This window comes from Chiloscyllium plagiosum, unplaced genomic scaffold (assembly GCF_037043375.1).
Source record: "Chiloscyllium plagiosum isolate Xiang-an unplaced genomic scaffold, Cpla_swu_hap1 HiC_scaffold_10, whole genome shotgun sequence".
NCBI lineage: Eukaryota > Metazoa > Chordata > Chondrichthyes > Orectolobiformes > Hemiscylliidae > Chiloscyllium > Chiloscyllium plagiosum.
In genome coordinates this window covers 7,440,344-7,512,432 of record NW_028270148.1, presented here as the reverse complement: position 1 = coordinate 7,512,432, position 72,089 = coordinate 7,440,344, and the positions used below count along the sequence as shown (strand labels likewise).

At 42.1% G+C, this 72,089-nt stretch overlaps 2 protein-coding genes and 1 long non-coding RNA gene across 3 annotated transcripts; all 3 read left to right on the top strand.

Annotated features, from left to right (window-relative positions):
- The first annotated feature begins 35,683 nt into the window (after positions 1-35,683).
- oprm1 (opioid receptor, mu 1) lies at positions 35,684-49,704 on the top strand. The gene is made up of 3 exons (XM_043695304.2): positions 35,684-36,289; positions 44,548-44,900; positions 45,519-49,704. The coding sequence occupies exons 1-3, from the start codon at positions 36,015-36,017 to the stop codon at positions 46,049-46,051; spliced, it is 1,161 nt and encodes a 386-aa protein (XP_043551239.1). The 5' UTR covers positions 35,684-36,014; the 3' UTR covers positions 46,052-49,704.
- Positions 49,705-65,892: 16,188 nt separating this feature from the next.
- Positions 65,893-66,289, top strand: sf3b5 (splicing factor 3b, subunit 5). Its single transcript, XM_043696792.2, has one exon. The coding sequence runs from the start codon at positions 66,001-66,003 to the stop codon at positions 66,259-66,261; it is 261 nt and encodes an 86-aa protein (XP_043552727.1). The 5' UTR covers positions 65,893-66,000; the 3' UTR covers positions 66,262-66,289.
- Positions 66,290-66,499: 210 nt separating this feature from the next.
- Positions 66,500-69,376, top strand: LOC122552583 (uncharacterized). The gene is made up of 2 exons (XR_006312422.2): positions 66,500-67,642; positions 67,733-69,376. It is a non-coding gene; the product is annotated as an uncharacterized LOC122552583 (long non-coding RNA).
- Positions 69,377-72,089: the final 2,713 nt, after the last annotated feature.

Here is a 72,089-nt window from a genome sequence, read left to right as displayed (position 1 = left end):
AGAAGTGAAATGACTTGTGCAGGATCCTGACCTGAATGTGTTTAGCGGTTTAATCAAAGATTCACATTTCGTTATTGACAAAGAGATGCCAAATGTTAATACAGGGACAAAGACAGTTGTTTCAAGGCTTACAAAGAGGAACGTCTGAGTGTCTTAAATCAGTGTGTTATTAGTATCAGGTTGGAAATAGTTGGTACAGAACCAGTCCCATTGTTTCTAAGATGAAAAACAATTGCAATTCGGGGAGACTAATTCATATTCCAATTTGAACACAAATCCAGTTTATACCTGTTACCATGGAGAGGAGAGTTGAAGTAACCTTTTTCAGACTGAATGAACTGCCAGAGGAGGTGGTGGAGGCTGGTACACTTACAACATTTAAAAGGTGTCTGGATGGGATATGAATAGGAAAGGATTAGACGGATAAGGGCCAAATGCTGGTAAATGAGACTAGATTAATTTAGGAGATTTGGTCGGCATGGATGTGTTGGACTGAAGGGTCTGTTTCTGTGCTGTACGTTTCTATGACCCTGTGAGTCAATGAATTATAAGGGGCTCAGTGGTTAGCATTGCTGCCTCACAGTGCCAGGGACCTGGGTTCAATTCCCACCTCAGGCAACTGTGTGGAGTTTTCGCAATCTCCCTGTGTCAGTGTGGGCTTCCTCCCACAATCCAAAGATGTGCAGGTCAGGTGAATTGGTCATGCTAAATTGTCCATAGTGTTAGGTGCATAGGCAGGGGAAATTATAGGGTGGTGGAATTGGTCTAGGTGGGTAACTCTTCAGAGGGTCAGTGTGGACTTGTTGGGCCAAATGGCCTGTTCCCATACTGTACGGAATCTAATAAGTTTCCCTGTACACCCAGAGATATCATAAATGGAAGAAAATTCCATTTTGGACTTGATCTGCAGCCACTCACCACTTGAAAAGTGAAAAAAAATAGTTGGGCAGGCCTACACCTTAAACACAAAAAATGCTGACTCTGTCATTCACCCACATGGAATGTGAGAAGCAACTCATACCCAGTTTGAAAGTGTATTTCATAAGGAAGTGGCTGGAGGGTTTATGGAGCTGATGTAGAAAGGACAATCCTTAGGGAAGACACACAGTGGAACACAGTATTCAGAAAGGACAATCCCCAGGGAAGACACGCAGTGGGACACAGTATTCAGGAAGGACAATCCCCAGGGAAGACACGCAGTGGGACACAGTATTCAGGAAGGACAATCCTTAGGGAAGACACACAGTGGAACACAGTATTCAGGAAGGACAATCCCCAGGGAAGACATGCAGTGGGACACAGTATTCAGGAAGGACAATCCCCAGGGAAGACACGCAGTGGGACACAGTATTCAGGAAGGACAATCCTTAGGGAAGACACACAGTGGAACACAGTATTCAGGAAGGACAATCCCCAGGGAAGACATGCAGTGGGACACAGTATTCAGGAAGGACAATCCCCAGGGAAGACACGCAGTGGGACACAGTATTCAGAAAGGAAAAGTACAGAAGTAAAGTTTTAGAAGCAGTGGAAAGCTATGGTTTGCTTCCAGGATATGCAAATGTCTACTGAAGGGACCAAGTGATGGAATGACATTGAGGTTTTCAGTTGTCACTGAGGTGGCAGTCTCAACCATGTCGGTAGTATTTTGATTTTTATTAAAACTTACTCCCCTCTAAAACTGAGAAGTTGTGTCGAAGGGCTAAGTATACAAAAGCAATTCCTTCTCAATTGTTGAGACAGTGGCATGGGAAGATTTTTGGTAATGGCCTGGATCCATTGCTCAGTTGAGAGAGTCCCTAAATCTCAGCCAGAAGCTCTGGGTTCAAGACTTACATCAACATTGGCAAATCACAGAAGGAATGTTAATGTCCCAATTCAAACAGGTTGATAAGCAGCCTGCTAAATCTTTCAACACTTCCCTGCTACTCCCAAAAGGGAAAAAATTGTGTGAAGATACAAAGTATTGATGGGACATTGAAAAGTCAAAATGTAATTACAGGTGGAGGATTATCTCCCATAACTAATGTTTCAAATCTAAATATAAGAAGCAATGAGAGTCTGAAGATAGAGCTGGCTAAGATGAGCTGGGAAACCAGGTTAAAATATAAGTCAGTAGATTTGCATCAACCAACTGTGAAGGGGTTATTTCATAAATCTCAAAAAAGGTTTAACTCAATAAGAAAGACTCTTTGAGAAGGCTGTACCATCCATGGCTCAATCAGGAAATGAAGGATTGTACCAAATGGAAAGAAACACCATCCAAATTTGCAAAGGTGAGCAGTAAGTCGGATAATTGTACAGGATTTAAGAAACAGCGCCCGTTCATGCTGCTTCTACTTTTGCAGCTATAAGAAAAAAGCCCAGGCCCTCACAAGCTGTTTACTTTATTGGCTTGGTGGAGACAGCTCATGACCTATAGCTCAAAAACAAAACTCTTAAAGCCATACTATTGTCACAGGAGTCTGAGATTAAGTGGAAGCCTCAAGCATTTTCACAACTGGAAAGAATTTTTCAGGCCGTCAGAGTTTAAAAAAAGCCAAAAGCTTGCTCAAAATGAACAAACTTCATCTTAAACAAGTTGTAAAACAGATCATTAATTACTTCTATGCAAACCTAAATTATATGCCCTTTAAACCAAACACACACATTCATACATAGACAGGACAAGAGGGGATATATCACTCTCCAGAGTTATTGTGTGTGAGATCAAAATTAGAATCTTATGTATCAAGTGTCCAAACCAGGAAAGTGGAATTAGATGACATTCTCAGATCTCATTGATAACATCAGGTTGCATTGGTGTAGGGCAATGGAAGTCTCTTGACATTTTGAGCACTGCCTTTTACTCATGGGGGAAGACGGTTTGCAACAGAGAATGCCTTCCTTCCACAATTATGATGTTTCATTTTCTTTTCCAGGAGAGAGAGACATACCTTTGCTGCAGGTTTTTGTTTTTGAGTGCACCACTCCGCAGCCTGTGGCAAAACCAAACCGTCCAAAAGATGCTGGTAGGCAGCCTTCAGATTACTTTCACTGGTTAATCTTGCAACAGTAACAAAGCTAGCTTATCTCTCTCTACACAGCTCTAAAGCCACTTAGCATTTTAAAATAATAACCACAGTAAAGTTCCACTTTTGATATTTGAGTGCAAAATGTGTTCAAAATTTCAATTCTTCCCAGTTTTCATTCCCAAAATAATACTTGGCTCTCATTAGAAAGAGATTTTTGTGTATTACAAGTACAATTTTTGATAAGAATACATTGGCAGTCTCATGTGTATATGTTCCGTGGTTGACCACCATAGATTTACTTTGAAGTTTACTAAGAGTCAGGTTTTACCCAGGGGTCTGAGTTGGCCAGTATTATCATCAGTTGCGATCACAACAGAAGATAAATTGAATGTTGTTGTTACAGTCAGGTTGACTTCAGGGAATATGAGTTCCCTGACTGGGGCTGTTAACATTGTCCAATCAGGGAGCCCTGGCTGATAGATAAGAACAGGAGTGTCAGAGGTTCTGTTCACTCTGAGAGCTGGCTCTGAGGGAGCTGGATCAGTGTCAAGGAATTTCCTCCTGTATATAAAAGATGACTTGTTGACAGGCTACTGGCATCTGTGGAGCTATTTCAGTTGTTTGTTGTGGGGTGGATGCAATATAAAAGTAAAGAAGTTTGACTGAGACTGTACAAGGCAATAGTGAGACCACTGTGAGAAAGTGAGGACTGCAGATGCTGGAGATCAGAGTTGAAAAGTGTGGTGCTAGAAACGCTCAGCTGGTCTAGCAGCATCCGAGGAGCAGGAGAGTCTATGTTTCGAGCATAAGTTCTTCATCAGGAATAGTGAGACCACATCTGGAATACTACATCCAATTTTGGTCTCATTGCTTGAAAAGTTTATAATTGCTTAGGAACTCATTGCTAGGATGAAGGGTTGTGTTACATTCAACAGGTATGGCTAATATCCTTTGGCATTTAGAAGAATGAGGAGACTTGACAGGGTGGGTAGATGAAGGATGTTTCTGTTGCAGAGGAAACCAAACCTAAAGGGACATCATTTACGAACAAGAGTTCATCCCTTAAAACAGGGATAAAGGGATGTTTTCTCTATCAGAGGGTCAGTAAATTGTGGAATTCCCTATCCCAGAAGGTAGTGGATGCTTGGAGTTTAAATTAATACAAAATTGAGTTTGATGGATTTTTCACAAAGAAGGGGGTCAATGGTCATGGAACACAGTCAGAAACATGAAGATGAAACCACAATCAGATCAGCCATAATCCTCAAATAGTATAACGACTTTGAAGGGCTTAATCGTGTTCTCTCACTCCCCTAGAGCTCTATTACCTCAATCTTCTTTTGAAGATCTATCAATTCAACGACTCCAGGATTTTTAATTCTTATGCAGGAAAGTATTTCCTGTGTTAATCACTGTGTCTTCCTGTCTAATTCCTCAACTAAATGTTTCTAGCTTTGCACTGATTGACTCTGGTCCTCTGGTGATGGTTTAACTTGCATCAGTGCTGAAACAGCTCAGTTTCAATCATTAAGTCTCCTCATTAGCAGTCTTACAGTCTAGTTTCCTGCTAATTAACCAAAGAACACACAGTAAGAGGTGAGGTATTGGTTATTAAATGGTGAGGAAGATGTAAAAAACACATATTTGCTCAGCATTGCTAAAGAAGCTGAAAGATGAATCTCAGTTCAGAAGTGAAAATTGATAATGTCAGCTTTCATGTGTTTTGGACTCACACAGCAAAACAAGTTACATGGCACTTCCTGGAAGACCAGGCTGAGGAATTAATCATGGCTTTAAAAACAACATTCATAAAGGGCAGAATCCACATATTCTGCATGTTCACAATGTTCTGAATGCACTGAAGTATTTTCATAGCTAGTACAGCACTGGCTTGGCAAGGTGCACAGACTCAAAGAGCAAAAACTGCTCTTAACTGTCACTTTGTACAGAATGCAGGAGCAGCCAATGTGGATTGTGGGATAGTTTACATTGACTCGGTTTCTGACTCAAGACCCAGAACTGAAATTCAGGCTCAAGATGGATAGTAACTATTCAGCCTGTGTGTAAAGCAGCGAGGATGCAATACAAGGCTGCCCAAGCTATGCTGCAATTACAGTAAAATTTCACTCTCATGCTGTTGGAACTGAAGAAAGGGAGAAATGTCAAAGCTTGAATTTTTATCGTGCCTTTAACATAGTAAAGCACTTCAAGATGCTTCATGAGAGTGTTAGCAAGGTGAAACTTGACACAGAATCACATTGGGATTAGCAAGTTTTGAGTAGATTTGTAGCTCAGGTTGAGGTTCTGGATCTAAGTTTGCTCACTGAGCTGGAAGGTTCTGTTTCAGACTTTTCGTCACCATACTAGGTAACATCATCAATGAAACTACGGATGAATCATTTGTGGTATGGCCCACTTTTATTTATGTGTTTAAGTTTCCTTGGGTTGGTGACACAATAGCCTGTGGTGATATCATTTCCCATGGTGATGTCATTTCCTGTTCTTTTTCTCAGGGGTTGGTAAACACTACATTGGACAAACAGACAGAAAACTAGCCACCAGGATACATGAACATCAACTAGCCACAAAAAGATATGATCCACTCTCACTAGTATCTTTACATACAGATGAGAAAGGACACCACTTTGACAGGGACAACACAGCCATCTGAGGACAAGCCAAACAGAGACATGTGTGAGAATTCATAGAAGCATGGCATTCCAGCCGGAACTCTATCAACAAACATATTAACTTGGATCCCATTTACCACCCCTGAGAAACAAAACAGGAAATGACATCACCACAGGAAATGGTGTCATCAACCCAAGGAAACCTAAACACATAAATAAAAAGTGGGCTATACCACCAGTGCTTCATCCACAGGCTCACTGGTGATGTTATCTAGAATGGTGATGAAACGTCTGAAACTGAACCTTCCAGCTCAGTGAGCAAATTTACATTCATTTTGGGATATTAGGAGAGATGTCAAAGAGGTCTTAAAGAGCATCTTTAAGAAAGAGTTAGCGAGGCAGGTAAATTTAGGAAATAAATTCTCCTTGAACTGGAATCACTTGGCATTACCATCAGTGACAGATCATTTATACTCCACACTAACATTCACAACCTTGGTGAGTCCAATATTCATCCAGGATAATAAACAGAAAAGTGACAATAAAATGCATAGTGTTTAATCTTTGATGTCAACATTGATGTACATCATTGACCCAGAACACATTAGCAATCCCTCTCTATGGTTATTGTTGCTGTAAATAATAATCTCCAAAGGCACTCTGTTAGATAGAACAAAGCATGTACGGAAATTGAAGGCTGTAATATTAAAGGTTGGAGTAAGATTGTTCTGCAAATACTCATTATAGATGGAAAGTTTACAGTTATGAACTTCGGGTTCATAACTGAAAGTGTTGGCTTGCTGTCAGGAACCACAGCAATACTTGATTTGATTAATGAGAGAAAGCATTAAAGTTGACAAGTGCATTGGAAGTACAGCCAATTCTCTAATCTAAAAAATAATGGATCAGAGTTGTTCTTCAGTTGATCACTGCCCTAAGAATTGAATATCAATAACACTAAAGACGTGGATAATCATTGGTCCAGCCCAATAAACTTAAATGCTGATATTGCTGACATTTCTAGGTGGGGTACACTCAGAAATTCTTCAGTAAGTTGTAGGTAATATCCATTAAATCTTGGTCCCAATAATGCCTGCAGAGTTAATAACATGATACTACTTGAAGAAGAATAAGGGAGTTCAGTAAGATCAGAGAAGATGGTAAAAGGGTGGGGGGGTGAGGCATTGTTGGTCAAGGACAGTATTCCAGTTGCAGAAAGGATGTTTGGGGACTCGTCAACTTAGGTAGTATGGGCTGAGGTTAGAAACAGGAAAGGAGAGGTCACCCTGTTGGGAGTTTTCTATAGGCCTCCGAATAGTTCCAGAGATGTAGAGGAAATGATAGCAAAGATGATTCTCAATAGGAGTGAGAAAGACAGGGTAGTTGTCATGGGGGACTTCAACTTTCCAAGTATTGACTGGGGGAACACTATACTACGAGTACTACAGATGGTTCAGTTTTTGTCCAGTGTGAGCAGGAGGGCTTCCTGACACAGTATGTAGACAGGCTAGCAAGGGGCAAAGCCACATTAGAATCGATACTGGGTAATGAGCCCGGCCAGGTGTTAGACTTGGAAGTAGATGAGCACTTTGGTGATAGCGATCACAATTCTGTTATGTTTACTTTAGTGATAGAAAGGGATAGGTGTATACCACTGGGCAAGAGTTACAGCTGGGGGAAAGGCAATTACGATGCGATTAGGCAAGATTTAGGAAGCATAGGATGGGGAAGAAAACTGCAAGGGATGGGCACATTAGAAATGTAGAACGTATTCAAAGAAAAGCTCCTGAGTGTCCTAGATAAGTATGTACCTGTCAGGCAGAGAGGAAGCTGTAGAGTACGGGAAACGTGGTTTACGAAGTAAGTGGGATCTCTGGTCAAGAGGAAGAAGAAGGCTTATGTTAGGATGAAATGTGAAGGCTCAGTTAGGGCGCTTGAGGGTTACAAGGTAGCCAGGAACGACCGAAAGAGAGAGCTCAGAAGAGCCAGGAGGAGACATGAGAAGTTGTTGGAGGATAGGATCAGGGTAAACCCTAAGGCTTTCTATAGGTATTTAAGGAATAAAAGAATGACGAGAGTAAAATTAAGGCCAATCTAGGATAGTAGTGGGAAGTTGTGTGTGGAGTCAGAGGAGATAGGGGAAGCACTAAATGAATATTTTTCGACAGTATTCACTCTAGAAAACGACAATGTTGTTGAGATTACTGAGATACAGGCTATTAGACTAGGTGTGATTGAGGTTCACAAGGAGGAGGTATTAGAAATCCTGCAGATAGATAAGTCCCCTGGGCTGGATGGGATTTATCCTAGGATCCTCTGGGAAGCCAGGGAGGAGATTGCCGAGCCTTTGGCATTGATCTTTAAGTCATCATTGTCTACAGGAATAGTGCCAGAAGACTGGAGGATAGCAAATGTGGTTCGCCTGTTCTAGAAGGGGAGTAGAGACAACCCTGGTAATTATAGACCAGTGAACCTTACTTCAGTTGTTGGTAAAGTGTTGGAAAAGATTACAAGAGATAGGATTTATAATCATCTAGAAAAGAATAATTTGATTAGGGATAGTCAGCACAGTTTTGTGAAGGATAGGTCGTGCCTCACAAACCTTATTGAGTTCTTTGAGAAGGTGACCAAACAGGTAGATGAGAGTAAACCAGTTGATGTGGTGCATATGGATTTCAGCAAGGCGTTTGATAAGGTTCCTCACAGTAGGCTATTGTACAAAATGCGGAGCAATGGGATTGTGGGAGATATAGCAGTTTGGATCAGTAATTGGCTTGCTGAAAGAAGACAGAGGGTGGTGGTTGATGGGAAATGTTCATCCTGGAGTCCAGTTACTGGGGGTGTACCACAAGGGTCAGTGTTGGGTCCACTGCTGTTCATCATTTTTATAAATGACCTGGATGAGGGTGCAGAAGGGTGGGTTAGTAAATTTGCAGATGACACTAAGGTTGGTGGATAATGACGGAGGATGTTGCAGGTTACAGAGAGACATAGACAAGCTGCAGAGCTGGGCTGAGAGGTGGCAAATGGAGTTTAATGCGGACAAGTGTGAGGTGATTCACTTTGGTTGGAGTAACCGGAATGCAAAGTACTGGGCTAATGGTAAGATTCTTGGTAGCGTAGATGAGCAGAGAGATCTCAGTGTCCAGGTACACAGATCCTTGAAAGTTGCCATCCAGGTTGACAGGGTTGTTAAGAAGGCATACAGTGTTTTAGCTTTTATTAATAGAGGGATCAAGTTCTGGAACCAGGAGGTTATGCTACAGCTGTACAAAACTCTGGTGCAGACGCACTTGGAGTATTGTTTACATTTCTGGTCCCTGCATTATAAGAAGGATGTGGAAGCTTTGGAAAGGGTGCAGAGGAGATTTACTAGGATGTTGCCTGGTATGGAGGGAAGGTCTTATGAGGAAAGGCTGAGGGACTTGAGGCTATTTTCGTTGGAGAGAAGAAGGTTGAGAGGTGACTTAATGGAGACATATTAGATAATCAGAGGGCGCGATAGGGTGGACGGGGAGAGCCTTTTTCCAAGTATGGTGAACATGAACATGAGGGGGCATAGCTTGAAATTGAGGGGTGATAGATATAGGACAGATGTCAGAGGTAGTTTCTTTACTCAGAGAGTAGTAAGGATATGAAATGCTTTGCCTGCAACAGTAGTAGATTCATCAACTTGAAGTACATTTAAGTCGTCATTGGACAAGCCTATGGATGTACATGGAATAGTGTAGGTTAGATGGGCTTCAGATTGGTATGACAGGTCGGCGCAACATCAAGGGCTGAAGGGCCTGTACTGCGCTGTTATGTCCTATGTTCTATGGATTCTATTGATAATCTGGCTGTGATTTTTTAATGAATCGATAATCTTAAGATAACCTGATTGTTCCTTTATTTATGCTTGACTGCTGTTGATATGCTTAAAAATGTGTTGCTGGAAAAGCATAGCAGGTCAGGCAGCATCCAAGGAGAAGGAGAATCAACGTTTTGAGAATCCTGAAGAAGGGCTTATGCCCGAAATGGCGATTCTCCTGCTCCTTGGATGCTGCCTGACCTGCTGCGCTTTTCCAGCAACACATTTTTAAGCTCTGATCTCCAGCATCTGCAGTCCTCACTTGCTGTTGATATGCTGCCACGTTTGAATACATTACAACAACATCTAGGCTGTAAAATACTGATCTGCTCTCTGTGAAGCATTTTGGGGTGTTCTCAAGGAGTGACAGAGTGGTGTAACCAGGGTTATCTTTCTTTCCATAATGGTCTTCAGTCACAATTTACATTTCTATAATGTCATTAATAATGTCACACCAGAATGAGGAAAATAAAATGCCAAATGCAACTGGAAAAAAAAAGAATATTCATCTCGACAGCTTGAGAAATTTAGGAATTTTCCCAGTGGAAAGACACAATTGCTGAAATTAGAGGATTTTGAAAAACATTTACAGCCCTCTAATTTCCTGATCGTCCTCCTTGGCAGGATGTAAACAAAGAACTTCTGCAGATGGTTTTATCTTAGACTCATTATTTCTAAGTTAAACTTTTATAAACATGTTGTATCCAATTCAACCTTTGAATTGGATACAACATGTTTATAAAATTGGATACAACATGCTTATTTTTAGGTTTATTGTTTTGATCTAATCAGTGTCCTTACCTTCTTATTTATTCTTACATTGTTTCCTCACATAGTGTTGATATCCACCACATGTTTTCTTTGTTATTCTCTCTTTAAAACGTTTAGCATTTTCTTGATATCAGTTTATCACTTTTAGAGGTCTCGAGGTCCACCTGTATTTCCACTTTTTTTCCTCAAATCTGTGTGAAGGCCAACAGGTATAGGAGCAAAATTAGACCATTGAGTCTGCTCCACCATTTTGATATGTTTCTCAACCCACTTTCATGCCATCTCTTTGTAACCCTTGATTCCTTTACTCAAGAAGAACCTACCTCTGTCTTAAATACACTTAATGACTTTATTTCTACAGCTTTCTGTAGCAATGAGTTCCACAGATTCCTACAGAAGTGCGACAGGGTGGCTCAGTGGTTAGCACTGCTGCCTCACTGTGCCAGGGGCCAGGGTTCAATTCCAGCCTCGGGTGACTGTCTGTGTGGATTTTGCACATTCTCCCTGTCTCTGCGTGGGTTTCCTCCAGGTTCTCCGCTTTTCTCCCACAATCCAAAGATGTGCAGGTTAGGTGAATTGGCTGTGTTTAAAAAAAATTGCCCATAGTGTTCAGGGATGTGTAGGCTAGGTGCATTAGTGAGGGGTAGGGGAACAGGTCTTGGTGGGTTACTCTTCAGAGGGTCTGTGTGGACTTGTTGGGCCTAAAGGCCTGTTTCCACATTGTAGGAATTCAAAAAAAAAAGATTCACCACCCTCTGGCTGAAGAAATTCCTCCTCATCTAAGTTCTAAAGGGTTGGGCCTTCACTCTGAGGCTGTGCCTTCAAGTCCTAGTCTCTCCTCCCAATGGAAACATCTTCTCCATGTCCACTCTATCCAGGACTCTCAGTATTCTATAAGTTTCAATGAGACTCCCCCCTCATCCTCCTTAACTCCATCGAGTTCAGACCCAGAGTTCTCAACCACTCCTCATTTAATAATTCTTTCATCCTCAGGATCATTCTTTAAAACCTCCTGTGGACCCCCTCCAATGCCAGCACATCATTCTTTAGGTACAGGACCTAAAACTGTTCACGATATTCCAAATGTGGTCTGACCAGAGCCTTATACAGCCTCAGCAGTACATCCTGCCCTTGTATTCTACTCCTCTTGAAATGAATGCTAACATTGCATTTACTTTCCCAACAATTAACTGCATGTTAACTTTAAGAGAATCCTGAACTAGGACTCCTAAGTACTTTTGTGCTTCAGATTTATGAAGTCTTTCCCCATTTAGAAAATATTCTCTGCCTCTATTCTTCCTACCAAAGTGCATAACTTCACACTTTCCCACATTGTTTTCCATTTGCCACTTCCTTGTCCACTGTCCAAACCTGTCCATGTCCTTCTGCAATTTCCCCGCTTCCTTAACATGTCCTATTCCTCCACCTATCTTTGTGTCATCCACAACACAACTTTTGAAATATTCCCATGCACTATATTTCCTTTCCAAATGACACATTACTCATGTAGATTTACAATTCAGCGGGAGCAAATAAATCACGGAGTGCGGGATGTCATCTGGAGTTATGCAGATGAGTCTCTATCTTGGCATAATCAGGATACATGGACTGGATAATGACTTCTCAGCCAATGGAGTACTGAGGACCATCTGTACCAGTATTTTCATTACACTGGCAGAAACCTGATATTTAAGATAAGCATTGAAATAAGTTATATAGTCTTTCATAATTTAATGTGTAATTTAGAACTTCCAAACTCATAACCAGTTCCATCTAGAAGGACAATGGCAGTAGATACATGGAAAAAATACTACTGCAAGTTCCCTCCTGACTTGGAAATATATCACTGTTCTTTTGCTGCTACTGTGAGGGAATTCCCTCCCCTAAGGGCATTGTGGGTTAGCATACAGCAGATGAACTGCAACTCATCACCACTTTCTCAACAGCAGCCAGCAATATATACTAGTCTAGCCAACGATATCCACATCTTACAATTGAATAAAGAAAAAAAAAAATTACCCATTCCCCCGTGAAGCATTTTTCATTATTGTAATCACAATTATTTCTCCAGGAGTTGACATAGAATCATAGAGTCATAGAGATATACAGCATGGAAACAGACCCTTCGGTCCAACTTGTCCATGCCAACCAGATATCCTAAATTAATCTCATCATATTTGCCAGCACATCACCCACATCCCTCTAAACCCTTCCTATTCATATACCCATCCAGATGCTTTTTAAATGTTGCAATTGTACAAGCCTCCACCACTTCCTCTGGCAAGTCATTTCATACACGTACCACCCTCTGCGCAAAAATGTTGCCCCTTAGTTCCCTTACAAATCTTTTCCGTCTCACCCTAAACCTACGCCCTCTAGTTCTGGGCTCCCCCATCCCAAGAAAGAGACTTTGTCTATTTACCCTACCCATACCCCTCATGATTTTATAAATCTCTATAAGGTCAACCTCTCAGCCTCCGATGCTCCAGGGAAAACAGCCCCAGCCTACTTAACCTCTCCCTGTAGCTCAAACCCTCCAACCCTGGCAACATCCTTGTAAATTGATCGTAAGTATCTCAATTTGTTTGTTCTAGTTCTGCATGCAACCTGTATATGGTGCTCAGTTACAAACAGAGGGTGTATGCTTTTAATAAATGGGACCCACAAAGCTTGGTGATTACTCTACAACTTTGTTCTGAAACTCACTGAAACATAGTGTCCTCAGCATCTGGCATTTTCTCCTTCCTGTCTTGTCATATCTTTGACCAAGATTTTGACTGCCTGCCCTTATACCTCCTCATGTGGAGACTTGTGTTAAACATTATTTGATAATTGGAGCATTTACTCTATAAATGAACAAAATAAATACAAGTTGTTTTAGCTTGATGCTGACACTTTGCTTGTTTGTTTACATGGATGTTGAACCACACTGTGGAAACCCTGCCTTTTAGAGTCTGCTTTGGTGTAAACTAAAGACTATTCAGGATACTTTTAACTAGTTTTAGGTGCAGTTCAGCCCAGATTATTCTGGTCAATAGATTTCTCATCCTTTAAAGGTTTCTCTTAATTACATTAAAAACACAATCTCTTTTGCTTTGCCCTTCTCTTTCTTGAGCTAAAAAAATCAAAATGAATCATATGAAGTCACTGTTCACAAGGCTAACTGGTTCATGAGCTTGTTTATTACTACATCTTGTTGGTTCTCCTGTTGGTTCTAAAATTCATTGCCTGAGAAAATGTCTCAAGTACATAGTAGAAAACAATTGAATAAAGGCAAAATACTGTGGAGACTGGAAATCATTCTGAGGATGCTAGAAAATAAGTGTACATATTACTTAAACTGTTCTCCTTCTCCCTGTCAAAGGGGAAATTAAAATTCCCCATTATAAATAAGATTCTCTGATTTTATATTTATACATTACCTCCATTCACTCCTCGTTAGGTCACTGGACGAGATCTTGTAGCGCAATGGGTAGTCGCCTTGCCTCTGAGCTAGAGGTTCAATTTTGAATCCCATTCCAGGCTGCCAGCAAAACTGCAATTCTTTCATGCCAGTGGTAGGCATTAAGAGTGGGATAGCCTGGTCAACCAGGTTAGATTAGATTAGATTAGATTCACTAAAGTGTGGAAACAGGCCTTTCGGCCCAACAAGTCCACAAGAGTAACCCACCCAGACCCATTTCCCTCTGACTAACGCTGAGGGAAAAAAAATTTGGAGCCACGAACATCACTATCCAAACCCTCAAATTACAAAATGCATGTAAAATGTGCAATTTGCCATAGAACCTCAGACTCCCTGTGGGAACTAGAGCTGATTGTGAGCATTGCAGAACTGACACTCAATGTTCCCTGGGTTTAAATATTTCAGGCATGATTGAGAGGCATGTAAAAGGAGTGGAGGGGTTGCATTACAGATTAAGGAGAATATCAAAGCTGTGGTATGGGCTCAACCAGAGAGGCAATATGGGTAGGAAATAGGAATAAGAAAGGTGAAATCACGACAACTGGGTTACATCATCTCAATAGCCAGTGGAATTAGAGACACAGATACATAAGCAGCTAATGAAAAGATGCAAAAACAACAGGGTTGTGGTAGTGGGTGATTTTATTTTCCCTAATGTTCACTGGAACTTCTTAGTGTCAGGGACTGAGATGGGGTGGTCAGAGCATTGGGTATAGCAATTGGGACATCATGTTATGACTGTACAAGATATTGGTAAGACCACATTTGGAGTACTGCATACACTTCTGTTTGTGCTGTTAAAAGAAAGATGTTATTAAATTGAAAAGGGTGCAGAAAAGACTATTACCGAGACTGGAGGATTTGAGTTAAGGAGAAGCTGAACAGTTTATGACATTTTTCCCTGGTAGAAAGCTGAGGGGTAACCTTATATTGGTTTATAAGATCATGATGGATATAGATAAGGTGAATAGCAAAGGTCTTTTCCCCAGAGTAGGGGAGTCCAAAAGTAGAGGGCATAGGTTTAAGGTGAGAGGGGAAAGATTTAAAAAGGACTTAAGGGACAACTTTTTCATACCAAAGTGTGGTGCGTGAGGAAGTGGTAGAGGTTATAACATTTAAAAGACATTTGGACAGTAGGAGAGTTTTGGAGGGATATGGGCTAAATGCAGATAAATGGGACTAGTTTAGAAAACCTAGTTGGCATGGCCAAGATGGGCTGAAGGGCGTGTTTCCTTGCTGCATGACCTTCTGAATCTAGGACTGCCCTTAATAGCTCATAAACTCTAATCCAGGCAGCATCCTGGTAAACTTTTTCTTCACCCTCTCCAAAGCCTCTATGCCCTTACTGTAGTGATCAGAATTGCACACAGTACTTTAAATGTGGCCCAACTAAAGTTTTATACAACTGCAGCATGACTTGGTAACTTTTAAACTCAATGCCTGATCAATTGCCTTGAAAGTAAGCATGCTTTATGCCTTCTTTACGACCTTATCCACCCACTGGTGTTGCCACATTCCTGGAGCTATGGACTTGGACACCAAGATCATTCTGTGTATCAATGCTCCTAACATTCTGACCATCTACAGTATAGTTTCCTCTTGTATTTGACCTCTAAACATGCATAACATCACACCTGTCCGGATGAAACACCTTCTGCTATTTCTCCACCCACCTTTCAGAAAATCCATATCTTGCTGCATCCTTTGACAACCTTCCTCACTATTCACAACTTTACCAATTTGTTTCTCATCTGAAAACGTACCAATCAGACCATCAATGTTTTCATCGGAATCATTGACATGTATTGCAAATAACAAAGGTCTCAGTGCTGATTCTTGTGTACGCAGACCTCCAGTCAGTGAAGCCCTGCCACAATTACCTCTGTCTTCTCTGACCAAGCCAATGTTGTATCCAACTTGCCAACTTACCATGGATTCCATTCAATTTGATCTCTGGACCAACCTATGATGAGGGACCTTGTCAAATGCTTTGGTAAAGTCCAAGTAGACAACATCCACTGCCTTAACTCATCAATCTTTGTCAATGCTTCAAAAAAACTCAATCAAGTTTGAGAGACAAGTCCTCCCCTGCATAAAGCAATGCTGATTACTCCTAATACATCCATTCTCCTCCAAATGCAAGCAAATCCTGTTGATAAGAATCTTCTTTAATAATTTCCCTCACTTGCCTTTAATTTCCTGGATTATCCCTGTTGCCCTTCTTGAAGCAAAGGACCGCATTGCCTATTCTCCAATCTTTGTGGACCTTACCTGTTGATAAAGTACATACAAAGATATTTGAGGAGAAAGTGAGGACTGCAGATGCTGGAGATCAGAGCTGAAAATGCTGGAAAAGCGCAGCAGGTCAGGCAGCATCCAAGGAGCAAGAGAATTGACGTTTCGGACGATTCCTGAAGAAGGGCTCATGCCCGAAACATCGATTCTCCTGCTCCTTGGATGCTGCCTGACCTGCTGCGCTTTGCCAGCAACACATTTTCAGCTCATACAAAGATCTTTGTCAATGCTCAGCAGTCTCCTTGCCTCCTCCATCAGGTTCTGGGGGCTTACTTACCTTAATGTTTCTGAAGCCACCCCAACACCACCTCCTTCTTAATATCGACAAGCCTTAGAATATCAACAAATCCTTCTTTAAACTTGCCATCATCTATGTCATTGTCCTTGGTGGATACTGATGCAAAATACTCATTCAGGACCTCACCCACTTCCGATGGTTTCACACATAAATTCCCTCCTTTGTCCTTAAGTGGGCCTACTCTTTCCCTCAATCTCCTCTTGCTCCTGATATACGTATAAAATGCCTTGGGATTCTCCTTAATCCTACTTGCCAAGGATATTTCTTTGCCCTTTCTCACCCTCCTAACTGTATATCTATATATTGTTTCAACCCCCACTCCCCCTCCCTGGGTGCACCTAGCAAATTCTGCCCCCCACCCCAGGGAAAAAGACTTATCTATTTATCCTATCCATGCCCCTCATGATTTTATAAACTTGCTACATGGGCTGAGGGAGTAGAGGAATATAGACCATGTGCACGCAAATGGAATATAGTCAGCAATGGCATCATGATTGACACAGACATGGTGGGCTGAGAGGCCTGCTCCTGTGCTGTATTGTTCTATGTGCAAACCATCTTTACTTTGCTTTCAGAATTTGTGTAAACTATTCAAATTGGACAATTGTACAAGCTTAATTTTGCTATTTCTTCATTTAGCCCAGAATTTCACTCACCAATCAGCCTCATGCAGATTTGAATCCCAGTAAAAGACTTTAATCTGATCAGACTGTTTACTCACTTACTCAAAATGTAGTCTTACCAACATCTTGTACAGTCATAACATGATGTCCAAACTCCTATACTCAATGCTCTGACCGATAAAGACAAGCATGCTAAATGCCTTCTTCACCAAATGTCTATGTGTGAAGCCACTTTCAAGGAACTGTGTATCTGCACCCCTAGGTCTCTCTGTTCAACAACGCTACCCAGGACCTACCAATAACTGTATAAGCTTTCATGACTGTTTTGGTCATCCTTTTCACAGGCTGTAGATGTCAACGGTGGCATTGTAGCTCAATGGTCAGCACTGCTGCCTCATAGCACCAAGGACCTGGCTTCGATTCCACCCTCAAATGACTGTCAGTTTCCTCCCACAGTCAGAAGATGTGCAGGTTAGATGGATTAACCATGCTAAATTGTACAGGCTAAGTGGGTTAGCCATAGGGAATGCAAGGTTACAGGGATGAGGGAGAGGTGCAATGCCCTGCAGAGAGTTGGTGTGGACTTGATGGGCCAAATGACCTGCTTCCACATATTGGTATTCTATAAGATAATGTCCATTTTGTTTTGAAAACCTTTGCTGGCTCTCAAAATGCTCTCAACATACATAGAATCTAAAGCCATCCATTAAAGACCTCATTTCTAGTCAGGCTTCAGCAATGCAAACCATTCTGTCCTCATCTGATCCAATACCTGACCTTAGGCTCCATCCAGAGATTTTGACCACAGAGGTTAGGCTCCTGAGTCACAAATTTAGATCCTTGAAAATCCCTTTTGTTCAGAATTTCAGTCATACTTCCAAGGAAAGGAGATTTGCCCAAACCTTTCAGGGCATTGACCTTCAAGAAGAGTCAGTTCTGATGAAAGGTCATCTAAATGGAACTTGTTTTTTTTTTCCATCTCTCTCACCACAGATGCTGCCTGTCTTGCTCAATATTTGTAACATTTTCTGCCTTCTTTGTTAGATTTCTAGAAGCTGCAGTATTTTGCTTAACTGTTCCCCACGTTTTCACTGTATTGTAGAATATATTGCATTGAGTTACTGGGGACAAAAAATGCCATTTAGCCCTCTGGAGCAGAGTTACTGAAGAAGTTGTGGGGCCACCTGATAATAAAGCCCACAATTTTCACACACCACAGGTAGAGAGCACAGGAAAGTTCCCTTTATATTATCACATATTACAAATCATAGCAAGTACGTACTGATTGCAGGGAAAGACGCTGGAGAGAGTGAGAGTGTTCAAACGTAGGATTCATGCAGAATAATCTCTTGGCCAGGAAGGTTGATAAACCAACAAGGAGTGCAGGAACTTTGTCTGCTCCACAGTTCCATTTGGGGTTCTTTGAGACAGATGTGAAATTCAGTTCCTTCATGTTAAAATTGGCGCTTGTTTGGAGGGCAATGGGGAATAATCAGAGGTTTCTGGAGAAAATAAATAGGCAGTATTTTCAATTAAATATTTTTTCGCTAATGGCTGAACCAGAGATTTGATTGGTGTGTCTCTTAATGAACAAAATGTAATAAGGGTCTTGAGAGTCATTCTGAAACCATACAAGATGAAGTGGCTTTGCAGACATGTCCACAGCAAGGGAACATAAACACTTATCCGGCTGCCTTTTCATTGACAACAATTTGAAAATGTCTTTATATATTTATTGAACTAAGTAGCACTCTGAGAAAGAGATAATTACATCCGTACACGGTTTGCAACAGGATGATTTAAAACCACGTTATTGCTGACTCTCTGTGAATTGTTCCCTGCTTCCAGCCTCTGGCTATAACTGAGGGCTAGGGGAAGGATGAGCTGCAGTGTGAAGACAGGGTTTTAAAATGTTTCTGAATGTGATTGTGATCTTGGATGATCACCGTTTGAGCGGGGCATAAAGATACAGCCGTGGGCACAGACAGATACAAAGACTCAGCAGCAAGTCAAAGCGCCCCTCTCCCTTTCTGTGGTTAGTGCGCCCCCATCGGGATTGCTGAACCCAAACCCCACGGCATTGCTGAAAAGCATCTCACATCGCTACGGACTTGGGGGGGGGGGAAGACGCGGTTGCCGCGCTTCTGGCTCTGGGTCCAAGGGGCTGGTGACAGAGTGGCAGATCTTGGTGCCACCTGGGGTGACCATACTGTCCCATGTCCCTGTGTTAGAACTCCGACAATGTAACGAGGTCAATTATTAGGCTGACAACTGTGTTCTTGCAGCCTGGTGCTGCAGACCAGCGAAGATTGACCAGGCTGCTGTCCATGGTGCTGATATCATAAGCCCCGCAGGGATTTCTCTCGGGAAACACCGTGGATGCTGAGAACCTGAAATAAAACCAGAAAGTGTTGGAGAAACTCGGCAAGTCTGGCAGCATCCGTAATGAGAGAAACGGAGTTCACGTTTCGAGTCAATTCGAGCTCAATCTGAATTCGAAACGTTCGGTTTGCTTATCCTTGTTGAGAATTTGCTCCAATCGCGGTCTCTGCCAGGGAGTCGGTTTTGATTTGGCCCATCACTTTCTTCCAACCCTTGATGACGACAATGAAATTGGACTATATTTGAATGATTTATAAGAGAATCTACTGACTTTTTAATAATATTCTTTTGCAAGATGTAGACATTTATTGTCAATTATTAATTGCCTCAGAAAAGGTGTTGGTGGGTCTTCATGAGCCATTGCATCCTTTTGTTGTAGGTACACCCACAGTGCAGTTAAAGAGGAGCTTCCAGGATTTTGACACAGCAACACTATAGGAACAGCAGCATATTTCCAAGGCAGAATGTCCAGTGACTTGGAGGGGAAATTGCAGATGACGGTGTTCCCAGGTATCCACTGTCCAATGTTCACACCTCTACGAAAATACCAGGAGAATTATGAATTGCCACCACTTGTTATACCTTCAAGGAAATGGTTGAACAAATTAGAGTGAATTGGTGACATGATTTAGTTGATGACATGATTTAGACAGGACTCAATTTGCCTTTTATCTAAGTGCATCTGAATGGCAACGATGTGGAAGTGCAATGTTTTGGGGGACTTTTTACCATGTGGGTGAAATGGGATAAATGATTCTCAGGCCATAGGACAGATAGCAATATTCACTGAATGATCTAAAAGATTCAGTATACAGTGTGTGAGGCCAACGTAAAGCATAATATTCTGCAACTCAATCAGTGATTATGAAGCAGTTGAGTGGAAAATGTAAATGATTTGCAAATTCAAAAAAAGATGTTGGCATTAGATTGTTTCTGCAATTAGATCAGACTTATATTTATATAACATCACGTCAGCTTATCCCAAAACATCCCTTTGAGGTATTTTGAAAATGTAGGTATTATTTTAAAACAGGGAAACATGGTGCTCAATTTATGGTGGCAATATCCTTAAGTCAGCAGTGAAATCATGACCAGGTCATCATTAGTTTGAGAAACATAGAAAAGTAGGAAATAAGAGCCAGAGGAGACCATTCATCACCTTGAGCCTACACCAGTATTCAGCCAGATCAGGACCGATTATTCTATCTCAATATAATTTTCCCACATTATCTCCATATTGCTTGATATGTTTAGTGTCTGGGAATCTATTGTTTGTCTCAAACAGATGCAATGCCTGAGTACCCATTTCACTCTGGGGTAGAGAATTCCAAAGATCTACCACCCTCTATGTGAAGAGAATCCTCCTCATCTCAGTCCTAAAGACTGATTCCTTATTCTGTGTTCCCTGGTTCGAGGCTCCTCTGATGAAGAAACAAATATTATGCTTGCATCTATTCTATCAAGTTCTGAAAGAATTTTGAATGCATACAATGCTGACTCATGGCACTACTCTTTGAATGGCTCTTGGGTAAATACGGCTCTGGTTTAATGTTGGATAAGAAAGATGGTACATCTCACACTGCTGTATTGCCTGAATACAACACTGGAATGCTTGCCTCCTGACTATAAGCTCAAATTCTAAAGTGGGGTTAAACGCAAAACCATTGGACTCAGAAGAGAAGTCGCACCCAATTAGTCAACTCTTACACATGCCCATGAAGATCAGGGTCCCAACAGTGGCACAGATGATAGTGCTTTGTGGTGCTAATTTTGATTAAAGCATGTCAGATTTTTATATGGGTTCACTCCTAATCCAAGCTGATTAATTATTTGGAAACAGCGACATGAATGAAAAATGGTGGAGTCAGTTCAATGAAAAAATTGTAAATCCATTCAGTGTTAATTGTAATATTTTATTCTCATAAACATATCATTGTTTAAGCAAGCTGCCTGAAGTCTATTAAGCTTACAATGCAAACTAGCAAAACAAAGAGATTTTTGACGTAAATTAATGTTTTTGAATCAGTGAGAATTGTGTCTCCTTACAGGAATTGCAAGCACTATTTATCAGAATCTAAATTGTCATTATTAATGGAAATTAAATGTAAAAATGCTAAAATAGCTGAGCCATTGTAATTCAACAGCAAGGAACAGTTCAATTTTTCATTTACCTTGCATTTGTAAATTCAAATTATTGCAATATTTGAATTCCCATAGAGTTACAGAGATGTACAGCATGGAAACAGACCCTTCAGTCCAACTTGTTCATGCTGACCAGATATCACAGCTTAATCTAGTAGCACTTGCCAGCACTCAGCCCATATCCCTCCAAACACTTCCTATTCATACACCTACCCAGGTGCCTTTTAAGTATTGCAATTGTACTAGCCTCCACCACTTCCTCTGGCAGCTCATTCCATACATGTACCACCCTCTTCATGAAAAAGCTGTCCCTTAGATCTCTTTTATATCTTTCCATTCTCACCCTAAACCTATCACCTCTAGTTCTGGACTCCCCCCACCCCAGGGGAAAATCCTTGCCTATTTATCCTATCCATGCCCCTCATTCTTTTATAAACCTCTATAAGGTCACCCCTCAGCCTCCAACACTCCAGGGAAAACGGCCCCAACCTATTCAACCCCTCCCTATAGTTCAAATCCTCCAACCCTGGCAACATGCTTGTAAATCTTTTCTGTACCCTTTCAAGTTTCACAACATCCTTCCGATAGGAAGGAGACCAGAATTGCACACAATATTCCAAAAGTGGCCTAACCAATGTTCTGTACAGCTGCAACATTACCTCCCAACTCGTGTACTCAATACTCTGACCAATAAAGGAAAGCATATAAAGACCTTCTTCTCTATCCTATCTCCCTGCAATTCTACTTTCAAGGGGCGAATAAATTGTGAAGTTAGCTAAAATCCTTCATTCAATCTTTTTAAAAATATTGATTTGCAAGGTTAAATTTGCTGCCAATCACACTTTGCATTGAACTGAAAATGTGTCTTCTTCACCCGCAGAGGCCCATGTGCTCCTGATTTTTCAACAATGATATATTTATCTCTCTTTATTTTTCTGTCTCTAATGCTATGTGTTCCTATTTTTCTGTGTCTTTAGCAATGAATTTCCTGCCCATTTTCCAATCTGATTGTTTATTTATAAGCATGTTTACCAACTGGAGCATATAATATTTGAGAACTCAACTTAGTTCTGCTCTATTGAACATCAGCTAATTGTGCACACATCCACACACATTGTGTAAGGTGGTTGGAATCATTAGCTGGTGGGCATTAATGCAGGAGATAGATGATTAATACTAACCGTTAATGTTCTCAGCATTAATATTAAAGAGTCCTGCCATGAAAGAAATACCTACAAATATTCTATGCTTTGCAGCAGCTTCAGTGTTAGACCAGTGAAGCTCAGCAGAGTCTCTGAACAGACATGGGGAAGCCATGCAATGTGCAGAAAATATACAGATTACTTGAGGAACACATTTTGGATACAGAGCATTTTATTTAATTATAACTGTAGACAGGTTGCTGAAAAGAGCACTGTTGCATTTCAAAGCTCTAATGTGGTAAGGAAAGAATAGGTCTTTGAGTAGAAAGAAGTGAAAAAAATGAATGAAACTCAAAAATATAATTGAGGATAGAGCAAAAATTATATTCCCTTGGATTCATGGGACAGCTTGCACAAACTAAATCCATCAGCATGCAGTTTAGCACAACAAAAGATATCAAACATACAAACGTATAGATTGGAAGCAGATTGGAAACAAGCAATTTTATCCCTCAAAACGGCTTCACCATTGAATAAGATCTATTAATGTCTCAAATACACTTTCTCATCTATCCCTGATGACTTTTGACTAACAAGAACCTATCAACTTCCACCTCATGACCCACCTTCACCACTTTCTGAATTCCAAAGCTGAAAGAAAAGTTTTCACATCATTACTATCCTAAAGGAGTGGCCCCAAATATTAAATCAATGCTCCCTAGTTCACACTTATCCACAAGAGGTAACATCCCTTCCACATGCACCTTGCCAAGACCATTCAGTATCTTATACACTTTGATCAAGTCATCTCTCACTCTTCTAAAGACTACCGGAAATCAGCACAGTCTGTCCAACCTTTCCTCAGAAGATCACCCAACCATTGCAGGCATTAATCTAATAAATCTCCTCTGAACCACCTCCAATGCATTTAATTCCTTCTTAGAATGTGATCGAGACTGTACGCACATTGTGAGATCCCTACTGACCCATGGTTCCCTGTCTATTTTTGCCCAGAGAAGCACTCGACATGAGCAGCAATGCATGAACCTGATTAGATTTTTTTTTTTCAATTAGATTACTTACAGTGTGGAAACAGGTCCTTCGGCCCAACAAGTCCACACCGACCCGCCGAAGTGCAACCCACCCATTCCCCTACATTTACCCCTTTTACCTAACATTATAGGCAATTTAGCATGGCCAAGTCACCTGACCTGCACATCTTTGGACTGTGGGAGGAAACCGGAGCACCCGGAGGAAACCCACGCAGACACGGGGAGAATGTGCAAACTCCACACAGTCAGTCGCCTGAGTCGGGAATTGAACCCGGGTCTCTGGCGCTGTGAGGCAGCAGTGCTAACCACTGTGCCACCGTGCCGCCTGCTGTATTTTACTTTTGTTTAAGGAATATGGGCATTCCTAGCTGGACTAGCATTTGTTGCCCATCCCTAATTACTCTTAAGAAGGTGGCAGTAAGCTGCATTCTTGAACAGCTGAAGCCCACTTGATGTAGGTAAACCAAATGCTGAAAACCCAAATTGTGCGCCAGTGAACAGACAGCCAAATTTTGCATACAGGAGCAATACAATGCACCTGATTTCGATGAGTTGTTCTAATCTCCTCTCTAGTCCTCCAGGCAAAGGAACCTTTACCCATTAGAACAGTCCAACATTTGTGAGGCAAAGTTATCTGCAAGATTATTGAAATAGAACTTCCTCCACATTTTTCTTCAAATTGCTATAAATTTTTCAAACAAACACAACATACTTTATAACTTCAATGTAATTTTTTGAGCACTTGCTTGCTTCATTTACACTAACTAAAAGCAGCTCTGTTTTCTGTTTCACTGAAAGTATTTTCTTGGCATCTGTAGATGTCACATTAAAAACTGATAAACAGCCCTGACTACAGGCTCTTAAATGTGACATGCTTGAATAAATGAGTTGAAATTTTAATTTTCATAATTAAGAAAAAAATCTATGGTGTGTTTTGTTGTTTTCTTAGGCTTCAATTGCAAAAACAGATTTGAGTTCATTTAATATTTGGACACATTGTAATGAAATTGGTAATAAATCTAATTATAATTTATTATCAACAGCTTGATATAATTTTTATCTAAAATCCAGGGTGCCTCAAGTAAATTACAGCCAATGAAATACGTTTTAAGCATAGTCACTGTTTTAATGGGGGCAACATGGCAGCCAATTTACACACAGCACATTCTCAGAAACAGCAGTGTAACAATGTCCAGATTATCTGAGCTTTTTGTCAGTGATTTTGCTTGAGGAGTACATATTAGGCAGGATATCAGTAATATCCATCTGAGAGGGTAGCAGGGACTTCAATTTAAAATTCCCACTGAAAAATGGCATATGCAACAGTGCAAACTCTCAGTACTGCACAGAAGGGTCAGATCTCTGAGCGCTGTTTGAACCATGGGAAACGCCTAACAAAATTTTGAGAACTCCAGAAGGAATGCCATCCTAACAAACTGATGGCACTATTAACCCTGAGGAAGTAATAGAATCATGAATTCGACCTAACCTGTAAAGGGATCAGTTCCTTGTTGATTGATACAAATTTCAGGAACAGAAAATCTACAAGAATCTAATTATAAACCTTCAACTGAGAAATTGATTTAAAATTAATATTTATTTGTTCATATTGTTAACTTTTCCAAGTTATTATTGACTTTGTTAACAATTTTCTCTGTGGCATGCCTGTCATTACAGATTTTGCCAGTGTATCTATGTGTATCTATGGCTCTGGTTGCTATGATACTTGCGTTTCCATGATAACTATTCATGTCTTTTGCCCTATTCCTATTTTCTCTCTTTTCATAAATTATGAAAAGAATTGCTCAGGGTTCAGAAGCTATTTAGAGAAAGATTGTGGATATTCAAGCAGTGCATTTGAGGTCATGAGCGGTGTTTAGGAAAAGTATAGATGTAAAGCAACAAATGTACACACACTCCAATTTATATCTTTGAGGGGTTCAAATAGTTTACATTGTATAAAGAATACCACACGGTAAGGAGGTGTCAGATTAAAATGTTCAGGTGAGTTAACTACATACTAGTACAAGGAGGAAACTTGAGAATGGTTGCTTAGGTTGGGTGGAACAAGGACATAGAGAATCTTGAAAATAAGGATATAATGCTTTAAAGTCAAAAGCAGGGACTGGGGAAGTCTAGGTCTTGACATTGTGTGAGTGCAGGGTTAGACAATAACAGTAATAATTTAGCTGAATGGTAGTAAATGTTTGTGAATGGTAGAGGTGAACAGACCGCCAAATGTTGTGTCAGAAATCAATCATCAGCGCTAGAAAGCTGGGAATTAGAGGCCCTACAATGAAGGAGGAAGACAGATGAACATGAACAAAGAATTTCACTGTAGTCATCACCACTGACTAGGTATAGTGTTGGAATCTCACACCTGAACTGAAGAAGACATTAAGGTTCAATAGCAGCACTGAATGTAGCCTGAGGGAAGATCAGACCCCATGACTTGGGAGAGAGCGATGGAGAGTGAGGTAATACCTTGAAAGCTAACTCCATAAAAATTCACTGAAAAGGAAAGGGTCTGGATAGATAATGACGATAATGATCATTGTGAAGATGACGCGTATTTGGATGAAAGACAGCAAAGCATCACTAGGTTGTTTCCTGGGACTGAGACTAGGTTTCTAATCCAGATTTACTGAGTGTGTTTCCTAGGCCTTTGACCTCAGTGTCTGGACATTAGCCCCAGTGACATTATACAAATACCACCAATCCCCATGTGATAAGCTCAACTCAGTCTGACATATGAGGCCATAATGAGGTGAATGATCTGGTTCCAGTTGTGACAGTGTCCAGTCAGGGAAACAGAGAATGTGGCTGATGATGAAAACAATGCCTTTAAAATCCCTGGTGTTTGAATTAAAGTGACAATTTAGTGACAATGAATAGCACTAGGGAAAAAGTACTAGGAAAACTAATGGATGTAAAGGACAATAAGACCCCTCAATCTAAATGGTTTGCTTTCTAGGATCCTAAACAAAGTAGCAGCAGAGAAAGTGAATGCACTGGTAGTAATCTTCAGGAATCCCTATTCTGGAAAAGTCTCAGAGGATTGGAAAACCACAAACGTGACGCCATTATTCAAGACAGGAGACAAAAAAAAGATAAGTATACGAAGGGTGGCTTAACATCTGTCATTTAGAAAATGTTAGACTTCTTTTTAAAGGTGAATAACAACAAATGTCTTAATATTATTCAATAGACATATCAGTGAAGTGCAAGTAGGCCTGAGGAAATAACTTCACTTTTTTAAAGCATTACACAACACCAGGTTATAGTTAATGGGTTTTGAGAAGATTTGTCACTCAGTTTGAGGTTGTGGATGTAAGTTTGCTTACTGAACTGGAATGTTCATTTTCAAATGTTTCATCACCATACTAGGTGACATCATTAGTGAGCCTCTGGATGAAGTACTGCTGATGATTCCTGCTTTCTGTTTATATGTTTGGGTTTCTTTGGGTTTGTGATGTCGCTTCCTGTGGTGATGTCATTTCCCGTTCTTTTTCTCAGGGGTGGTAAATGGGGTCCAGTTCAATGTGTTTGTTGATAGATCTATGACATCACCAACAGAAAGAAGCCCAAACATATAAATAGAAAGCAGGATCATTAGCAGTGCTTCATCCAGAGGCTCACTGACGATGTTACCTAGTAATGTGATGAAACGTCTGAAACGGAACCTTCCAGCTCAGCGAGTAAACCTACATCCAGAACCAGGTTATAGTCCAACAGGTTTATTTGGAAGCACTAGCTTTCGGAGCGCTGCTCCTTCATCAGGTGATTGTCAGAAGGAACAGCACTCTGAAAGCTAGTGTTTCCAAATAAACCTGTTGGACTATAACCTGATGTGCGATTTTTTACTCTGTACACCCAGGCCAACATCTGCTCCTCCAAATCATTTTTAAAAACACTTTGTAATCTTTTTTTCTGAAAATGCAGCTTAGATAAATGGGCACCTCAGTTATTAAATTTCCTTACACTGACATCATACTGCAAAATTACACTTTAATCTGAATGTTTCAACATGTTAAAGAAATTGTTAAAGTGATTCATATACTTGTAAAACAAAAATGGAATTAGATGCATAGTGAGAAACGTGACTATATTCAAATGATTCAGAATTGGCTAACAGCGCATTCAATACTGATAAAGCATGATTATTATTTAAAAGGATGTAAAATTTTTAGGGACCCCTACCCCTCCCTCCCCCATTTCATGATAGCATATTATCCAGTGAGATGATGGATTGCATAAATCAGAAAGATTCACATAACTGACAACAACTTGCAAGCAGTTTGTCAATCCTTGCTGGGAATTTAAAATTAATTTCTACTGGCCAATGATAATAAAGGAATGGGAAATAAAATCAGACAATGATCTTGTTTCAATAGCTATTTTCAGTGAGAAAAGTGCACATGTGTAAGAATGTATGAAAAAATAATGAATTTCACAGACAACCCAGATAACTCAGCAACAATCAGTATCCAAGCATCCATATGAATAATGATTAATTGACACAGTGGGTAACACTCTTACCTCCAAGTCAGAAAGTGCATATTTAAATTGTACAAAAAAATCAAAACATTTGTATTAAATTCCAGGATGTAAGTCAAGTGTAAAACTAAGGGAGAACTGATGGTCAGAAGTGCAGTCTTTTCAAACAGATGTTGAATTAATAGCTCAACAGCTACCTTAAGTAGCACTATCTCAAGAAGAACAGTAGACCATCCTTCCTAATGAAGAGTCACTGGATTGATAAGTTGAACTCTGCTTTCTTCCCACAGACACTGACAGACTTGCTGGGTTTCTCCAACTATTTCTGTTTTGTTTCAGTTCTCCAGTATCCACAGTCCTTTGTTTCATTATAGGAGATTATCCTTGACATCTTGGTCAATATTTATGTGGGATACCAGTTGGAGAGTGACTGGATAAATCCCGTACACCCAACCCCTCCAACCTAGCTCGGCCTTCTTTGTTATCAGTCTTTTGGAATTATGTTAGAGGAGCTGTATACTTGTAAAGTACCAATGACCCTGAACCAGCAGAGATTAACAACCTGGTATATAGTTGGCAATAAAACTGCTTGAGACAGACCAAAAGAGATTAAATTATCTACTTCAATTATGAGAATTGAGGAAAAGCACCAGGCATGATGTGAAACAATTTCCAAATTCACCAGGAATAGCAATTAATCATGGCAAAAACAAAAACAAAAACAAATTCCAGTCTTGCCCATGACATCAACATCCCATGAAAAAATTTGCAGAAATTCAGCCTGTGTCTGCAATAGACCCAGGCCAATTTCATCTGTTCAAGCATAGATTACAGAAACTGAAAAGTATGTACGTGTACAGGGTAAAGGGTGACTACTTGAGGTTTTTATTGAAGGAAGTGGCAGAATTGATAGAGAGACATCCCATGGGTGGTGGGAGGGGTGGGAGGGCTGGTGGGGTGGGGTGTAGGGTTGAGATCAGGAAGCACTTCCTCAGTCCAAAAGGATTAGTGGAAATCTTGGAGATTCTCTCCTCAAACCCTCTTAGAGATGGAGGCGTAAAAGTGAAACTAAAATTAAAACTAAGACACTTTATATTTTGCTAGGCAAGGGTATTAAGAGATACAATATGGATTAAAAATGCAGTTGTGATTCAGCTTCTCCACAATCTAACTGATGGCAAGCTAAAGGCATTGGTATTGAAAAACCACCTTCTATTCCAATAGTCCTATGGATAGGGGAGGTAATAGTGAAATGATAATGCCACTGGACCAGAGGTCCAGAATCCCAAACTAAAGTCCTGAAAACATGGGTGGAAATTCCACCATGGAAGATGGTAAATTCAAATTCAATAAAATCAATAGAAAGATGACCTAATGGCAATTGTCATAAAATCCTATCTGGTTTATTAATCCCTGTTAGGGAAGGAAACCTACCATACTTATCTGATCTGAACGACATGTGACTCCAGACCCACAGCAATGTGGTTGACTCTTAACTGCCCTCTGGGTAATCATGGATGGATAATAAATACTGGCCTAGTCAATGTGTGAACTAAAACCCATTAACTAAATGGTTGTAAACATTTTGTAATGTAGAGACCAAAACTATGATCTTACCAAGGTTCAAAACAAATTTACCCAAAATTGGAAGATTGAAAGGAAATGTTTTGCTATGAAACTGATGCATCCAACCTCCAGCTCCCTCTGACCAAAGTCAGACTTGCTCCATTAAAAATTATTGGGTTCTGTACAAATTAACAATGCATTATGTAGATTGGTTGAGCCTCACACTTAATATTTTTCATTTTGAACTTCTCCAGAAAGGCAGTGTTTCAGCCATATAACTTTTGTCAGTGACAAATAGGTCTAGTTAAAACAATAATAAAGCACAAATTCTAGTGTGAGAATGTGATATTTTTCTCAGTCATGGGATGTGGATATTACTGCCAAGGTCAGCATTTGTGGCCAATCACTAACTACCACTGAACTTCTTTCTCCTCTTCAAGTGGATGCAAAGAAGATCTTTACATCTCATATTGCAAATGAGCTAACCCTGATAAATTTCTGGTCATAGAATGATACTGTCTGCCAGTCTGCTCCATCTTCGCTTTGGCAGAAATTTGAAAGACATTTTTGATGAATCCACTCAGTCGGAAATGTCATTGATGAAGCAGCTGAAGAGAGGAGTCCTTGGCCTAACAGTCTTCATCTGCTTCATCAATGACCTTCCCTCCATTATAAGGTCAGAGTGGCAATGTTCACTAAAAATTTCAAAATGTTCAGCACCACTTATGACTCATCAGATATTGAAGCAGTCTATGTCCATATACAGCAAGAACTCGATAGAAGCCAGGTTTGGGCTGACAAGTGGCATGCAACAGTCTCACCTCTCAAGTACCAGATAATGATCATCTCCAACAGGAGAAGAGTTAACAATCATTCTTAGACCTTCAATGGTGCTACCATCTCTGAATTCTTCATGACGAGCATCTACGTTGACGAGAAACATTGACTAGAAATTGAACTGAACTAACCATTCAAATTCAGTGGATACAAGAGTAGGACAGAGATTAAGAAGCCAGCAGCAAGCCTGTCCACCATCTACAAGGCACAAGCCAGGTGTGTGATGGAATATTTCCCACTTGCCTGGGCAAGTTAAACTCCAACAACACTCAAGAAGCTTTACACCACCAGGACAAAGCAGCCCACTTGATTAGTACCACATCCACACACAATCACTCCTTTCATCACTGGCACTCTGCACCAGTGTGTACCATCCACATGATACACTGCAGAACTTCACCAAGGTTCCTTAGCCAGCACATGCAATTTCCACTTCAAGTCTCCCACCATCTTGACTTGGGAATTTATCACCATTCAGTAACACAACCCTGACAGCATTTTGGATTTATGTACATCAAATGAACTACAGTAGTTCAAGAGGACAGCTCACTGCCACCTTTCCAGGTGAAATCTTCTTTAACTTGTTGCTTAATGTTTACTTCTTTGATCCACATTTTATTAATTTGCCCTAATTTCTTCTTAGGTGAATTTGTGTCAAATTTTACTTCATAATCCTCTTCAGAAGTACCTTGGGGAATTTCATTGTGTTAAAATTTGCTTTATAAATATTGAGCCATGGAGCTGTCTAGCATGGAAACATACTCTTTGGTCCAACTTGTTCATGTTGACCAGATATCCTAAATTAATCTTGTCCCATTTGCCAGCATTTGGCCCATATATCTCTAAACCATTCCTATTTATATTCCCATCCAGTTACCTTTTAAATGTTGTAATTGTACCAGCCTCCACCATTTCCTCTGGCAGTTCCACCCTCTGGATGAAAAATTGGTCACAGATCCCTTTTAAATCTTTCCCCTCTCACCTTAAACATGCTTTCCAGTTCTGGACTCACCCACCCTGGAGAAAAGACCTTGTCTATTCACCCAATCCATGCCCCTCATGATTTTATAAACCTCTATAAGGTCACCCCTCAGCCTCTGAGACTCTAAGGAAAACAACCCTACCACCTATTCAGCCTCTCCCTATAGCTCAAACCCTCCAAATCTGGCAACATCCTGGTAAATCGTTTCTGAACCATTTCAATTTTCACAGCATCCTTCTTATAGGAGGAAGACCATAATTGCACGCAGTATTCCAAAAATGGCCTGTCCAATGCCCTGTACACTCTCAGCATGACCTCCCAACTCCTATACTCAATGCACTGATTCATAAAGGTGAGCATACCAACCACCTTCTTCACTATCCTGTCTACCTGCAACTCCACTTTCAAGGGACTATGAACATGCACACCACGGTCTCATTGCCCAGCAACACTCCTCAGAACTTTACCATTCAGTGTATAAGTCCTACACTGACTTGCCTTCCCAAAATGCAGCACCTCACATTTACCTAAAGTAAATTCCATCTGCCATTCCTCGGCCTATTGGCCCATCTGATCAAGCTCCCATTGAACTCTGCGGTAACCTTCACTGGCCACTACATCACCAATTTTGGTGTCAGCTGACAACTTACAAACCATACTTCCTATGTTCACATCCAAATCATTTATTTACATGACGACAAGCAGTGGACCCAACACCAATCTTTGTGGCATACCACTGGTCACAGGCCTCTAGTCTGATAAGCAATCCTCCACTACCACCCTCTATCTTCTACCTTCAGCCTAGTTCTGGCTAGTTCTCCCTGTATTCCATGTGACACAATCTTGCTAACTAGTCTACCTTGCAGAATCTTCTTGAATGCCTTAATGAAGTTCATAAAGATCACATCCTCTATTCTGCCCTCATTAATCCTCTTCATTACTTCCTCAAAAAAACTGAATCAAGTTCATGAGACAGGATTTCCCATGCACAAAGCCAAGCTGACTATCCTTAGTCAGTCCTTGCCTTTCCAAATACATGTAAATCCTATCCCTTAGCATCCTCTCTAAAAACTTGCTCACCACTGACACCAGGCTCACCAGTCTATAATGCCGAGTTTTTCCTTACCACCTTTCCTAAATAGTGGAACCACGTTAGGCAACCTCCAGTCTTCCAACACCTCACCTGTGGCTAGCAATGATTCAAACATCTCAGCAAGGGACCCTGCAATAATTCCCCTAGCTTCCCACAGAATTTTAGGCTACACATGATCAGACCTCGGGGATTTAACCACCTTTATGTGGTTTAAGACTTTCAATACGTCCTCCTCTGTAATATGGACATTTTTCAAAATCTTGCTAATTATTTCTCCAAGTTCTCTACCTTTCATATCCTTCTCCACAGTAAATACTGACACAAAATACTCATTTATTACATCTCCCATCTCTCACAATTCCACACGTAGTCAGCCTTGCTGATCTTTAAAACGCCCTATTCTCTGCCTCGATACTCCTTTGACCTGAAACTCCTTAACCCTATTTGTCAAATCTATCTCATATCCCCTTATTGTCCTTCTGATTTCCCTCTCAAGTATACTTCTACTGCCTTTATACTCTTCTCGGGATTCACTCGATGTTGGTTCTCCATAACTGACATATGCTTTCTTCATTTTAATTTCTCTCATTATCCAGCATTTTCTACACCTACCAGCTTTGCCCTTCACTCTAACAGGAACATACTGGTCTCTCAACTCTCATTATCTTAGTTTTGAAGGTTACCAATTTTCCAGCTATCCATTTACCTGCAAATATTCTCCCCCAATCAACGTTTTAAAGTTCTTGCCTGATACCATTAAAATTGGCCTTCTTCCAACTTAGAACTTTAACTTATACATCCGGTCTTTCCTTTTCTTTCACTATTTTAAAATTAATAGAATCATGACCATCGGCCCCAAAGTACTCCTGCATTCACCCCACAGTTGCCTGTCTGTAATTTGTTGTTAACCATTACTATTGAATCTGCATCCACTGTCCTTTTACAACAAGTGCATTCCAGATCACAATAACTCAATACTTAAAAGAAAATCTGCTCATCTCCCCTCTGGTTCCTTTTCCAATTGGACAGCACAGTGGCTCAGTGGTTAGCACTGCTGCCTCACAGCACCAGGTCCCAGGTCCAATTCCAGCCTTGAGTGACTGTCAGTGTGGAGTTTGCACATTCTCCCTGTGTCTGCTTGGGTTTTCTCTGGGTGCTCCGGTTTCCTCCCACAGTCCAAAGATGTTCAGGTCAGGTGAATTGGCCATACTAAGTTGCCAATAGCTATAAGTGCATTAGTCAGAGGGTAGCGGATCTGGGTGGGATACTCTTCGGAGGGTTGGTGTGGACTTGTTGGGCCAAAGGGTCTGCTTCCACACTGTAGGGAATCTAATCTATCGTCAACATCAAAAAGAGAGTAGAGTTCGAAAGATAAATGGAACAAAACTCTACACAATAAGTTACCAATCATCCAGTTTCAAAGACGTTAAGTATGCGATAGAAGGTAGCAGATGTCTTTCAGAATTCTCTACTTGCTTTTAATGGCAAGCACCATTAGAATGAGGCTAAATGGGTTATATGGCTTAGCAATGCTGTCTTCCTCTCTCCCCGCATAAAATGATTCATTCTCAGTCTTCAGAACTATCTCAGGTCAAGAAGGAGAATTTCTTTGCACCCTTTTGGCTGATGCCTGTCACTGAGGTTGCCTAAGGAAGTCAAAGATTCCTTTAACCATCTCAGGATGGACATTTACAACAGAGAAATCTAAAAGGTATCAAGAAATGTGGGTAGTCCATAGCAGATTACTGAGCACGTAGAAATAAAAGAAGCATGTCACTGAGTATGGGGGGGAGGGGGTGAGTAATCCATCATGCTGTGTTGTCAACAGTTTGGTGGATAATGTTGCAGTGTCTGAGTCAGAAGGTTGTTCCGTTCAGATTCCACTCCACAAGCTTGACCATATTACTTAGTTTGACACAGGCAGTGCTCAACCACCGAAGTTCTGCTTTTCAGGTACAACATGCAAACAAGACACTATCTGCTATTAGAGGTGAATACAAATGATCTAAGGTTATTTCAGTCACAGCAGTGGAGTGTTTTTTGTGCATCATAACCAATAATTATTGTTCAATCAACGTCACTAAAAGCAAAAGAATTGGTCATCATCTCACTAATGCTTGTCGGACCTTGCTATGAATTGACTGCAATGGTTCCTTCATTCCAACAGTGACTACATACTAAATAGACATCCATGATTGAGAAATGTTTTGGGATGTCCTGAGTCACTATAAGATGCTGTAAAAATGCCAGTCTTCCATCAATTCTCTTAGAACTCAGATGGTTTACATCTCTCAAAGAAACAAGTTCCTTGCATTTACTTTGCATAACAGTTTAATGACCTGCAAGTTACAGATCCTGCACCACTCTGTTCAGGACTGTTTGGGGTACAACAATGCACAGCAGTGAACGATTATGAACTAGAGCAATCTTCTCAAAACTGTAATCACCACACATCCCAAGGATTCATAAAGGAAAATCTGTAGAACTCGCATTTATTGAATATTGTTCCTGTGAAAATGTCCTGGTGAATGGCTACAGAGGGAAGCCTGCCCAAGGACCAGCTACTAAACACACTAACCCACATATCACCATGAAATGACCGTGTCTGTAATTGTGGCAGAAAATGTCTTCAACATAATTAAACTCTTTCCCAGTTACCCAACTGTGCGTCAGTTTCAACTGAACACCCATTCCAATGGCTATGATTCCATTGAATCTCCACCTCTCTGACGAATGCATCTCAAAGGCTGTATCAAAGGCTAACTTCTCAAGCATCATGGGACTGAGCTGGTGCTGGGGACGCTTTCGTTTAGCTCCTCTCTCTCTCTCTGTCTGTCCTGTGTCTTTAAACTCGATCCAGTAGCTTCCCGACGATTCAGTGACCTCGCCCCCAGTTGCATTGCAGCCTGAGCCGTTTCAGCACCGTGGACAGCGCAGCGGCACCTTGGTCCTCAACTCTTACCTGTACCTGACACTGTGACCAGGTGCTGGCGCCAACCCTCCAATCACAGGCGAAGGGAGGGGTTGACGTCAACCCCCTCCCCCCCCCCCCCCCCCTCCTCCAATAAAACGGCGAATCACAGCCAGAATAAAAAAAGGGATCAGGCAAAGAGGAGATAGATCAGCCACTGCTTCAGACGGCCCGGGGGCCCAGAGACCCACAGTGTCCCCTTTGCAAATAGCGTGAGGAACGTTGAGCTTCTCTCTACTGCTGCCTCGAGTGGGTTCAATTCATCCAGAGCATTGCACTGGCCACGACAGGCGTCACACTTCTCTCATCTGAGGATCTGCTGAAGTTTTGAATCGACAGCGCTCTGTTATTTTGGGTTTTTTTTTAATCCCTTACGTCCTGCCAAGAGCAGAACAAAAACCTAGCAATGGACCTACTCGCCCAGCCCTGCGGTGATCTAGCTGCCAACGGGTCCCAGCTCTGCCAGACTAGCCTAACCACCATGAATTCCAGCCTGGGCTCAGCCAACTGGTCCTATCTCTGCATCAACTCCAGTTCGAATCTGTGTAACGGCACCGACAGAGTCCCTCTGAGCAAGAGTTCGGCTTCAATCATCATCGCCATCATCATTACTGCTCTTTACTCCATTGTCTGTGTGCTGGGGTTGGTGGGCAATGTCCTGGTCATGTATGTCATTGTCAGGTAAGATACACTCTTAACTTGACCCCCGTTCTTCCACTCTCGCTGTCTCTGTCTCTCTCTCTCTCTGTCGTGAAACCTCTGCCCAGCATCAACGGATTTTGACTCGACTCGAGTAGCATCCTTCCCACCCGCCTCACTTCATTGATAATTTGGGGGTCTAACTTCAGTGCAATCTTGTTTACAGATAAGACAATGTGCATAACCTTCAAAATTACAGTCCTTGTGTGTTTTTCCTGTTGATGACACATTTAATGTTTTCGCATGGATTGGAAGAGAAGTTCGGCGCAGTGCAATGCTGTAGAGATTAACTGCGCGATTTTCACATCAATAATTGTGTATTTGTGCACTAATTGGATGTTAATGGATTAATATCTGTATTTAATAGATACCTATGGGGCAGGATTGGTTTGTCACTTGTCTTAGTTGCTCAAACAGCGCCATCTAACCGGTAACTGTGGGAGTGCAGCGTCTAAACGGCGCTCAGATAGACCCTCACTTCAAATCGTGCAGTTAATCCTCAGTGTACGTTTGACCCCTTTACAAATGCCTTTGCCCATCGAAATGCCTTTTCAATAGGAACAGCCTTTTATAAGTTCCTCGAAACGTGAGTACCAACTCCCCCACCTTCCCCTTACCGCTCCGTCTCCCCCACCCCATCCATATCCATTGGTGAAACTAGTGCTACCCGTAGCGAATGACACCGTGACATACTGACAGAGAAAATCACACCTATTTCGTTTCAACCAATTACACTTTTAACACTGAGGTGGCAACCAATTACACCCCACACTCCAGGCTAGGTCATCAAGAGCCGAAGAAAGATGACACAATCTCAGACTACCAGTAAATTTGAAAGAGTCAATCTGAAATGCCAGAAAAACTCAGCAGATCTAGCAGTACATCTGTGGAGAGAGAAATCAAGTTAATAGTTTCAGTTTGAGAATGACTTCTTCAGAACTGAAAAGTGCTGGAAAATAAAAGATCCTTCTCATTCCCTATTTTCAGCTATTCTCTTTTTCAATTTAATAATCACCCAAAATCCACCCACCACTCATTATCTTTTTTATTCACTCATGGGATCTGGGCACAGCAAGTTGACCAGCATTCATTACCTGTCCCCAGTTGCCCTTGAGAAGGAGGTGGTGAGCTGTTTTCTTGAACTGTTGCAGTCCATGTGCTTAGGGAGGGGTTTCCAGGATTTTCACCCAGCAATCCTGAAGGAATGGCAATATATTTCCTAGCCAAGATGGTGAGTGGCTTGGAGGGAATTTGCAGGTGGTGGTGTTCCCATGTATTGCTGCTCTTGACCTTCTAGTTGAAAGTGGTCCTGGATTTGGAAGGTGCTATCTGAACATTTTTGGTGAATTTCTGCAGTGTATCTTGTAAATAGTACACACTGCTGCTACTGAGTGGTGGTGGAGGGAGTGAATGCTTTGGGTGTGGTGCTAACCGAGTGGATTGTTTTGTCTTTGATGTTGTCAAGCTTCTTGAGTGTTTTGGGAGTATTCCATCACATTCCTGACTTCAGCCTTGTAGATGGTGGACAAGCTTGAAGTCGGAAGGTGAGTTACTCATTGCAGTATTCCTAGTCTCTGACCTGCTTTTGTAACCATTGGGTTTATATGATGAGTCCAGTTTAGTTTCTGGATTAGTGGTGTTGGAAGAGCACAGCAGTTCAGGCAGCATCCGAGGAGCAGTAAAATCGACGTTTCGGGCAAAAGCCCTTCATCAGGAATAAAGACAGAGCCTGAAACGTGCAGAGATAAGCTAGAGGAGGGTGGGGGTGGGGAGAATAGAGTACAATAGGTGAGTGGGGGAGGGGATGAAGGTGATAGGTCAGGGAGGAGGGTGGAGTGGATAAGTGGAAAAGAAGATAGGCAGGTAGGACAAGTCATGAGGAAAAAAACGGAGGGCTTGGAGGCCCTGGTCATGGCGGATGGAGGTGTAGAGGGATTGGATATCCATGGTGAAGATGAGGCATTGGGGGCCGGGGAAACGGAAGTTTTGAAGGAGGTGGAGGGCGTGGGTGGTGTCTCGAACGTATGTGGGGACTTCCTGGACTAGGGGGGATAAGACAGTGTCGAGGTAGGTAGAAATGAGTTCAGTGGGGCAGGAGCATCCCACCACCAGGGATATAGTTCCCTCCCCACCCCTTTCTGCCTTCCGCAAAGACCGTTCCCTCCGTGATTACCTGGTCAGGTCCACACCCCCCTACAACCCACCCTCCCATCCTGGCACCTTCCCCTGCCATCGCAGGAACTGCAAAACCTGTGCCCACACCTCCTCCCTCACCTCCACCCAATGCCCTAAAGGAGCCTTCCACATCCATCAAAATTTTACCTGCACATCCACTAATATCATTTATTGTATCCATTGCTCCCTATGCGGTCTCCTCTACATTGGAGAAACTGGACGCTTCCTAGCAGAGCACTTTAGGGAACATTTCCAGGACACCCACACCAATCAACCACACCGCCCTGTGGCCCAACATTTCAACTCCCCCTCCCACTCTGCCGAGGACATGGAGGTCCTGGGCCTCCTTCACCACTGCTCCCTCACCACCAGATGCCTGGAGGAAGAACGCCTCATCTTCCGCCTCGGGACACTTCAACCCCAGGGCATCAACGTGGACTTCAACAGTTTCCTCATTTCCCCTTCCCCCACTCACCCTAGTTCCAAACTTCCAGCTCAGCATTGTCCCCATGACTTGTCCTACCTGCCTATCTTCTTTTCCACCTATCCACTCCACCCTCCTCCCTGACCTATCACCTTCATCCCCTCCCCCGCACACCTATTGTACTCTATTCTCCCCACCCCCACCCTCCTCTAGCTTATCTCTGCACGTTTCAGGCTCCCTGTCTTTATTCCTGATGAAGGGCTTTTGCCCGAAACGACGATTTCGCTGCTCCTCGGATGCTGCCTGAACTGCTGTGCTCTTCCAGCACCACTAATCCAAAATCTGGTTTCCAGTATCTGCAGTCATTGTTTTTACCCAGTTTAGTTTCTAGTGAATGGTAACCCCATGGATGTTGATGGTGGGGTAACACCATTGAATGTCATTGGCCAGTGATTATATTGCCTCTTATTGGCATGATCATTAGCTGGCATGAATATTACTTCCCACTTGTCAGCCTAACCCCAGACGTTGTCAAAATCTGGTTGCATTTGAACATAGACTGCTTCAGTGTCTTAGGAGTCACAACAGGTGCTGAACATTGTGCAAACATCCTCACTTCCGGCTTCATGATGGAGGGAAGGTTACTGATGAAGCAGTTGAAGATGTTTGCGCCTTGAATACTAACTTGAGGAACTCCTGCAGAGATGTTCTGGAACTGAGATGACTGACCTCCAACAACCACAATCATCTTCTATGTGCCTGGTATGACTCCAACTTGCAGGGAGTTTGTCCCTGATACCCATTGATTCTTGTTTTGCTTTGGCTCCTTGGCAATATTATTCTTTTCACAGGACACTGCCTTAATCTATAACTTTGTCTCACAATCTATGACAATTGACCTCCAAGATGCAGGATGCTGAATCGCTGTTTGAAACAATAGTGTAGAGACAGCTTTATTGTTCTTTTTCCAGGCAAATGTTCCCAGGGCAAATTGTAGGTTAATCCCTGAGGGAGTTTGTCTTTTCAGTGAGATGTCAAATGGAGACCTTACCCTAAACAGCCTCCCACTTGCTCCCTGAGCATAATAAATTAAGTCTTGACACTATTTCGACCAGGTTCAATGGGAAAGATAAGCTCACTCACCTGACCAATACTTATCCATCAATCAACATCACAAACAGGAACTGACTAGGCTGCTTTTTATGGGCGTTTACTGTGTACACACATTCCTATTTTCTAAATTGCAACAGAATCTGCAGTTCCAAAGTGCTTTGGGATGTCCAGTGTTCTTGAGATGAGCTATTCAAATGTAAGCCTGTCTTTCTTTGCTAAATCATGCTGTGGTTACACAAGAAACAGGAGTAGGCCATTCAGCCTCTTCAGCCTGTTCCATCATTCAATAAGATCATGGCTGGTCAGATTGTGGTCTCGACTCAATTTTTCTGCCTCCCACAACTGTCAATAACACTTAACTGCCTTGTAAATGAAAACTCTAACTCAATGATCCAATCTCCACTGCTCTGAAACAGAAATCCAAACACTTGAGAGAAGAAATGTCTCCATATCTCCATCATAAATGGGATACATGTTATTTGTAGACTGTCCCCTGGTTATAGATTCCCTTCTTGTGGGAAACATCCTTCAATTCTTTTCTCTGTTAAGTTTCCCCAGAATCTTATGTTTCAGTAAGATCACCTCTCATTCTGCTGAACTCCCATGAGCTTACACCCAACCTGCTTGTCCTTTCCTCCTCAGACAACCCCTCCAAGCCAGCAGTTAGAGAGAAACAGTGTAAACATTGAGAGTTTGGAGTGACTCTTCTTCAGAATCCTTCAGTTATTCTTCAGTTCTGAGGAAGTCATACCAGACACAAAATGTTAACTCTATTTCTCTCTCCACAACGTGGAGGAGCCAGTGTTGGACTGGGGTGAGCAAAGTTAAAAATCACATAACTCCAGGTTATAGTCCAACAGGTTTATTTGGAAGCACTAGCTTTTGGAGCATCGCTCCTTCATCGGGTAGCTGTGGGACAGGATCATAAGTCATAGATATTATAGCAAAAGATTATAGTTTAATGCAACTGAAATTATATATTGAACAAGTCTAGATTGCTGTTAAGTCTTTCATCTTTTAGATTTTGTTGCACATTTCCATTCATTAATATGTAAATCCCAGAACTTCCTTCAAATCACATTTGAGATAACTTACGGCTTCATAGAAAGAAAAGGTGACATCTCAGCTCAAGATATATTAAAGGTGTGAGGTTAGAGTCTGTCAGTATCCCAATCCTGAGTTAGACTGGTTCTATTTCCAAAGTAGGAATTTATAAAATATTACATGGATTGACTGCCTGCATTGACTATCTGCAGGTTGTGTGCTTTTTGAGCAAAATAAAATGTATCTGCAAATATAATTCTGTAAGTGCAAATTCACCCCATAGACTTGTGTGTGCGTGTGCATGTGAGAGACTGTGAGTGGGTGCATGTGTCTGCACGTGAGTGTGTTTGTGGGTGCACATACTTGATAAAGTGTATGCGATGAAGTGTAAGCCTGTTAGTGTGTGCGTGGATTGCTGTGGGAACTGTAAGTCTGTATGAATGAGGGTCTGCATGAGTGTGAGTAAATAAGCGTGTGTTGAAGCGTATCGTGTGGTAGGGTCACTCTAGTGTGACATGAACCCCAGGTTCCAGTTGAGGCCGGAATGCAGAATGGCCAAGCAGTGGCTGATATCCAAGTTCGGAACCCATGAGGATGGCCTCAACCAGAACCTGGGGCTTATGTCACACTACAGGTGACCTCACCACACCATACACTCTCTCATACACACACACCTTTTTTAGTCACTCATGCAGACCCTCTCTCATACACACTCTCTCTCATACAGACACCGAAACACTCCCCACACTCTCCCATGCGCGTACCCTCCAACAGGCTTATTACACACACTGTACCAAGCATGCACACACAAACACACACTCTCTCTCGTGCACTTACACTCTCTCACACCCACTCACATGCACACACTCACTCTCTCTCATGCACACGCACACAAGTCTCTGGGGTGAACTTACACTTACAGAATTATATTTGCTGATACATTCTATTTTGCTCAAAAAACACACAACCTGCAGGCAGTCAATCCATGTAATAAATTCCTACTTTGGAAATAGAACCAGTCTGACTCAATATTGGGATACAGACTCTAACCTCACGCCTTTAATATACTGTCTGAGCTGAGATGTCACCTTTTCTATGAAGCCTTAAGTTATCTTGAATGTGATTTGAAGGAAGTTCTGTGATTTACATATTAATGAATGGAAACCTGCAACCCAATCTAAAAGATGAAAGACTTAACAGCAATCTAGGTTTGTTTAATATATCATGTCAATTGCATGACACTGTAATCTTTTGCCATAAATTTTGTCTTATAATCCTGTCCCACAGCTACCTGATGAAGGAGCAGCACTCCGAAAGCTATTGGTTCCAAATAAACCCGGTGTGATTTTTAACTCTCTCTCCACAGATGCAACCAGACCTGTTGAGTTTTTCTACAATTCTGTGTTTGATCTTGGGAGCATTTGGTGCCTAACTAACCACATTAGCTGACTTGAATAAGAAAGGAAATGGTACCCATGATCCCAGGTGTGGCCTCACCAATGTCTTGTACAGTTGTAGCAAGATTTGTTTACTTTTACATTCAATCTCCCTTGCAAACAATCAGTTTGCCTTCCTAATTTCTGCATTTTCGTGCTAGCTTTTTTGTGATTCTTGTACAAGGACATCTAGATCCCTCCATAATGCAGCATTCTGAAAAAAAAAGTCATGTTGTACTCAAAATGTTAACTCTGTTTCTCTCTCCACAAATGTTAGCAGATCTGCTGAGTTTCTCCACAATTCTGTTTATTCTGGGGACCATTTGATGGGAACTTCACCTGACCTCACCCAGTGTGGTAGCTGCCCTGAAGGTTTTTGGTGGGCCAGTGTAAAAGGAACCTTATGACATATTTAATCTGTACATTACGTGCCCTGAAAATGCCTGAGAGTATGTGGAGAACTTCAATTGGTGTCTAACCTGTGCTGCTAATGAACTGAATGTAGTAGGAACTAACTCACTGAGGGACCGGCTAAGATGAAGGCTGAAGAAGCATTTTGTGCTGTTGTGCCCTGAGTGTCCATCGTGGTAATCACTGGTCTATGGATAATCCCACAGAAAACACTGGCGAAACTCAGCAGGTCTAGCTGCATCTATAGAGAGAAAAACAGAAACTTTTTGAGTATTATATGACTCCTCTTCAGAACTGATGAAGAACGGAAGGATTCTGAAGAAGAGTCATACTAGACTTAAAAATAGTTACACTATTTCTCTCTCCACAGATGTAGCCAGATTTGCTGAGTTTCTCCAGCAAAAATTGATGGTACAGTGGATAACAAAGAAGGTTATTCAAGAGTACAAAGATTTTGATCAGAGAGGTTAATAGGCCGAGAGGTGGCAGATGAAGTTTAATTTAATAAAATGCAAGGTGTTGCATTCTGGTAGGACAAACCAGTGCAGGATGTACTCAGTTAATCATGGGACTCTGGGGAGTGTTGTAGAATAAGAGACCTAGGGGTGCAGGGTCATAGTTCCTCGAAAGCAGCTTACATGTTATCAGGGTAGACAGGGTGCTTGCCTCCGTTGGTCAGAGCATTGAGTATAGGAGTTGGGAAATCATGTTGTGGCTTTACAAGGCATTAATGGAGTCGCTTTTGAAATAATGCATACCTTTCTGGTTGCCTTGCTGTAGAATCGTAGAATCCCTACAGTGTGGAAGCAGGCCATTCAGCCCATTGAATCTACACCAATGCTCCGAAGAGCATTCCACCCAAACCCAGCCCCCTACGCTATCCCTGTAACCCTGCATTTCCTGTGGCTAATCCACCTAGTCTGCACATCCAGGACACTATCGGAACTGTAGCGTGGACAATCCATCTAACGTGCACATCTTTGGACTGAGGGAGGAAACTTGAGCATCAGGAGGAAACTCACACAGACACTGGGAGAATATGCAAACTCCACACAAACAGTTGCCTGAGGCTGGTAAAAGCAGATAAGTTAAAATAGGAAGGATAGTTTTAAAATAGAAAGGGTGCAGAAAGGATTTATAAGAATATTACCAGGACTGGTGGGTTTGAGTTATAAGGGGAGGTTGAATAGGCTGACACCTTTCTCCCTGGAGCTTAGGAGCCTGAGAGGTGATTTGATAGAGGTTTATAAAATCACAAGGAGCATAGATAAGGTGAATAGCTGAGTCTTTTCCCAAGTGTAAGGGAGACTAAAACTAGACAGCGTAGGTTTAAAGTGAGAGGTGAAAGACTTTAAAATGACCTGAGGGGCAACGTTTTCAGTGTGGTGCCTGTATGGAATGAGCCGTCGGAGGAGGTGGTCAAGGTGAATGATATGGGCCAAACACAGGTGAATGAGACTAGTTGAGTTTGGGATACCTGGTCAGCATGGACAAATTAGACTGAAGGCTCTGTTTCCATGCTGCAAGATTCTATAACTCTATTTTCATCATCGACAATATTTTGCTTTGATTATCCATGGATACTCTTGTTGCTCATTGCACAGACCTCCTGATATTTTCCCTATTTTGATTTTCAGGTACACTAAAATGAAGACAGCTACCAATATCTACATTTTCAACCTTGCTCTGGCTGATGCCCTGGCCACCAGCACACTGCCTTTCCAAAGTGTCAACTACCTGATGGGAACTTGGCCCTTTGGGAAGCTGTTGTGCAAGGTGATCATGTCCATTGATTATTACAATATGTTTACCAGTATATTTACCCTCACCACCATGAGCATGGACCGTTACATTGCTGTTTGCCACCCAGTCAAAGCTCTGGATTTTCGCACACCACGAAATGCCAAGATTGTCAATGTCTGCATCTGGATCCTGTCCTCTGCTATCGGACTACCCGTGATGATAATGGCAACTATAAGGTTTGACAGTGGTAAGTGCCAGGCAATGGGTGCCCCAACACCTAGGGCATTGGTCTCACTCTTCCCGAGGAGACATTTCCCAGGCAAGTCCACCTTGCCACCCAATTCTGGTCACTATTGTGGCCTCGTTTCTTATCGTTCCCACAAGATTACACAGAGCAAGGTCCTTTGGAAAATCAAATTTAAGAGTCTTTAAATGCCTGGGCTACGTTTAAGGATGGGGTTTGATTTTAGTGAGCTTCCAATGAGTACAGGAGACCCCCGAAGGAGGTATTCCACTCTTGCTGCCTGATAGCAGGCCATACAGTTGGGGTCATTGGACCATCCTCCCTCTATTTGCTGCTGGAATAAGTTGCCTTTGACCTGCTTTATTGTCTTCTTTCTTTAGCTTATTATCACAGTTCTCACCCAGTGCAGAGCTGTAATATCTAGCCCATGGTTTGGAGTCTCTATATTGGGATGCAGAAGACTTTGCAATCCTGTAGCCCAGAAACAAAAAGCAGAAAATCTGATCCTGTCCGTCATCATGGAATGCTTATCTATGGAATGTTGTTATGGAAATCTGAAGGGTATGGCCAACAAGCCACAATTTAACTGTTTGGTTTTTTTAATCCTTCTCATCCTTTCAGTTTTAGGAGTAACAGATTGTACACTGAAATTCCCACACCCTTCCTGGTACTGGGACAACCTCTTGAGGATCTGCGTCTTCATCTTTGCCTTTGTGATGCCAGTCCTGATCATCACTGTGTGCTATGGCCTGATGATCCTGCGCCTGAAGAGTGTTCGGATGCTCTCCGGCTCAAAGGAGAAGGACAGGAACCTTCGGAGAATTACACGGATGGTTCTTGTGGTGGTGGCTGTCTTCATCATCTGCTGGACGCCCATCCACATCTACGTCATCCTGAGGGCCCTGGTGAAGATCCCATCCACTCTCTTCGCAGCAGTGGCCTGGCACTTCTGCATTGCTTTAGGCTACACCAACAGCTGCCTCAACCCCGTCCTCTACGCCTTCCTGGATGAGAATTTCAAGCGGTGTTTCCGGGAGTTCTGCGTGCCAACTTCCTCAACCATTCAGTACCAGGGCTCTAACCGGGTTCGGAACCATGCCCGGGAGCTGCCATCCACCATCCACACGGCTGATAGGACTAACCACCAGGTATGACTAGGCATGCAAATGTCCCTGGTACCCCACTCACACCAGGGAGAGGACCTCAACTCAGAACTCACCCAAATCACAACAGGATTGTAACTGGGGAAAGACAGCCATTTGGACAACTGAACTAATACCCAATACTTGATCGTTGCCAGAACTTAGTGATTTCTCATTTATTAACTGAGGAAAACTTGCAACGGGAACCACAATCCTTCATATTTATTCCCACCCCAGTCCCACTCACATCCTTCCAAATTTTCTGCCTTTCCTTTACTGAACTGTGGCACTGGGGTACAGATCCACATCCATTGGGAGTGCCTTCCCTGCACCTCATCCAACTGCTTCTCCTTCATATGTCAATCGTGACAACAGATTATTCAACCATGTGGGTGTTCCCATGCTAGAATTTCCACCAAAAGAATGTTTGTTTGGTGACTGTATATTTATCAGAACCAGGAATCCTGGCTGGTACCAATCTTTTCACCCAGCCAGCCGACCCCCTCTAAGTCCCACAGATAAACTTTGGAATTCCCATGTTATCTGCATACAGGTTATGGGCCAAATGTCCATGGGATTTACCAATCTTGTACTGAGTTCTGTTTCACAGTACATATTATCTCTTTTATACTACTGGATCAGTAGAAAGGCCATTCCTGTTTCCTTTTAACAATTACAAACACCTTTTATCTTGTTTGGTATTTTATTTTTCCTTTGACTCCAGGAATGTTTGCACCTTTATTGCAGATTTTTTCTTAACAGGATGCTCTCTCACCCTCGTTGAGGTGAACTCGACCCATTTTAAGGAGGGAAAATGCAAGTCCTCAGTGATAACAACATGATTTCTAGCATGCTGTGCTAACTAAATTATATGTACTCTAAAGGGAATGGAACAGAGGTAATATCCTGAAAACAAAATGTGGAAAATGTTCTTTTTAACAGCAGAAAGTCTTCAGCCTCAACACTTGATCATGAATGGTGAACGCTCCAGGTTGAATATAAAATCGGAGCTTTCTCAGTGAAATAACTTCTCTATCCAGTGAATGACAGAAATGACTGGTCTGGAGGAGACAGCGACTCAACAGTAATGTACTGTATACGGTCCAGGTCAATGACCTGGGGACATGGGCTCATATGCCACTACAATTAATGGACTTTAAACTTTTTTTAATAAATCTGGAATGATAGTGACGATGACAACTATTATGGGTATTGTAAAAACTCATCTGGTTCACTAACGTCCTTTATAGAAGAAAATTTCCCATCTTTACCCAGGTGAGCCTACATCTGACTCCAGTCCCAGAGCAACATGTTGGACTCACAAATGCCCCTCAGTTGATGAACATTTAGGGAAGGGAGATAAATGCTGGCCCTTGCCAGTAGTACTGTATCTGATGAAAGAAGAAAAAAGGCAAATCTTTTCATCTGTGTTGGGGGTGGAGGCATTAAAGTGGGTCTCTCAACCCCAGGGTTTGGGTTAAGGAACAGAAGGGTTGGTAATCTCTCATTGAAATGTTTGAAGATGGGATTAAGCTGAACGGTGACAAATCCATGCCACACCCAACTGCTCAGTCGGATAGTTTTTCAACACTCACTGTCATAGTTTATCATGGGTTTGGAAGATTCAGTGAAAACAAACCTCAGCAAATATCTAACAATTACCTGAAAGGAGAGGCCATTTGGAAGGAGAGAAGACAGAAAATGTTGTTGTACATTATCTTGTGGTTCATGATTCACAATGGGGATTAATATTCTGTGTTCATTTTTTTAAAATCCTTTGCACCCACTTCCTTTTGTGCTGTTCATAATTGGCACTTACCAAAATGCAATAAACAGCCAGTGACTTCATTGAAATAGTGCACAAGAAATTATTACAAAACATATTCAGGAATTTTTTTAAATTGCATGAATGGTAGGAGAGGGATTTTTATATTGTTTATTTTGATCATTACTAAATTTGTTTCTGTAAGTTAATCCCAACACCAACGGATTTAAATATTCCATTTTCCCCAGTGGCTCAGTGGTTAGAACTGCGGCCTCAGAGCACCTTGGACCCGGGTTCAATTTCATCCTCAGTTGATTGTCTGTGTGGAGTTTACATATTTTCGCCCGTGTCTGTATGGGTTTCATCTGGGTAGAATATGTTCCTCCCACAATCCAAAGATGCGCAGATTAGTTGGATTGGCCATGGGAAATGCAGGGTTACTGAGACAGGTTGGGTGTGGGTGGGATGCTCTTCGGAGGATTGGTATGGACTCAGTGGGCTGAATGGCCTGCTTCCACATTGTAGGGATTGATGAGCTGTCCCTCACTATGTGTTTAGAAATTAATGCCTTTTGGTTTGTGTTGTGTTCTCCTTGGTCCTGCTTTTTATCTTTTATCCATTGCAGTTCAGACACTTAATGTTCCCCACTGACCATTTTTCATCTTAATTTCACAGTCTTTCACAAACTTGCCACAAGCCTTCCTCTTCAGAAATCCCACCTGTAATCACTCACTTCACCGCTAATGTAAGCAGGTCAGCACTGTTTACTTCTTTCCCTAATGTTGAAGCACATTCACACATAACAACAATGAAAGGTCATCACTTATTTGCTTGAGAGAGAGTGAAAAGGTTGTTCTAAGAGTTGCACCATTACGCAGTACCTGTGCAGCCCTTATTGTTTGAAACAGAAATTGCGGGCAAAACTCAAGGGGTCTAGCAGCATCTGTGGGAAGACAGCAGAGTTAACATTTCGAGTCCAGTAATGCTTCATCAGAACTGACGAATCGTTAACTCTGATTTCTTCCCACAGATGCTGCCAGACCTGCTGAGTTTCTCCAGCAATTTCTGTTTTTGTTTCAGATCTCCAGCATCCACAGTTCTTTGAATTGTTCCAGCCCTTCGCATTAGTCTGGGCCACTTTATTGGAGATAGACTGCTATTGTCCAGTCATGTTAATACAATCCAAGATAGTTGGTAAAGTAAAATACTCAAATACAAATACTTTTCTTGATCTTACATTTATTTCCAGAATAGAGCATCACATATATCAGCTTCCCACCTAACAATGCAGTATCACCTTATCTCTCTTTATAATGTGCTCAAACCACACAATTATTAATTGCTATAATCGACAGAGTCATAGAGATGTACAGCATGGAAACAGACCCTTTTAAGGTTACAATATCTTTCCAGTAGGAAGGAGACCAGAATTGCACGCAATATTCCAAAAGTGGCCTAACCAATGTCCTGTACAGCTATAACATGACCTCCCAACTCCTATATTCAATGCACTGACCAATAAAGGAAAGCATATCAACCACCTTCTTTACTATCATATCTACCTGCGATTCTACTTTCAAGGAATTATGAATGTGCACTCCAAGGTCTCTGTTCAGCACCACCCCCCAGGATCTTACAATTAAGTGTATAAGTAAATATTTACAATATAAATAACTAGCGATTAAGAAGTAAAACCCTATCTTTATCAAGAATAGTGTCTTACAATGAAATAAGAGGACAAAATTGCAAGGAATTAATTTTGACATGGTAATATTAGAAAACTGTAGGTACTGAAAATGAAGTAAAATACAGAAATAAAAACACAAAAGCAGTTTCTTCGTTGTACGAAACATGAGTGTTGCTTTCAAAAACAAAGTTAAAAATCACACAACACCAGGTTATAGTCCAACAGGTTTAATCGGAAGCGCTAGCTTTCGGAGCGCCGCTCCTTCATCATCCACCTGATAAAGGAGCAGCGCTCCGAAAGCTAGTGCTTCCAATTAAACCTGTTGGACTATAACCTGGTGTTGTGTGATTTTTAACTTTGTACACCCCAGTCCAACACCGGCATCTCTAAAGCATGACTATTAAAAAATCAAGCTGTAGAAGCTTTCCGTCCTGCATCCATCAGGAAAGATGCATGAATTTAAATGGGAACAGAAATTTAACCTACATGAGAAACAGGGTACTGATTAGATGGAAAATGGACTTTGATTTGTTCACCAATCAGCCCCCTATAAAAAATGTATAATGAGATCAGTTGCCCAGTTTAAACTGTATTTGAATCTTGCTTTCCATTAATGGCCAAATTAACCAAGAAATTATGTGTTTGCTTTACAGAAGGAGTAACAGAATTTCATGAGATTGCTTGCTGAAATTGTTTCAGTCAGAAAGTTGTGAGTCATAGTGTCATAGTCCTCGTCATAGAGATGCACAGCATGGAAACAGACCCTTCAGTCCAAATCGTCCATGCCGACCAGATATCCCAACCCAATCTAGTCCCACCTGCCAGCACCTGGCCCATATCCCTCCAAACCCTTCCTATTCATATACCCATCCAGTGCCTTTTAAAGGTTGCAATTGTACCAACCTCCACCACTTCCTCTGGCAGCTCATTCCATATACATATTACCCTTCATGTGAAAATGTTGCCCCTTAGGTCTCTTTTATATCTTTCCCCTCTCGCCCTATGCCCTCTAGTTCTGGACTCCCCGACCCCAGGGAAAATACTTTGTCTACTTATCCTATCCATGCCCCTCATGATTTTATAAAACTCTATAAGGTCACCCCTCTGCCTCCGACACTCCAGGGAAAACAGCCCCAGCCTATTCAACCTCTCCCTATAGCACAAATCCTCCAACCCTGGCAATATCCTTGTAAATTTTTTCTGAACCCTTTCAAGTTTCACAACATCTTTCTGATAGGAAGGAGACCAGAATTGCATGCAATATTCCAAAAACGGCCTAACCAATGTCCTGTACAGCCGCAACATGACCTCCCAGCTCCTGTACTCAATACTCTGACCAATAAAGGAAATCATATCAAACGCCTTCTTCACTATCCTATCTTCCTGCGACTCCACTTTCAAGGAGCTTGCAACCTGCACTCCAAGGTCTCTTTGTTTAGCAACACTCCCTAGGACCTTACCATTAAGTGTATAAGTCCTGCTAAGATTTGCTTTCCCAAAATGCAGCACCTCGCATTTATGAGCCACTCCTCAGCCCTTGGCCCATCCAATCAAGATCCTGTTGTAATCTGAGGTGTCCACAACACCTCCAATTTTGGTGTCATCTGCAAACTTACTAACTGTACCTCTTATGCTCGCATCCAAATCATTTGTGTAAATGACAATAAGTAGTGGACACAGCACCGATCCTTGTGGTACGCCACTGGTCACAGGCCTCCAGTCTGAAAAAAAACCCTCCACCACCACCCTCTGTCTCCTGCCTTTGAGCCAGTTACGTATCCAAATGGCTAGTTCTCCCTGTATTTCACAAGCTTGTGAATCAGTCTCCAATGGGGAACCTGGTCGAATACCTTACTGAAGTCCATATAGATCACGTCTACCACTCTGCCCTCATCAATCCTCTCTGTTACTTCTTCAAAAACCTCAATCAAGTTTGTGAGACATGATTTCCCACACACAAAGCCATGTTGACTATCCCTAATCTGTCTTTGCCTTTCCAAAAACATGTACATCCTGTCCCTCAGGATTCCCTCCAACAACTTGCCCACCACCGAGGTCAGGCTCACTGGTCTATAGTTCTCTTGCTTGTCCTTACCACCTTTCTTAAATAATGGCATAACATTAGCCAACCTCCAATCTTCTGGCATCTCACCTGTGACTATTGATGATACAAATATCTCAGCAAGAGGTCCAGCAATCACTTCCCAAGCTTCCCAAGAGTGTTTGGATGCACCTGATCAGGTCCTGGAGATATATCCACTTTTTATGTGTTTCAAGACATCCAGCACTTCCTCCTCTGTAATATGGACATTTTTCAAGATGTCACCATCTTTTTCCCTACATTCTATATCTTCCATGTCCTTTTCTACAGTAAACACTGATGCAAAATACTCGTTTAGCATCTCCCCATCTCCTGTGGCTCTATTCTCTCCCTAGTTACCCTTTTGTCCTTAATGTATTTGTAAAAACCCTTTGGATTCTCCTTAACTCTATTTGCCAAAGCTATCTCATGTCCCCTTTTTGCCCTCCTGATTTCCCTCTTAAGTTTACTCCTAATGCCTATATACTCTTCCAAGGATTTACTTGATCTATCCTGTCTGGACCTGACATATGCTTCCTTCTTTTTCTTAACCCTCAACTTTTCTAGTCATCCAGCATACTCCACACCTACCAGCCTTTCCTTTCACCCGAACAGGAATATACTTTCTCCAGATTCTCGTTATCTCATTTCTGAAGGCTTCCTATTTTCCAGCAGGCCCTTTATCTGCGGACAGCTACCCCCAAACAGTTTTTGAAAGTTCTTGCCTAATACCGTCAAAATTAGCCTTTCTCCAATTTAGAACTTCAACTTTTAGATCTGGTCTATCCATTTCCATCACTATTTTAAAACTAATAGAATTATGGTCACTGGCACCAAAGTGCTCCCCACAGTCACCTGCCCTGCCTTATTTCCCAAGAGTAGGTCAAGTTTTGCACCTTCTCTAGTAGGTAAATCTGCATACTGAATCAGAAAATTCTCTTGTCCACACTTAACAAATTCCTCTCCATCTAAACCCTTAACACTATGGCAGTCCCAGTCTGTGTTTAGAAAGTTAAAATCCCCTACCATAGCCACCCTATTATTCTTACAAATAACTGGGCTCTCCTTACAAATTTGTTTCTCAATTTCCCTCTGATTGTTAGGGGGTCTATAATAAGGTGATCACCCCTTTCATATTTCTCAGTTCCAACCAAATAACTCCCCTGAATGTATTTCTGGGAATATCCTCCCTCAGCACAGCTGTAATGCTATCCCTTATCAGAAATGCCACTCCCCCTCCTCTCTTGCCTCCTTTTCTATCCTTCCTGCAGCATTTGTATCCTGGAACATTAAGCTGCCAGTCCTGCCCATCCCTGAGCCATGTTTCTGTAATTGCTATGATATCCCAGTCCCATGTTCCTAACCATACCCTGAGTTCATCTGCCTTCCCTGTTAGGCCTCTTGTATTGAAATAAATGTACCAGTCCTACCTTTTTCTCTGCTTTGTCCCTGCCTGCCTTGACTGTTTGGCTTGCTTCTTTTCTCAACTGTACCAGTCTTAGATTGATCTCTTTCCTCACTTTCTCCCTGGGTCCCACCACCCCATCTTACTAGTTTAGATCCTCCCAAGCAGCTCGAGTAAATCTCCCTGCCAATATATTAGTCCCCTTCCAATTTATGTGCATATATGTCCTTCTTGTACAGGTCACTTCTACACCAAATCATTTTCCAATGATCCAAAAATGTGAATCCTTCTCCCATAAACCAGCTCCTCAGCCATGCATTCATCTGCTCTATTCTCCTATTCCTAGGAGGAGAAAGTGAGGTCTGCAGATGCTGGAGATCAGAGCTGAAAATGTGTTGCTGGAAAAGCGCAGCAGGTCAGGCAGCATCCAAGGAGCAGGAGAATCGACGTTTCGGGCATAAGCCCTTCCTGAAGAAGGGCTTATGCCCGAAACGTCGATTCTCCTGTTCCCTGGATGCTGCCTGACCTGCTGCGCTTTTCCAGCAACACATTTTCAGCTCTCCTATTCCTGCCCTCACTAGCTCGTAGCACCAGGAGTATTCCAGATATTACTACTCTTGAGGACCTTTTTAAATTCCTGCCTAACTCTCTGTACTCTCCCTTCAGAATCTCATCCTTTTTCCCTTCCGATGTCTGAGGACTTCTCAGCCTTGAATAAACTCAATGACTGAGCATCCACAGTTCCGTGTAGGGATTGATTGGTTTTTGACCACAAAGGCATATGGAGACAATGTAAGAAAATGGGGTTGAGACTGAGCATTTGCTGTGGCCATCTTGAATCGTAGCGCACTCTTGAGAGTCATAGAGATGTACAGCACAGAAACAGAGCCTTTGTCCAACTCATCCATGCTGACCAGATATCCTAAATCAATCTACTTCCCATTTGCCAGCATTTGGTCCATATCCCTCTAAACCCTTCCTATTTAATGTACCCATTCATATGCCTTTTAAATGTTGAATGGTCTCCTCTTGCTCCCATTTCCTATGTTCTGTCAACTGATACTTAACTTGTGAGTTCACATATTCATACTGCACACATTGTTGAAAATTTAATGTCAATATTCATATTTTTCACAGTCAACTTTGTCACAGTGAAAACCCTTAACACTTAACAAAATATCAAAAAGAAACAGAAAATGGTAGACATACACAGCAGGTCTGTCAGTATAGGAAATAAGAAAAATAACTTACAATTAGGGACAGAAACTGCCAAACATCATCCCATTTATAAATATATCACCATTCCTTCAGCATCGTTGAGTCAAAAGTCTGGAATTCCCTTTCTAAGGGCATTGTGGGTCTACCTACAGCAAATGAACTACAGCAGTTCAAGAAGGCAGCTCACCACCACCTTCTTAAGGGTAACTACAATGAGAAACAAGTGCTGGCCCAACCATCAATAGCCAGGTTATTTTCTATACTTGTTGTTGAAACAATACCATCAATGACAAGGAGTCTGATAGAATTCCTGAAGAGTGATAATAGAAGGAGATTTTGATACTTGATTTTGACTCTAGCTTTTTTTCAGATTCAGGTTCAGGACGTGAAATGCCGAAATGGAGTCTGTTTTATTGGTGGTGTGTTCAGATTTGCAATAGAACAATATGACTATTAACACTGGACTGAATAATTTTGTACATTAATATCTGTACTTTGCACAATTCAATTGCATGCCTGACTGTTTTGGTTGACTTTGAAGTGATATTACAGTAGAATAAACACATTATAAGAGTATATGTAATCCCCATGATTTCATTTACTGCTCTCTGTCAATGATCTCTTTAAAGTCTGTTTAAGGATCCTGTGACAAACAATGATTACATGGTCTTGTCCTATCTTCAGGAATTCAGACAATTTTGGGGGGAACGGAGGGATTTGTGCATTACCTGCGGTGACACTGAAAAATGTTGATGGAGTTTTCCACTTAAGTGTGCTGTTTCAGGCGAATGTTCAGGTATAGCAGAGCCAGCGAGGTTCAGGTCATGTTAGTGATAGAATATTCACCACTTGTCTTGATAATGCCCAGTCACAGTAAAACTGTAGAATCTCCCCCAGGATACAGCCTGTTGGATGGAACCTACCACTGAACTTAATTTGCAATCCTTTCCTCATTGGCCCACGGTATCTGCAATATGGCTGGTTAAAAAATGCAATGCACTCCAGCAGCACCTCTCTACCTTGTTGTCTGCAAAAAGAACAAAATGCTCTTGGAGGTCTGACACGATCCTAATTCAGAGTCACACAGTCATACGGAAACAGACCCTTCGGTCCAACCAATCCATGATCACAAACTAAACTAGTCCCACCTGCCTGTGCTTGGCTCGTATCTCTCCAGACATTTACTTTTCATGTACTTATCTAAATGTTATGTAAATGTTGTAACTGTACCCATTTCCTCTGATGGTTCATTCCACACATGAACCACTACGTGTAAACAATTTGGCCTTTTTAAATGTCTTTTTTAAAATATTTCACCTCTCACCAGTCTTGAAATCTGCCACCTTAGGGAAAAGACACTTGTCATTCCCCTTATTTATAATCTTCATGATTTTATAAACCTATAAAGGTCACCTCTTAACCTCTTATGCTCCAGTGAAAAAAGCCTCACTTTATAATTCATACCTTCCATTCCTGGCAACCTCCTGATAAATCTCTTCTGGATCCTCTCCAGCTTAATAATATTTCACCTATAACAGGGAGAGCAGAACTGGACACAGTGCTCCAGAGGAGGCCTCACCAATACTCTGTACAACCTCAACATAAACCCAAAGGTCTGAGCAATGAAGACAAAACTTGGAAGTCCCTCCTTCTTCCCAGATCAAATTCCCAGAGTCTCTTTCCTCAACAGCATCGTAACTGTTCATACCGCCAAGTGGACTGTAGAATTTTCAGCTGCTTTCAAAGGCAATTAGGTATTTGGAAATAAATAGAAATACATCGCAAGAAAAGTTATGTCTGTATGGAACCTTTTACAATGTCCCAAAGCATCTTAAACCCTGAATCTGCTCCAGAAGGTGGGCAAGACCTAGCCACTGAGTATGATCAAGACTGAGATTGATATATTTCTAGGTAGTAATGCCATTGAGGGATCTGGGGAGAGTATGGAAAATAGTACTGAAGTAGAAGATCAGCCATGAATCATTGAAAGGCCAAGTACTCTCAAAAGGCTGAATGACTTAGGGCTGCTCCCATTTCCTATATTCTTATGTTATCAAAGTACTTTTAATGAGTAGACATGATTGTTATGTAGGAAACATAGCAGCCAATTTGCACTAGTAAGCTCCCACAACCATCAAAGTGATTAATAATCAGATCAACCATTTTTAGAGTTAGTGCTGAGCAATAGATTTGGCATGAACTATTGGTGAGCCATGTAAGTGATATTATTTCTTTCATTTAGGAATAAGTGAAATAGAGTAATTTCTCTACATGCACTGATACATGAAATGCTTTCTCCAGTTTGTTTTCCATCCAAAAGGCAGCAGCTCCCACAAAGCAAGGCTTTTCAAACACTGCACCAGAATAGTTCAATTTTCTGACTTAGAAATAATGCAGTGAACAACTCAGCTTTGATATTGACAGCTAACAAACAGGTATAATGTTAGTTAACAGCTCCCAGGTATGTCTTAACTTCTTGTGGTAATTGCTGGAACACACTTGTGAACTATAAGAATGATGCAAATATTCTATAAATTGAGCTGTGGGTGACCAGAGCCGGTTCAGTTATGAGGAGAGAAAGAATTCTCCAAGTGTCTGTCCACAATGAGGAGGTGGAGTTAATACATATGACCATAGAAATTAGGAACAGGAGGAGATCTCTATGCCCCTCCGGCCTGCTCAATCACTCAATACAATCTGATATCTGCACATTCCAACCTCCTTGTTTATTTGACTTTGGAAGAAGAGTCTCAAAGACTCATGATTCTCGATGAGAAACGTCCTCCCGTCTGTCTTAATTGGGCCAGTTTTTATTTTTAAACAATGTCCCTTCATTCTAGATTCTCCCACATCCTTTCCACATACACCAGGTCAAGACCACAAATAGAATAATTTAAACATGATCTCTAATGTAACAGAAAGGGAACTTAATGAAACCTTAATCACCCTTAATGGGTCTGTGCCAAATGCAGTGCCCATAGGTTGGGTAAGCTCTTGTACCTGCTGCTGCTTTGCATGCTCTTATCTGGGTCACAGAGAAGAGGTGGGCAAAGGAATGTTCTGTCTATAGGCAATGGTTTTGGTTTAGTAAATAGCTATATGTGTCCATAAAATATTGGTATAAAGCATTATCTTATGAAAATCTATATGTTAGTATTAATTAATAGACTCCCACACCTACTTTCTGTGTTTCCAAACAAGGGAGGGAGGTGCTGGGATTGGATGGAGCTTGATGTGGGGCTATGGCTACCCAGTATCTGGTGTTGCCAGCTCAAACATACCCCAACAAAAAGCCTAATGAAATCCCAGAACAAAGGGCATTCCAGAAAGGCTGGACACATCCCAAAATTCCAGATTATGATAATCCAGGGCAACACAGGATGGGAACCTGAAGTGTACAGGATGAGAGTAGGGAGAGCAAGGAAAGGATTTCACGGCCATAGGAATGTACTGGCAGACAGTAAGCTGGTTTGAAGTGTGTTTACTTCAACGCCAGAAGTACTCAAAATAAGGTAGGTGAGCTTGGGACTTCGATGTTGTGGCCATTTCGAAGACATGGATAGAGCAGGGTCAGGAATGGATGTTGCAGGTTCCAGGGTTTGGATCTTTCATCAAGATCAGGCAAGACGGTAAAAGAGGGGGAGGTGTATCCTTGTTAGTCAAGGACTGTATAACGGTGGCTGAAAGAACTTTTGACGAGGACTCGTCTACTGAGGTGGTCTGGGCTGAGGTTAGAAACAGGAGAGGAGATGTCACACTGCTGGGAGTATTTTATAGGCCTCCGCAGAGTTCCAGGGATGTGGAGGTGAGGGTTGGCAAAATGATTCTGGGTAGGAATGATAGGAACAGGGTGGTCATTATGGGGGACTTCAGGTGGATCAGTTTTTGTCTAATGTGTGCAGGAGGGTTTCCTGACACAGTATGTTGAAGGGCAGACAAGAGGGGAGGCCACACTGGATCTGGTGCTTGGTAATATACCAGGCCAGGTGTTTGATTTAGTGATAGGTGAGCACTTTGGGGAAAGTGACCATAATTCGGTTACGTTTAGTTTAGCGATGGAACATGCAACAGGGCAAGAGTTATCAATGGGGGAGCGGCAATTATAATGTGGTTAGAAAAGACTTAAGAAGCATAGAATGGTGTCGCAAAATGCAGGGGATGGGGACAATCGAAATGTGGAGCGGGTTTAAGGAACAGATATTGCATGTGCTTGATAGGTATGTCCCTGTCAGTTGTTGAAACTTTATTGCTGGAACAGCACAGCAGGTCAGGCAGCATCCAGGGAACAGGAGATTCGACGTTTCGGGCACAGGCCCTTCTTCAGGAATGAGCAGAGAGTGTTCAGCAGGAGAAGATAAAAGGTAGGGAGGAGGGACTAGGAGGAGGGGAGTTGGAAATGTGATAGGTGGAAAGAGGTCAAGGTGACCTTGACCACAGCAGGTCACCTTGACCTCTTTCCACCTATCACATTTCCAACTCCCCTCCTCCTAGTCCCTCCTCCCTACCTTTTATCTTCTCCTGCTGAACACTCTCTGCTCATTCCTGAAGAAGGGCCTGTGCCCGAAACGTCGAATCTCCTGTTCCCTGGATGCTGCCTGACCTGCTGTGCTGTTCCAGCAATAAAGTTTCAACTTTGATCTCCAGCATCTGCAGACCTCACTTTCTCCTCGAAGGTATGTCCCTGTCAGGCAGGAAGGAAGTGATAAGGTAAGGGAACCGTGGTTTACTACAGAAATTGCATCTCTTGTTAAGCGGAAGAAGGAGGCTTATATGACAATGAGGCGAGATGGTTCAGATGAGGCGATAGAGAGTTACAGAGTAGCTCGGAGGATTTAAAGAAAGAGTTAAGAAGAGCAAAGAAACGATATGAGCAGTCTTTAGCAAGTAGAATAAAGGAGAACCCTAAAGCTTTCTATAGGTATGTGAGGAATAAAAAGACGACCAGGTTGGAATAGGGCCAGTCAAAGACAGAAGTGGGAAGTTGTGTGTGGACCCTGTGGAGATCGGAGAGGTGCTAAACGAATATTTCTCATCGGTTTTCACTCAAGCAAAGGAGAATATTGTAGAAGAAAAGAATGAGGTACAAGATATTAGACTAGAAAGGATCGAGGTTAGTAAGGAAGAGGTGTTACCAATTCTAGAAATAATGAAAGTAGACAAGCCCCTGGGCCGGATGGGATTTATCCGAGGATTCTCTGGGAAGCTAGGGAGGAGGTGTTGGAGCCTTTGACCTTGATCTTTGAGCCATCATTGTCTACAGGTTTAGTACCAGAGGACTGGAGGATTGCAAATGTTGATCCCTTGTTCAAGAAAGGCAGTAGAGATGACCCAGGTAATTACAGACCAGTGAGCCTTATGTCTTTTGTAGGAAATGTTTTGGAAAGGATTATGAGAGATAGGATTTATAATCATCTAGCAAGCAACAATTTGATTGCAGATAGTCAACATGGTTTCTTCAAGGGCAGGTCATGTCTCAGAAACCTCATTGAATTTTTTGAGAAGGCGACCAAGCATGTGGATGAGGGAGGGCGTTGATGTGGTGTACATGGACTTCAGTAAGACCTTTGATAAGGTTCCACATGGTAGACTGTTGGAGAAAATGCAGAGGCAATGGGATTAAGGGTGATTTAGCAGTTTGGATTAGAAACTAGCTTTCTGTAAGAAGGCAGCGAGTGGTGGTTGATGGAAAATACTTAGCCTGGCGCCCGGTTACTAGTGGTATGCCACAAGGATCTGTTTTGGGACCACTGCTGTTTGTCATTTTTATAAATGACTTGGATGCAGGCATAGGTGGATGGATTAGTAAATTTACAGATGACACTAAAGTCGGTAGAGTAGCAGACAGTGTGGAAGAATGTTGCGGGGGACTTCGATAAAGTGCAGAATTGAACCAAGAGGTGACAAATGGAGTTCAATGTAGATAAATGTGAGGTGATTCACTTTGGGAAGAATAACAGGAAGGCAGAGTACTGGGTCAATGGAAAGACTCTTGGTAGTGTGGATGTGCAGAGGGATCTTGGTGTAAATGTACATAAATCCCTGAAAGTTGCCACCCAGGTTAATAGTGCTGTTAAGAAGGCATACGGTGTGTTAGATTTTATTGGTCGAGGGATTGAGTTCCGAAGCCATAATATCATGCTGCAACTATACAAAATGTTAGTGTGGCCGCACTTGGAAAAGTGTGTACATTTCTGGTCACCCCATTACAGGAAGGATGTGGAAGCATTGGAAAAGGTGCAGAGGAGATTTACCAGGATATTGCTTGATCTGGAGGGAAGGTCTTACGAGGAAAAGCTGAGAGACTTGGGTCTATTCTCTTTGGAAAGAAGGTGGCTAAGAGGGGATTTGATAGAGACACCCAAGATGATCAGAGGATTAGATAGGCTAGACAGTGAAAATCTTTTTCTAAGGATGATGACGTCAGCTTGTACGAGGGGCTTCAGCAACATTAGTGAGATTTAAACAATCCTTGGATAAGCACAATGATGCTGATGGGATGGTGTAGGGGAACGGGCTTAGATTAGTTCACAGGTCGGCGCAACATCGAGGGCCAAAGGGCCTGTTCTGCGTTGTATTGTTCTATGTTCCACAAATGATGACCCATCACAGGGAAGAATGATAGCCAGCCATAAGAATGACACAGAGACACTGTGGAGGGATATAGATAGAGTTTGAGTGGGCAAAAACTTGTCATATGGACTATAATATGGGAAGGTGTGAAGTCATGCAGGAAGAATAAGGAAGCTGCTTATTATTTAAAAGGTGAAAGACTGAGGAAAGCTGCAGTACAGAGGCATGAATCAAGAAAGCTAGCATCCAAGTTCAGCAAGTAATGGGGAAAGCAAATGAATTGTTGGCTTTACTTCAAAGAGAATGGAGTGTACAAAAAGTGAATTCTTGCAAAAATGATAAAAGCAGTAGTTGGACCACAGCTGGAATAGAGTGAACTGTTCATGCTCTTTATCTCAGGAAGGATATGCTACTACTGGGAGAAAGTGAGGGCTGCAGATGCTGGAGATCAGAGCTGAAAATGTGTTGCTGGAAGGGCTTATGCCCGAAACGCCGATTCTCCTGTTCCTTGGATGCTGCCTGACCTGCTGCGCTTTTCCAGCAACACATTTTCAGCTATGCTACTACTGGAGCAGTCAGTGGAGAAGGTTCACTCGGTTGACCCTGAGTATGCAGGAACTGCCTTCTGAGGAGAGGTTGTGTAGGTTAAGCCTGTGCTCATTGGAATAGAGAAGGATGAGAGGTAACCTTACTGAAACATGCAAGACTTGATAGGATAGATACAGAAAGGTTACTTCCCCTTGTGAGAGTCTAGGAGCAGAGGGCATCATCTCAGAGTAAGGGGTCACCCATTTACGAGAGGTTCAGAGGAAAGCAGAATGTTGGTTAAAAAAAATTCTTAATAAATATATATATACATTTCATGTGCATATGCACTGGGAAGCAGTGAATTGAAGCTGATGATGTAGATACTCTTTTCAATTTAATATCAAATAAAAACCAACCTTAGCAAACACTGATGAGACTGATTCAATTTAACAAAATGATTAGCTTTTGTGAATGAGATATTTTAAAACTAAATTATGTTTGTGTGTATGTGCATTGGGAACTGGATGGCTTGAAGCCCCAGACCATTTAATTAAGAGGGAAATGAATCTGTGGAACTCTATAACACAGAGGGCCGTCGAGGTTAAGTCATTATGTATATACAGGCTGAGATAGGCAGATTGTCATTCAGTAAGGAAATCAAGGGTTATGGGGAAAAGGCTGGGAAGTGGAGTTGAGGATTATCAGATCAGCCATTGAATGGGCAGAGCAGATTCAAAGGGCCAAATGGCCTACATCATATAGGATAATACTGCAAAATCACAAAATTGTTATGGGACCAAACGAAGCCATTTTGACCCCATCATGCATGCACCTGTTCTTCAAACAAGCATCATTACCTAACGCTAATCTGCTGCCTTTTGCCCATAATCCCATGTACACAAATTATTTGTATCCAAATAATCATGTGTTGCCCTTCATTGGATCTGTGCAGACTCAATGGGCCAAATGGCCTCTATCTGCACTGTAGAGATTCTATGATGCTACGCAGTCTTCTGCAGCACTATGGCAATTTTACAAATACTTCAGTTGAGGTCTAACAGGTATGTTTTCTCTATTCACTCATGGGATGTGGGTGTCATTGGCTGGACAGCCATTTATTGCTCATCTCTTGTTGCCTTTGAGAAGGTGGTAGTGAGCTGCCTTCTTAAACCACTGCAGGCTATGTGCTGTAGGTTGACTCTTAGGGAGGTGGTTCCAAGATTTTGACCTCGTGACAGTGAGGGGGTGGTGGTTGACTATGTTGGTTGCTTTCTCAAGGCAGTGGAAACTGTAGACTCGATGGTTGGAAGGTTGGGTTTTATGACGTACCTATTCCTGATGAAGGGCTTTTGCCCGAAACGTCGATTTTCCTGCTCCTCGGATGCTGTCTGACCTGCTGTGCTTTTCCAGCACCACTTTGATCTAAACTTTGTGATGTACTGGGCCACCTTCACAACTCTCTGTAATTTCTTGTGGTCTTAGGCAGAGCTGTTCCATACCAAGCGGTGTTGCATCCAGATAGGATGCTTTCTACAGTGTATCTGTAAAATTGGTAAGATTCATTGTAGACATGCTGAATATCCTTAGCCTTCTGAGGAAGTAGAGGCGTTGGTCTACTTTCTTGACTAGCATTGATGTGGATGAAGATAGATTATTAGGGATATTTACTCCTAGGAACTTGATGCTCTCCATCACTGATACAGAAAGGGGCATGTCCTCCACTCCACTTCCTGAAGTTAATGACCAGCTCTTTCATTTTGTTGATATTGATGGAGAGATATTTGTCTTTACACCATGCCATTAAACTGACTGTCTCCTTCCTGTACTTTGTCTCATTGTTGTTTGAGATCCAACCCACTATGGAGGATTATTGTGGAAGGGTTGTCACCTGTCCTTATTGTTTGTGGTCTACGGGTCAGGAAGTCCAAGATCCAGTTACAGGAGGAAGAGCAGGTTCCTAGGTCTCAGAGTTTGGAGATTAGTTTTGTGGTAATTATAGTATTGAAGAAAGAGCTAGAGTCAATAAATAAGTCTGACGTCGGTCTCCTTGTTAACCAGATGTACCAGGGATGAGTGTAGGGCCAAGGAGATGGTGTCTGCCATGGATCTATTGTGATGATAGGAGAATTGTAGTGGATCAAGGCAATCTGGGAGGCTGGAGTTGCTTTGTCTCATTACTAACCTCTTGAAACCTTCAGAATGATGGATGTCAAAACCACCTTAATGTGATCATTAAGGCACGCCGCCTGAGTCTTCTTTGGCATTAGGATGAGAATGGTCTTCTTGGAGCAGGGGGACCTCACATCGCAGTAAGAAAAGGTTAAAGGTGTCTGCAAATACTCCCAACAGCTTCTCTGGGCAGGATCAGCGTTCACAGTCAGGGACTCCCATCCGGACAAATCGCTTTCCATGGATTCACCCTCAAGAAGGCGAGTCTGACATCTGCTGAGGTGACTGTGGGTACAGGAGCATCCGAGGATGTCAGGGCTCTGTAACCTGTTATATCGTGTAAGCCTTGCCACAGTCGATGTGTGTTTCTCTGGTTAGTCTAGGACTCTGGTTTAGTCTGGGGTTGTCTCTTGGTGTTCCTGATGGCTTTGCAAAGATCATACCTAGATCTTGTCAGCCTAGATATTGTCCAGATCTTGTTTCATTCGAAGACGGTTTGCTTCAGTGTCTGAGGAGCTGTAAATGGTGCTGAACATTGTGCAATTATTAGCGAACATCTCCACTTCTGACCTTATGATGGAGTGAAGCTCATTGATGAAGCAACTTGAAGATGATTTGATATTTATTGCAAAGGAGAGGCAATTGTTTATTGTCCCAATCTAAGTTGGACTATTCAACATGCTGATCAAGGGTGGCACAGTGGTTAGCACTGGTGCCTCACAGTACCAGGCATCTGGCTTCAATTCCCTCGCTGTGTAGAATTTGCATGTTCTCCCTGTGTCTGCTTGGGTTTCTGCTGAATGTTCCGAATTCCTCCCACAGTCCAAAGATGGGGTTAAGTGGATTGGTCATGCTAAATTGTCCATGGTGTCCAGCGATGTTGCAGGCTGGGTGCATCAGCTGTGGTAAATGCAGAGTTACAGGTTTAGGGTAAGGGGCTGGGTTTGGGTGTGACGCTCTTCAGAGGGTCTGTGCACAGCCTTTCTGCACTGTATAGAGATGTACAGCATGAAAACAGACCCTTCGGTCCAAACCGTCCAGATATCCCAACCCAATCTAATCCCACCTGCCAGACCCGGTCCATATCCCTCCAAACCCTTCCTATTCATATGCCCATCCAGATGCCTTTTAAATGTTGCAATTGTACCAGCCTCCACCACTTCCTTTGGCAGCGCATTCCATACACGTGCCACCCTGTGTGTGAAAAGGTTGCCCCTTAGGTCCCTTTTATATCTTTCTCCACTCACCCTAAACCTATGACCTCTAGTTCTGTACTCTCCACCCCAGGGAAAAGACTTTGTCTATTTATCCTATCCATGCCCCTCATAATTTTGTAAACCTCCATAAGGTCACCCCTCAGCCTCTGACGCTCCAGGGAAAACAGCCCAAGTCTGTTCAGCCTCTCCCTATAGCTCAAATCCTCCAACCCTGGCAAAATCCTTGTAAATTTTTTCTGAACCCTTTCAAGTTTTACAACATCTTTCCGATAGGAAGGAGACCAGAATTGCATGCAATATTCCAACAGTGGCCTAACCAATGTCCTGTACAGCCACAACATGACCTCCCAACTCCTGTACTCAATACTCTGACCAATAAAGGAAAGCATACCAAACGCCTTCTTCACTATCCTATCTACCTGCGACTCCACTTTCAAGGAGCTATGAACCTGCACTCCAAGGTCTCTTTGTTCAGCAACACTCTCTAGGACCTTATAATTAAGTGTATAAGTCCTGCTAAGATTTGCTTTCCCAAAATGCAGCACCTCGCAGTTATCTGAATTAAACTCCATCTGCCACTTCTCAGCCCATTGGCCCATCTGGTCAAGATCCTGTTGTAATCTGAGGTAACCTCATTCACTGTCCACTACACCTCCAATTTTGGTGTCATCTGTAAAATTACTAACTGTACCTCTTATGCTGGAGATTCTATAAAAAGTACGAGCTGAAATTTAATTTATTATTGTCACATGTACCTTGGCTATGGTGAGGAGTGAAATCAGTTGGTGGATTGGAATGAATGTGAATGCAATACCACACAGCAGCGGTCCTCCAACCTAGGGGGCAGAGTGCGGTTGTAACAGCCACGGGGCGTGGCTTCAACAGCCAATGCGCCTGCGCACCATTACCGTTCAATTTAGTTACACCGATTCACTAAAAAAAATATTTTATGTTAAAACTAATCATACTCTCGTCAGTGTTTTTGTTTGGTAAGGCTCGGTTTTTCATTCCAATTAGTACGTGAAAAAAGTCGCCTGGGATGGGGCGTGGCTTCTATGCATGTTATCCTAATGCGCCTGCGCAAGAATATACATTAATTTTTAAAACCATTGTTTAGCAAGATTTTATTTAACGTTGAAACAAAATTACGACTTCATTTTAAGTTAGTTTTCATCAATTTGTACTGGTGGCTGTTTTTTTGAGGGACACGTGGAGATAACCATGGTAACAGCGGCCATATTGGGTTTTCCTCGGAGGGCGGTTGACGGTTGGGATTCGAATTTGAACCTCTCGGGGGGAGAGCCACCGCCGCCATCATCGCAATGACTGACCGTTACAACATCCACAGCCAGCTGGAGCATCTCCAGTCCAAGTACATCGGAACCGGGCACGCCGACACCACCAAGTGGGAGTGGCTCGTCAACCAGCACCGCGACTCGTACGCCTCGTACATGGGCCACTTCGACCTCCTCAACTACTTCGCCGTGGCCGAGAACGAAACCAAGGCCCGGGTCCGCTTCAACCTCATGGAGAAGATGCTGCAGCCGTGCGGGCCCCCGCCCGACAAGCCCGAGGAGGCCTGAGAGGGCCTGGGGTGTTGTAATTGGGGGGGGGTAAATAGATATGGAGATGCGAAGGGGATATGTGGCGAGCTGGGAGGGGGGGTGTGGGGGGTTGAGGTCTGGAGATGTGAAGGGGATACGTGGGGTGGGGGTGGGGTGGGGTGATTTAGGTGTGGAATTGTGAAGGGGATATGGGGGGTTGAGGTCTGGAGATGTGAAGGGGATATGGGGGGAGTTGGGGGATTGAGTGAAGGGACTATGGGGGGTGTATTGGTGTGGAGACGCGAAGGGGATATGTGGGGTATAGGTGTGCAGGAGGAGATGTTGGGCATTATTAGGTGTGGGGACAAATGATTGGAGGATGAGGAGGGGATATGTGGGGGTGCTATGTTAGGGTGGGAAATATGTGGAGGGTGACTGGGATACGTGTGGCGTTACGTGGAGGATACTGGTGGAGGAAAAGGGGAATACAGCTGGAGGATAAGGAAGATACTGAGTTTGGGATGGTTACAGGTGTAGGCTGAGGGATGATGCTCTGATGCTGCCTGAACTGCTGTGCTTTTCCAGCACCTCTAATCCAGAATCTGGTTTCCAGCATCTGCAGTCATTGTTTTTACCTGAGGGATGATGTGTTCAGAGGGGGGATGGATGTGGCTGGAGGAATGGAGTTGTATGAGAAGGGAACGGGTGAGGGATTTGGGTGAAGTATGGGAGGTTGCAAGGATTTATTGGTGGAGTGCAAAGGAGACTTGGATGGAGGAGGGTTGAGTTGGATAAGGATATTTGTGAAGGTTGGCTTATGAGGGAGAGCTACTCTGTGGCTGTTGGGGAGGAGTGATGTGGCTTTAGGGCACAAATGGTGCTTGTGCTCCATTCCCCTCCAAAACTCTGACTTGAATTTTGGCCCTCCCATTTGCCACCACATGCAATGTCTTTGTCAACAACTGAGGGATTGATCCAACCCACTTCCAGCATGGCATCGTTCCTGTACCCAAATAAAAGCAAAATGTTGCAGGATGCTGGAAATCTGAAACCAACATAGAAAATGCTGGAAAAATTCAACATGTCTGGCAATATCTGTGGGGAGAAAAAAACAGTTAAGATTTCAAATTCGATATGACTCTTGAGAACTGCACCCTGTCTTGTCCAGGTGGATCCAGCTCTGTGCCTTCCCCAGGTTCTTCAGTCATCCTCCCTCTCTCTCTCTCTCTCTCTCTCTCTCTCTCTCTCTGCAACAAGCAAAGGAATCCACTCATCTTTCTCCAGCAGCAAGGGAGTCCGCACTTGTCTCAGGGCTCTGTCAATACAAGGACTTGCATTTGATTTAAAACTTTGTTATTCATCTGAAATATTGTCTTTATAAAAGCAGATGACTGTTTTGAAAAATGGAATTATTTTACAGGTAAATGATCGCAGACCACTAAATTCTGTTGCAAAAGTGGCTGTCCATCTGATTTGCTTTCACAAGTGACATTTTTGTCATTGTCAACAGAAGTGAAATTTCACCGTTTCAAGATGATCTGAATACATCCAGTGAATTACTTGTGATTTTCACTCACTTTGGCAATGTGACCTCAAGCAACTAAGGAAAGGAATCTTATAAAGACTATCTGCTTTCCTGCCAGTTAAATGGAATGGTCTCCATACACCTCCATCAGTGAGGAGCTTTCTGCTTGACTTTGTCTATTGGGAGGTGGCTACTGATATTGAAACTGAAGCCCAATGCTGTTATGAAGGCCTTGAAAGAATCTTTAAAATGAGAATTAGAAAAATACCCAGTGTCTACACAGATGGTTACTGCATGAAAAAGCTTCTAAGAATGATTTGCCTCGTAAACGGTATAAAGACTGCCCCTCGGAGTAAAAAACTATGTGGATCAACAGCAATGTTGAGCCTTCCCCAGCGACTGAACTTTAGAAAAAGCCTTTATATTAGCATGTGAATAAATGGTTGCCAACAAAGTAGAAAAATTCCTTGAAACCCATGCATGATGACATGCATGGCCACTTGTATTTTTTATTTAAGTTGAATTAACTTGGAATGTCACTGATTTTAGAAAGGTTTTGCTATTTTCAATCAAGTGATTTTCATAAAACATTTGTGATCTGTTGAACGATGTTCTGGGGATTTTTTATGTAAACAGTACTGTTTCAACAGTGATTGTTCAGCCAAGTTTGAAGCATCCTCAACCATGACTAGGTCATTGAGAAAATCTCTCTTCATTCAGAAGTGAGGGTTTTGGACCTCTTGCGTTGCCAGTTTATTCCTACTCTGGTTTTGCTGGACCTCGAATTCTACAAATTGTAATTTGTAAAAGATTTTGATTAAACTGGAGAAACAAACTGCTTTACTTAGATGTATATCATTATGCTATCTGTGGCTCAGTTAATTGAGTTTTTAATACTTCAGTTGTTTTGCCATTTTTCTTTTTGTTACTCTGAAATATAACATGCCGAGTTAAATGGATGGTCCTTGGTCAAAGAGCATTGAATTTATAGAACACAATTTTTTGTCCTTTTTTGTGTGTTCCAAATGAATTAGGAGAGTTAAGCCATTTGGCCCTTCAAAATGTGCTCTGCTATTCAATAAACTATGGTTGAGATGTTCCAATCCTTACACTCCTTTTATTTTACATTTCTGTTACTCCAATTACCTTAGTTTTCCTGTGCCAAACAAAAGTCTAAAATTCCTTAAGTACTCAATAACCCCCACCTCCATCTTCTGCCACAGAATTTTAAAGTCACACAAGCCTCAAAAGATTACTCCTTGTCTCTGCCCTAAAGTGACTGACAATTTTATTTCAGAAGTCCCCTGGTTTTGGTCTCTCACACAAGAGTAAACATATCCACCTTGTCAAGACCATTCACGATCATAGAAACTTCAATCAAGTGGTCACTTGCTCTTCTAACCCCAATCATGACTACCCAGTGTTACATTACACAAGAAATCAAGTTGCAAAATCAGCCTTGCCTTCCTGGAACGCTGTCAAATGTTAAAACATTTTGTTAAAAATATGTAGATTTCCCCAATTTACCTGTGTTTGATTCAGGTTGACTGAGCATAGGCCTAGTTTCTGTACTTAGGAATTACTGTATTATAGATTTAAGCTATTAAATCATTAAAATGTAAAACTCTACTTGTCAAAAGTCTAATCCACATATAGAACTCACTATACACACACAAAAATGTGATGATATGGTTGGAGGAGAAAATGGGGAAGCAGTTAAGTGGGTCTGATCCACAGAGTTCACTGAGATTATCCTTTTACTAATCAGACCATAGTTCTCATAGTACGGGCAACACGGTAGCACAGTGGTTAACGCTGCTGCTTCACAGCGCCAGAGACCTGGGTTCAATTCCCACCTTGGGCAACTGTCTGTGTAGAGTTTGTTCATTCTCCCCGTGTCTGTGTGGGTTTTCTCCGGGTGCTCCAGTCTCCTCCCACAGTCCAAAGATGTGCAGGTTAGGTGAATTGACCATGCTAAATTGCTCGCCGTATTAGGTGAGGGGGCAAATGTAGGGGAATGGGTCAGGGCGAGTTGCTCTTCGGAAGGTCGGTGTGGACTTGTTGGGCCGAAGGGCCTGTTTCCACACTAAGTATTCTAGTCTAATCTGATCTTCCTTCTCCAGGTACTCTCATTGTTTGTAAGAGGCACAACCTGACTGGTTTACCCGAGTAAAGATCTCTGACCTTGTAGTTACAAGTCACAAGGTAAAAACAATGCCTGCAGATGCTGGAAACCAGATTCTGGGTTAGTGGTGCTGGAAGAGCACAGGAGTTCAGGCAGCATCCAAGGAGCAGCAAAATCGACGTTTTGGGCAAAAGCCCTTCATCAGGAATAAAGGCAGACAGACTGAAGCGTGGAGAGATAAGCTAGAGGAGGGTGGAGGTGGGGAAAAAGTAGCATAGAGTACAATAGGTGAGTGGGGGAGGGGATGAAGGTGATAGGTCAGGGAGGAGGTAACTCCTTCCTGAGGCTTGATAGCTTCTGACCAGAGTGTTCACACCTCAGCTGTTCAGTGTGAGGTTCTGAGGAAGGGTCACAGGACCCAAAACATTAACTGTGATTTCTCTTTGCAGAGTTGCCAGTCCTGCTAAAATCTTACATCAATTTCTATTTTTATTTTTGATTTCCAGCATCTACAATTCTTTTGTGTTTTGTTTAGTATTTAACCACTCAGAGTTGTTGGCAGACAGGAAGTTTTTGTCATCGACTACTGATCACCATTTAGCAAATCACTGGTCAAATTTCCATTTGAACAAAGTCCCCTGGCTCCAGGTTGCCTGCAACTAACCTTCCCCCACTTGGCAAACAGCAGTGTAAACACCACTCACAGTGAGTATCCGGTAAATCTTTAAAAAAGTGTAGCTATCCAACAATGACATTTCTTACTTACTTCTGTCCTAAAATAACACAGAAATTACAAGATATGGTCTTCATATAAGTCTGTTAAAACTTTCCTTATAAGGCAACACACTCATTCCCGATATTAAATTAATAAATCTCCAAACTGCCTCTGCTGAATTTTATATCTTCCTTGAATAAGGAGTCCAAAATGCAGATAAATCAGCCAAGATCCAATTGCAGGATAAAAAGTCAAATTTCCTACTCGCATTCCTGGTTTGCAGATAAAAAGCAATGAAAATAATTATCCAATGTACTAGTATCCCTGATAAAATCTACATGCAGTGTTTGCTGAGTTGCTAAGGGTTACTATTTGTCTTGAAATCGATTTGCCTAAAAGCAATTGAAAAAAATCTGTTGGCATCAGCTCCATATTCAAATTTAACAGTTTCAGATTTATCTTCATATTTTCAGTGAGTATGTGTCTTCAGGAATGTGTGCTGGTTTAGTTACCTCTAATTGAGTTGATTCTGGAAGCATGCCTAATTGCATTTCAAACCTTCCGTGCTGGGTTAAAACCAGAAACCCAGGTAGATGCTTTAGGGCATGGAATCACAGTGGTTATTCTGATTGGTCACACTGGTGCCATGTTTGAGACTTTGGGTGCATTTTATCGCTCATTACAAGCAAATAATCGATGAACAGTCCAACACTCTGTAAGATGATGAAGACAAAGCTGGATAACAGGTGACTGAAAATCCAAAGAAGGGCGTCCAACAACTCTGCATGCAACAATGCCTCCAAAGTGGCCAAAGCCATGAGGAGAAACTTGTCCCAAAAAGTGTTAGTATAGACTAAATATAGTATCCCGTGTTAAATATACTTACTTCATGAAAAGCTCTAATCCTTTTCATAAATTTGGACAAGTCCATTGGTGCATAGTCTTGGTAGTAATGGAAGGAAACAAAGAGTAATGTTTCTGCCCTCCTGGAAGTCTAGAAGCATTTGTGTTCCACCACGCATCTTAATAAGTGCTCTAATTTTCCAGCTTTGCATGTCATAGTGGCTTCGCATGGTAATGTGTACATAATTCCTTAGTCACAAAAACAAATTTCCAAACAGATCTTTCTTGTCCTTGACCACTCTCATTCCTGCTGATTATATAACCAGGAATGGCTTAGTTGGTGATGCTTTCACCTCCGAGTTGATTCAGAAAATCCACCTGAGAAAATTGAGGATGAAATCCAGGCTGACAATCCCAATGCACTAGTGATGGAGTGCTATACTGTCAGCTATATATATAAAACTAATGCTCCATTTTCCCCCCTCTCAAGTTGATGGAGAAGATTCATTATTCTAAAGAAGAGTGTGGGTAAGTCTCCTTGGTGTTCATCCAATCCCTTGACCAATTTCCTCTCAGTTTTTGCCTTTGTCTTTCTTGTGTCAGTATCACACACTTCAATGTGTCCTCCACACCTTGTTTTAATGTATTGAAAACAAATG

Bases quoted from the DNA above. Each gene is read 5' to 3' on its own strand.
- oprm1 (XM_043695304.2), top strand. From the start codon at position 36,015: ATGGACCTACTCGCCCAGCCCTGCGGTGATCTAGCTGCCAACGGGTCC. The intron at 36,290-44,547 runs GTAAGATACACT...TTTGATTTTCAG, and splicing joins GTCATGTATGTCATTGTCAG to GTACACTAAAATGAAGACAG. The intron at 44,901-45,518 runs GTAAGTGCCAGG...TCATCCTTTCAG, and splicing joins AACTATAAGGTTTGACAGTG to TTTTAGGAGTAACAGATTGT.
- sf3b5 (XM_043696792.2), top strand. From the start codon at position 66,001: ATGACTGACCGTTACAACATCCACAGCCAGCTGGAGCATCTCCAGTCC.